Below are 72,089 nucleotides of genomic sequence, written 5' to 3'. Positions count from 1 at the left end.
TATCTTCCTCCCTCCTTTTGCTGGTCTTTTTCTTTTCCTCAAGTAATGTCTAATTTCTGTCTCATGTCATATATATATATATATATATATATATATATATAATGTCATATATAACACATATAAATACACATATAAAATTCACATATAAAGAGGAAATGTAGTATTTGCCATTCAGACTATAGCTCATTTTGCTTAATAGAATTATCTCCATTTGCATATTTTTCCTGCAAATGACATAATTTCATTCTTCTTTATTGCTGAATGAGATGCTTATATATGCCACATTTCATGTATCTGTTTCTATATTGATGAGTACCTTTCTAGTTCCATAGTTTGTCTAATGTCAATAGTCTTGCAATAAATATGGACATGAAGGTGTATTGCCCATGGTACACTGACTTCAGTTCTTTATGTATATTTCCAGAAATGTATAGATAGCTCATATGTTAGTATTTTAGTGTTCCAGAGAATTTTCATATTGATTTTCATAGTTACCTCACTGACCTGGGCTCCAGAAGAGTGTAAAGACTCTACCCAATCCTCACCAACATATGCTGTTGTTTCTTTAAAACAACAACAAAAACAATAAATGATTTCCTGGGTGTTTCTTAAAACTTTTTCCTTTTATATGATTTTCAAGTGAAATTTGAGCAATTAGTTGTATTTCTACTATCTACCATCACAGGTTCTTTAAATTCTTGATGTTTTCCAGAAAATATGAAAACTTTACGTCATTCTTTCTTCAAATATCTTTCAATTTCTATTTTCTCTCCCTACAAAGAGTTAAAATTCTATGTATGTTGAAATTTGTCCTTCCTGTAACACACACCATGTAGGCCTATTGCCCACCCCATTTTTCTTGTCTGTTCTTCAGATAGAATAAATTATAATATAATGTTTCTACATTTGTTTAACCTTTATTCTTCTAACTTCAATATTTAATCCAATGAACTTTCCATCCTGGTTAATGTCCTATCAGCTGTATAATTTCTACTTCTTTCATTCTTTCAAGTTTACATTCATTTATTTTAAATTTAACAAAATAAAATATAATAAGATAAAACAAAAATTATTACACCGAAGTCAAACAAGATAGACCACCCAAAAGGAAAAGAGTTCAAGACAGGGTACAAAAATAAGAGATCCTATTGTTTACATGCTGAGGAATCCAATAAAAAAAAAACAAAAAACACTCAACTAGAAGCTAAAATAGACACACAGAGGACCTGGTACAGACCCTTGTTGGCCCCATGCTTGCTGTCTCAGTCTCTGTGAGTTCATATGAGCTTTGCTTATGTTGATTTAGAAGGTCTTGTTCTCCTGGAATCCTCCATTCCGTCTTACTCTTACACTCTTTCTGCCTCCCCTCCCTCAGGATTCCCTGAGCTCAGAGGGGAAGGTTTTGATGAAGACATCCCAATTATGATTGAGTGTTCCAAGGTCTCTCTGACTTTCTGACTTTCAGACTTTCTGAGTAATGTCTGACTGTCATTCTGTATAATGTTTCCATCTGCTTCAGGAAGAAGCTTCTCTGATAATGATTAAACAAGACACTTGTCTATGAGTATGGCAGAATATCACCAGTAGTCATTTTATCACTCTATTTTTTTAACCAGTATTAATTAATTTTGTCCTAAATACCTGGGCTATCTTGTCTCAGTTTCTTGATTAGTCAAACAGTGTTCAGTATGGGTTCCATCTTGTGGTAGAGTGGACCTTAAACAAATCAGACTTTCTTTGATTATTCATGCTAGCTACATGCCACCATGCCTTAGCATATCTTGCAGGTAATACACAATTGTAGATAATGTTTTAGGGCTGGCTTGGTGTTTGCATTTATCTTTGATAACATGCAGAGTATCTTCCTGTAACACAGACATTATTGGAATACAGGGGTGAAGTTTCTATGTAGGCATCAGCCTGATCTCTCCATGTTCAATGATTATGTGGGTATTGTCTTCAGCAATAGGATTTTGCTATCAACTTGTGGAGGGTAACCTATAGTCTTGGCAAAAACCTGGGTTATTTGGAAATTCCTGTGGGGCTCTTTTGGCCAACAACCTAATGAGATGTAATCCAAACTATGTCCTGGAAACTTTGATTAGAGACAAGAGATAGCCATTTGTGTCTGCCTCCCTATTATTTGGTGATTTAATTTTTTTTTTTTTTGGTTTTTCGAGACAGGGTTTCTCTGTGTAGCTTTGTGCCTCTCCTGGAACTCACTTGGTAGCCCAGGCTGGCCTCGAACTCACAGAGATCCACCTGGCTCTGCCTCCCGAGTGCTGGGATTAAAGGCGTGCGCCACCACTGCCCGGCTTGGTGATTTAATTTAGATTGCCTTCATATATATACATATTTTAGAAAGTTTCTACTATATTAAGTTGTCATACTACAATTCAAATGCTCCTTAATTTTAGCTGTCTCTCCCATATTCCATCTGACAATCACTTCTCCTTTTCTCATCCTTACTTGATCCTTCCATTCAGGACACCCCCATTCATCAATTAATATCTTTTCTATTTCCCTTCTCTAATGAGATCTTCCCCTCTAGTTCCTTACTCTGTACCTATCCTCTGTGTTTCTATGGTATCATTGATTTAACAGCTCATATCTACATTAAAGTGAATACATATCATTTTTGTCTTTCTAGTCTGGGGTATCTTACTCAAGATGACTTTTTCTACTTTCATCCATTTTGCCTGCAAACTTCATGGTGTCATTTTTTTTAATGGATGAGCAATACTCCATTGTGTAAATGTACCACATTATTTTTATTCATTCTTCTGTTGAGGGACATATAGATTGTTTCCAATTTCTGACTATAATGTGGACAGCAGCAATGAACACTGTGGAGCAAGTGTCTCTTTGGTAGAATGAAGCATCCTTTGGGTATATGCCCCAAAATAATAGAGCTGGTTCTTGAAGTAGATCTATTCCCATCTTGAACAACTGCCACAATGATTATCAGTGTCTATACAAGGCTCCCAGATTTAACATTTTCTTTGACTGATGTATCTATTCTACTGTATCTTAAATGCCTGAACTTCTATCTTACATTCCTGGTATTGTTTTGATGAAATTGTTTCTGTTGTTCTTATAGGAGTTCCTAAACTTTTCATTTCCAGATTTCCTTTAGTTTTTGGCTTTATTTATTGAACCTCTATCCACTTTCAGGTCTTGAACAGTTTTATTCCTTTCCTTCCACTATTTTTGTTTTGTTTTGTTTCATTTCCCTGTGTGTGTGTGTGTGTGTGTGTGTGTGTGTGTTCATATATTTCTTTTTTTTTCTCAAATTAAAGCAAGCTTTTATTAAAATATTAAATACTGGCCAAGGTGGAATCTGCTCAGGATCATCACCTGGAAACTTTCCAGGTAAGAGGCACCAAGGCATGTGTTGTTGGGACGTACATGGACAAAATCCATAGGCCACCATACTTTTCCATGAGGCTTTGTTGTTATTTTTAAGAACTACATCTCCCAGAATCCCAAGAAGTTACCTGTTCCATAGGCAGGTGGAATTTACAGGTTAACTTAGGGTCTAATATTTCTCCCTGAAGTTATATCCTGGGTAAAATCCTTGACTCTATGATAGGTACTGGTCTACATTTTGATACAATAACCATCAGCTTAATGGTACCCAGATATGAATTATTATTTAGTTATTATATCAATGATGTAAGAGCCAATAGAAATTAGCAGAAGCAGAAGGTCCAAAGGTCCTATGATAGATAATATCTCTTTGTAGATATTATCTATCTGTTGAGAAATCTGAGTCCATTTTTCCTGGCAAATCAAATGGGCATTATAGGTATCCATTTTGTCCCCTATGTCAAAGAGATTCCTTTTAACTCAGCCTTTTTCAGCTTGCTGTGGGGGCAGAGATGATGCATTCTCTTCTGTAGGTGCTTCCAGCTGAACTAGAACATAGGTTGTCAGGGCCCAGAAAGGAAAAAGTCTAGTCAAAGGCTGGAAACAGGGGTATTTATCAGAAGCATCTGATTAGTTGATCCGGATGAAGGGAAAGGGAACAACAACATTGTTTGGACTGGCTCACATCAGCTTCCAGCAAGTCTAGAGCTCAGCAGCTTGCAGTTTGCCAGTGCTCCAAGGATAGTGTCTGTCAGCCAAGTGGAAATCTGCTGAGACAAATAGAGACTAGGGACAGAAGTTAAAATTCAGGAACTTTATAGAAAAACCTTACATTTGGAACTTTCTCATTTGACTTGTTGACAGATGAATCTAAGCATTATGAACTTAATTCCTTGAAGCTTACATGAATTTTAGTTTACCAAAGGAGATAAAAGTTCTAACTCTACTAACATTATCATGGTACTAAAATGCACATTGTAGAGAAAAACAGTCATCAGGTGTGTATAATGGCTGGAAAAGATTTATAACTTGGAGTCATAGCAAAAGCTATGGCTTTAGGTTAAAAAGCATGAACATTTTTTTCCTATGTCTAGAGAGCCTGATATATGTTTTATCCCAATGAAAAGCATCTATAAGTCTATACTTAGAAGATGACCAAAGGAAATTTAAAACCTGAGCTTATGACTGAATAGTAAGTAGCCTGCATTCTGTAGTTAATCAGAACTCTATTTGTCCATGTTAAAAACTTGAACCCTTGAAATCTCAGTGCTGCCTAGATGAAAAGGCTATGGTTAGCCTAGCTGTCAATGTGATCAGAGACTTGAGAAGGATTAACCAAAATGACAAAGACTAGTCCATAGTCCTTTAATTTGACAGTCATCCCAGGCTACTGTGGTCTCCATGGAGTTGGAGGCAGAGGTACCAGGGCAGCAGTCTTGGCTGCCAGGCCCAAAAGATCAGAGACTTTTCCTGTGGAGGAGCAAGGGAGGGACTAACCTTACTTTGTTTAGGCAAAATGGGGCATTCCACTTCCCAGTGTCCTGCTGGTTCACAGTTTGGACTGAGCCTTAGATGCAGGTGAGGTTTCGGGGCAGTCTTGCCCAGTGGTTATCATTACCACAGTCCAGGTGGTTTCATCCATCACTGTGTTCATTGCCTTCTTGGAGACCTTTGGGGTCACTGCTAGGATCTGGGAGTCTATTCATCATATAAGTTTAAATATATTAAATGTCATATTTAGCAAATCTCTGCAAGTTTGAGAGGAAGTTTGTCTATTAAGTATAGTTTTGAACATCTCAAGGCTTAATCAGTCATCTTTAACAGTTTATAATAAAATTAACAATTTCTAAATTGAAGCTCTTTCAATATCAAGATAAGATTTATAACATAGTCCATATAGAGACCGGGAACTTTCCTGATCCTTATATAGTGTGCCATTATAGAACATAATAGTTCCCTATATGACTCAGTGTATCAAAATAGCTACAACTTAGCAATATCTGCAAAAATAAGATTAGACATATGTCTTTAATTAATCTCTGATAGCTTGAATAGACCTTAAGTAAATAGAAACATTTTTCTGAGCCAGTGGTTCCAAGTTCTTTGTCAGACAACTCAGGTTCACCGTTGTGTTACTGTATCATAAGATGGAACATTTTAGTCTCCTGTTTAACTGTGGTCCTAAGTTTAGCCTTTTCTGTAACTATTTATTGACACATTAACAAAGACATTTTAATAACATGTTTGTGAAAGGTAGTTTGGAGGGGAAGGTCTGTGGGATCCCCTGGAGATGGGAGTGGGGTGGGGGAACACTGCAGCAAGTGTTCTTCTGCAGAACCAGTGATGAGACTGGGGGATTTGACTTGGAAGAACAGAGGGAGAGACAAAAGGTCTACAGTTACCCTCTGTGTTGCCCTGCCCAGAGCAATCTGTGTGTTCACAGGAATTCTCCACATTTCTTAAAGTACAATTTTTGTTTCTCTCCTAATGTTTCCTCAACTCTCATTTTCTTTACTCTTGTCCTTTATGTTCCTATTTGATTATTATAATTAGGAGTCATCTTAGCTGTTTTTATATATACTTTATATATGCCACTTGAACATTAAGACATGTATTTTTGTTTTACTTCATCTTTTGTGGTTTCCTGTTATTAGTATTATAACCAAACATTATTGTCTACTTCTGAAAAATGTTAATCATGGCCCTACTAACTAAAGTGAATAAATCATCTGGATATCATGGAAACTTCGTTTTTTTTTTTTTTTTTAAATTCACTGGTGATTTTTCTGTTTCAGTATTTCCCTTTATCCATGGCAAATCCCTTAGTTGTGGTACATGGGTTTACTGCAATAATTCATCTGATTTCCAATGAAAACACATAGTGGTTATGAACTTTTCACTTGCCTGGAAAAGTATCCAAAAATATCTGCTCCTTTCATTATTCAGAAAGTGCACATATTCCTAGCAGTTTCTTCCTTCACTGCTGCTGGTCCCCAAGCTCCTTGGCATCTTGCCTATCTGTATATTTAGGTATTAAGCAAAGTTCATTGTTCTTAACTCCTACTTTTGAGTTTCTCCTCTTAGAAACTGGAGGATAACATAAAAAACAAATAGAGACCTCACTAAGATGTCTTAGCTATCTTTCTAGGAATCAAAACACTAATTCTTGGGAGTTTGCTGTTCAGTGTCTTCAATTATTCTATACTTTTGTAGAGATTATAGTTCTTATTTTATATTTTATATTTCTTACTTTATATTCTTATTTATGGGAGGCTTAGCATGGAGGGTCACACTTCACTATTAAGGATAAAATTTTTAAATTACTTTTCAATGAGATCAGGTTTCTCTCCATGAGAAGTTTGTATAATTCAACACTTAACATAAACCAAGTGCTTCTAAGTATTTTAAACATCAGACACAGAAATTTGCTTAACCTGATAAAATATGTTATCTAGAAAATAATACTGATATCATTTAAATTATAAGTAAATGAACTATTCCCACTGAAGAGTATTAATATATTATAATAAAATAAATATAAAAAAAGAAGTAAGTTATTTGGGCAAAGGGTCAACTAACAAAATCTAAACTATTATTTTATATAATATATGCCACAAGGAAATATTAAGGAAAATATAACCTTATGTTTAAAATTATTTGTGGGGTATTGCTATCTTAGTGGGAACAAAATTTAAAATGTGTTGAAAAGTTACTATAACCTAAACTATTCTAAAACTTCTTAGGAGATGATGTAAATTCTCCTATAGAAATGAAAAGAAATCTGCAAAAACAGAAATATTTCTACATGGAAGGGTATGCTGTTGTAAATATGTAACAGGGTAATCTGTAAATTATGTATGTATTTGTGTTTATGTGTATTGGAATTGCTCCAGGAATTAACAAATCTATCAATGAAGAAGAATGAAGTGTAAAATAGACTCATATAAGTGGAAATTAGAGCATAAGTTAGAAAGCACTTGTTCAGTAGACTCTTCTATTAATTATGGGGAAAACATTGAAATCTTATTTTAATAAGTGAAGTCTCTAAACATAGAAATTATACTGTGCATTTTCAAGTGAATGAAAAATGATTTTCCTGCTCTCAGCATTCCGTAGCTACCTATACTTCTTTGTCCAGGGTTGAGGCCTCACGAGCTTTCCCCTTTCCATGGTAGCATAGTGGTGGTGTCATTGTTCAAGTTCTGTTTTGGCAGCCATGCTAATGAGACATCACGGGTGTAGCCTTTCTGACATTTCTAGGAGACACAATCTCACAGAAAATGTCATGTTCTTCTGAAGAGAGAAGGGACAAGGTTTCATAGGAGGGTCTAAAAGGGAAAAAAAAGGAAGAAGGGAAATGATGCAGTTATATTAAAATTTTAAAAATGTTTCAAATTATACATAACATTATGTTCCTTATTCTATGATCCAATATATGCATTTGGAATGTTTATTTTCTGTGTGAATAAACAATGATTTAAGTAGGGCATAGTAATCTAATTGTACATTAGTAGATTTACTAATAGGGCTGCTGAAACTGAGATTAAAAAGAGAATAAAAGACTTTCAAACTAACAGAAAAGAAAAATAAGTGAAATAGATGTACATGAGTAGTAGAAAGCATGATATGCATGCACAAATCTGGTTCTGTTTTCAGCATGGAGAGGAAAGCTTGAGAAATAAATTAGGAAGCACCAGTAGAGAACTCAGTCATTTGTAAATTGAACTCGGTCTGTGAGTGGCAGCGGCACACAAAACTGACCACAAAGAATGAGCTCATTATTTGGTAATGGGGGCATTCATTAGATGAATAACTACATAAATCAATTTAAATGTCTGATGAAGACTGAATTTATCCACGTTAATTCAGAGAGACTGACAGCATTAGCAGTGAAATACCCCTTTTACTTAAAACTAGAAACTAAAACCTAGAAATTTCCCTATCATCTCCTGGTGAAACACGAAATCTAGGAAGTTTATTTATTTCTAACATGTCTTAAGCATTGTGAAACTCTCATGCCCCTTCCTCTGCTGAAGACAGCTGGTTACTATAACAACCACCACTGCAGTGTTACCAGCCACACACAAGGAAACAAAACCACAACTTCAAAGTCATTGGTATCCCTTGCTCACAGAATAACCAGCTAATTTAGGAACAGACAGAGAGTTTGTAAGTAACTGAGAACATGAAAGGAATTTAAAGTTATTCTCTCTAGAAAGCAAGTTAAAGCAAACCTGCAACAAGGACCAGAGACAGAGCAGTCAGGAGAGCTCCCCGTCTGTTTCTGTTGCAATAGTAGTAAAATACCAGCCCATTTGCTCAGAAATGCATCACTCCTAGATGAACTGATGGCTGTGGGTAAAGAAGGGAGAGACAATTTCATGTTAGAAAAAAAAAATAGGTTCTTCTCTCTCTCTCTCTCTCTCTCTCTCTCTCTCTCTCTCTCTCTCTCTCTCTGTTCACATTGTCCACATAGATGTCACATGTGCATGTGTATACATGTGTGCACATGTGTTTACGTAAATGTGTGTGTCCAAAAATGCAGCATAATAACTTAGGACTCCTGAGGGGAAAAAAAAGGACAACAGAATAAAAGGATGTCCACATTTTCAAGCTTTTAACAGTATTTCCTGGAAAATGAAGAAAATATTTCTCTTGCCCTCCTTATCACTGGGATGGTAATATTATAAAATCTTATAAAATTAATTAAAAGCTATTAGGTTTTTATTAAATGTAAGTAGTATTTATTATTAATAAATGGTTTATCTCTTCAACTTGTTGATAAGCCATTTTGTCTTCCTCTTATTTAACTTTGTTCACTACATAGAAATTATAAGAATTATACATAATAATGGGTTCATTGTGATATTTGAATACATCTGTAATGTCTAAATCAGATTAACTGTATCATCTCAAACATCTTTTCCTCTCACTCATCCTAGACTTAGGTACTTCCAACTTTTAGAAAAACAACAATTTTATATGCTACACATCAATAAAGGGACATGTACCTCTCTCCCTGTGCATGGCTCCTTTTAGTTAATGTAAAGATCTCCAGTTCCTCCCGCGCTGTTGCAAATGGCAGAATTTCATGGTTACTAGGATTCCATTGTATGTATGTTTATAATGATTTAATACTGTGGCTTCACCATTGAATGTATATTCATAGTGATTTACTACTGCTGTTTCACGGTTCAGTTGCAATGTGTGTTTGAGTCTATCTTTTTCATTCTATTCTCTCAATGTAAGCCTCTTAGAATTAAAAATGGAAAGAAATTAAAGCATTATCATAGGGGTGAATTTTGAAAGGAGTCAGTGATCCCATGATGACCCATTGTACATGTCTTTAATCCCAGCATTGGTGGGTAAAAACAGGAAAATCGCAAGTTTGAAGCCAGCCCAGGCCAAATAGTGGTTTTGAGACCAGCCTAAGCTACATAATGTGATTCCTACCTTAATAAAATACAGAAAAAAAACCCAGAAATCAATATTATTTGAAGTATCCACAGCATGTGTGTACTTGCACTCAGTCAGCAACCTATTACTCTGGTTAAACACCTAATATCATATTCCCATGTGTTACTCAATAAATGTATTTCCTTCCACATGACAATATAGTGACCTAAAACAGTTTTCCTCAATTAACTGGAGCTGTTTTTATAGCTGTGAGCGTAAGTATAAAAATGACAACCTCTTTTTTTAGCTCAGCTTTTTTTTTGAAAGTAAGTAGTCCAAGTAGCTCGTTTTATAGAGAAGCAAAGAGCATCTGTGACCGTCTTGTCACCAGTGAGTTCATGTACAGCAAGTCCTAAACCATAGCAGTATTTCTGGAGCTAAGTGGCTAGTCTCTGAAAAAAGAGGCTGCTGAGGAAAGATGCTTCTGATCTTCCACACTGTACTCTCAGCCACACTCAACAGACTTCTGAAACACCCTATGATTATTTCATTTGTTAAATAGAGCTGGAGAAAAGTGGTAGAGAACAATAGAAAACAAGGGAGGGCACAGGTTTAGGGGGGTGTTTGGTTTTATATAATCAAGCAATATCTAGGATTCCTTTTACTGATTGCCCACGATGTTAACAAAGGTAACTGTACAAATACCTAGCAGAGATTTCACAGCCCACAGAATCGCTCCACTGCCTCGGTGTCAATAAAACAGGTTCATCCATGCAATAAAAACAGCATCATCTGTGCTGAGCAGAGACTATACACTCTCCTCAACAATATGAAACACAGCATATAAATTATTTTCTAATAATTATACAAATATTTGATTTTGATTTACTCATTTTTTTTTTTGCTATACTAGGAATTCTCTCATTTACAAGGTTATTGTTGATTCTCACATTTTCTAAGGGAGCTCGAAGTCTTTTCTGCTTTGACTATAGAAAAGATGGCAAGATGGATTCTACTGATGTAAAATATCATGAAATTAATATAATGGAGACGTAATTTTCTGTCCTGACTGCCTGTTCCCAAATACCTGGCAGCCACTTCCCAAATAACACACAGAGACTTACATTAATTACAAATGTTTGGCTGATAACTCAAGTTTATTGCTAACTAACTCTTAAGTTAATCCATTTAAATTAACCCATTTCTATTAATCTATGTATTGTCACATGGATGTGGCTTTTCCAGTTCTTGGGCATCTTGCTTCTTAGGCAGCTGTCTGGAATTTTCCTTGATTCCTCCCTCCTTCATCCCAGTCCTCAGTTTAATTGTCTTGCCCAACTTTATCCTGCCTTGCTACTGGCCAAACAGCTTTTTTTTTTTTTTTTTTTTTTGGTTTTTCGAGACAGGGTTTCTCTGTGTAGCTTTGCGCCTTTTCCTGGAACTCACTTGGTAGCCCAGGCTGGCCTCGAACTCACAGAGATCCGCCTGGCTCTGCCTCCCGAGTGCTGGGATTAAAGGCGTGCGCCACCACCGCCCGGCTAAACAGCTTTATTATTAATCCATGAGAATAATACATATTTATAGCATACATAAGGATCATTCTACAGCAGATTAATAAATATTGGACCAAGGAGCACAACAGTCTTAGTCTTATGTATGACATTAATATGGTTGGTCCCCCAAGAGTCTTTCATTAGTTTGATATTGTTCATGCAAAAGTCTCATCTCTAGCTTTGCTGGCCCTGGCAGCCTTCTAAAGGACTTGTGCCACTATTAATCTATGCACACTGTTGTCTACATCATCCAACAGCTAAATCTCCTTAGCTCCCACCTCCAGAAGTGTTTGTGTCTGCTCAAGTACTGCTTAGAGTAAACCTTCTTTTCTTTTCCATCCTTCTTATCGATCCTTCTGAGCCACACTTCCATGTCTGATTCAAATCTCTTCTTCGGGAAGTTAGCCTGTTCACATTAGCCTTGTGTAATCTCTCCCTCAATCTAAATCTTAACACCAACATTTACTATTCATTTAGCCCACATCATAGGTTCCTGAACGGTATTTATCATTTAAATGAGTTTTTCCTACCTTATATTGACTGAAGTAATACAGGGAAAACAACCTGATTAACAGCAAATTCCCCAGGAACTACCACTTTTATTCTTTGCTTCTTCCTCCTCCTCCCCTTTCTCCTTTTTGAGCACAGTTGTAGTAGTCATAACAACCAACTACATCTGTTTACCAGTCATCATTGTGACTGTTCCTAGGTATGGTGGAGGAGAAAGTTTATTGTAGATAAAAGGGAAAAGTAAGTAGAGGCAAGGACATCTGGGAGAGTCCAGTGCGGATATGACCAGGCTTAGCTGGTCCATATAGGGAGGGAGGGAGGGGAAGGGAGAGGGGAGATAGGGAACCAGGTCCAGCAGCCAGGAAGCCAAAAGTACAAAAAGGGGCAAGTAACCAAAATGTTTAGATGATAGGGGGAAGAGCCTCTGGGGGAAGGGCAGCCCCTGAGAAGGAGAACTTGGTGCCAGGTCCACTTTGATGTGTTCAATAGGCACCCGAGCCATTTGGCCAGGGTTTGAAACTTAACACATTTTTAAAAGGGAAGAAATATATATATATATATATGTGAGTTTAAATTCAGATCCACCTTTTACGTGATTTAAATCTTTTGATCAACACAACCTTTTGTTTTGTTTTGTTTTTTGGTTTTGTTTTGGTTTTGTTTTTTTCAAGACAGAGTTTTTCTGTGTAGCTCTGGATGTCCTGGAACTCACTCTGTAGAGCAGGATGGCCTTTAAGCCACAGAGGTCCACCTACCTCTGCATACTAAGTGCTGGGATTAAAGGTGCATGCCAACATTCCTGGCCATAATTAGTATTTTTAAGATAATACATTAAACGACTCAGAATGACACCTCCTTTAATATTATGTAAGAGCCAAAGTTACATTTTAAGTTTTAATTACTGTGGATTAGAGATCTATGAAACAAAAATGCCTCTGATCTGCAAGCCTCTTGCTCAAGGACAGATAGTTCTTAAAATGCTGGAGACTTGTTTATGGGAGATAGCAAGCCACATGTTTTCACTCCCCCAAACATGTTTGTCTGACCCATCTACACTGGATGTGCTTGATCACATGTGGGTAGTAGGTTCACAGGCAGGAAATAACATTAGTATGTATGCTCGCCCCTTATTGGGCTTGATGGGAAATACTTAAGTTGTGCAAAACTTGATTCAAGGACATTTTTTTGAAACTCAGAGATGGACCTGGCCAGAGCCCATCCAACTGGCCAGTATTTAAGGTTTGCTTAAAATTTGGTTAAATTATGGTAGTGGTCTTATTCTAGAAGGGTAGGATTAACAATTAACCTACAGGAAAAATTCTGTTAATTTCCATTAATAACTCAATTTTGTAGTTGCAGAAAGTAAAGTCTAGAAAACATTCCAAATGTCCAAAAACAAAACTGTAACAAATTTAGTTTAAAGTCCCAATTGCCTTACTTGCAGTTCAGAGATTGCATCTGAAGGGCTCTAATAGGCCCAACCATGGCAAACCTGGCACTGGTGGGTTAATCCCACAGGGCGAGGAGAAGACCACTACCACAGTTTTGAGCTATATCTGAAGCAAGCTTGATTTTATTGGGGTGCATCCAAGAGCTGGCCAGTGATTGCCTCCTAAGTCAAGTTAAAAAGAGCAGCCTCGAATCCATTTCTTGGGCCTCTTTTAAGTCACAAGTAGTTACAAAGCAGATTTACAGGAAAGACAATGGGGTAGTAAGAAAATCTCAAACACAAGCAAACAAACAAACAACAACAACAAACACCATGTGATTAGGGAGGATTAATAGGGAGAGTCAGGGAGTATTCAAAAACAAGTCAAGGTCATGGATTGGGGCAGGTCAGGCTCCAAGAAACCGACTTTAAGAACAGCAAATCAGCTCTTACAGTAAATGGAAACTTATTTCTAATGATACTGCATAATGGCTTCTGCCTTCAAAATGGAGTCAGGCAGGTTTCTCAGTGGGTCCTGTCCTTCTGACCTTCTCTTTTGCTAAATCGCTAGACTCCTTATTTGGTTACTTCCCATGCCTGACTCATTCCTGACACTGACCACCAAGGTTCAGCTATCAAAATCCCTTATTTGGCTACATTGACTAACATGTTCAATCAGGACTTAACACCTCACCAGCATGGATTCCCCTTTTTCTCCTTAAAAAACCACTCTTGCAGAACCACCTGCTGCTGTTTCTGCCAGATTCAGATTCAGTCACCCTGTCTTCTGTCTTGCTTAATAAAGGATCTCTTTCTGTTGGAGATTGGTGTTAGGGTCAGGTCTGTGTCTTATCAGGGTTCTATAAGAGAGCATCTCATAGGTACTGCATGGGTCCCTTCAGCATCCAATAAAGGAACAGAATGTCTGTGGCAGAAGAACCTGTGTTTTGCAAAATATAAATAAGGGAAGAAAACAGTAGAAAGGGTAGTGGCTGAAGCAGGTTATTTGACTTGGAAGGAATAAAGCAAAAGGATCTTTCTTCGGCTGACTGCGGTCACCTGGGTCCTTTCCCACCGGGTACTCTGAACCTCCAGTTTTTAGGATAAAACTGGCCTGCTTTTAGATTTACCTATTTCTCAAAGTTTCAGTTTGGGCTCTTCTCACCAAGGGCTTCTTTGATCTGCTCCACTGGGATCTACTGCAGGAACTCAGTCCCCAAACAGTTGCCTGCCCTAGATTTGTTCAACCCTGAGAATCATGGCTGGCAAAGAGAATTAACCCCACAGAGAGCAGATGTGTGTGATTCTTGCCAGAGACGATGTGAACTTGCTCAGAAAAACGTAATACTTTGCCTTTCAAAGCCAGGTTGCCAAGTTGATGAAATCTGATGAGAGACAACATCATGATTAAGCCAAGCACTTCAATGAGCTCAAAGGAATGTTTAACATTATTAACAGAGAGCTAGGAAGGGACTGTGTCTGCTTGTCTCAATGTCAGTGGATCTAAACACCCTGCTGTTTTCCATCAGAAGGGTAGAAAGGGAAGACTTGGCCTAATGAAGCAAGCAGGTCTGACAACCAATTCTGTTAAGATGAGTTTGTCTGCAAGTACAGTGGGGCCTGGGAGGTTGAAGATGGATTCCAATTAACAATTCAAAAGGAAGGTGTAGCACAAAAGAGAAAGAGGGAATCTCTCAGAGACTGCGTTTTAATAGGTTTGACCTTTATGAGGTTGAGTTTTTGTGACAGGCTACGCCACAATAAAATCTTGAAGAAACAAAACTAATGAGTTCTAAAAATAGCAGGTGCAAACATTGTGATTTGATAAGAGCCTAACCTCCAGTTCAGTTCAGAATAAACACAGGTAAGCTTTTTATCGCCCCCAGGCTCCCAGCCGCAGTGGGCTGTAAATGAAGTAAATGAAGTCCTCCCACTCCTCTCTCTCTGTCTTTCTGTCTCTCTGTCTCTCTCTCTGTGTCTCATTGTCTCTTCTCCTCCTCCTCCCCACTCACACAGTTCTATGCTTCAAGGCAAGCATGACAAACAGCACAACCATCTCTCTTCTCTTTTGTGAAGTCACTTGGTTTTTGAAGGTGTGAGTCCTTCATTACTATCCTTCTAGACAAAGCTGCTAACCTTGATCTCCCTCTACTGCTTAAGTGGGATAATGTCTCCTTTGCACAGAAGGCCAGCAGCCCCATCAGATTGGTATAACAGCCAGGTAACATCTAAGATCCACCTTAAATCTCAGCTTTGCCAGAAACCACTGTTAGGAACTTGTCTAGAGCAAAAATTCTTCATTTCAGTTTTCCATTTCATAAAGAAAAATTCTTATTATGGCCAAGCACTTAATTATTTAATTTTTTATTTGATTTTAAATCTATTTGCCAGGCATAGTTTTCATAACACTAACTCCCCCTTACCTCACTTCCTTCTCTGTCATTAATGTATTTTCCATTATCTGGGATGGCTCCCTCAGATGATTTTCAGGCTTTTATTCCTCAACTACTGTCAACCCTACTAGGTCCTTTCCATACCCACTTATGCCTAATACTATAACTGTCAATTACTTGAGAGTAAAAATCAAATTTTCAATTTCCTCTTCTGTAACAATCAGGCGATGTAATTTTCTAGGTCATTTGCATTATCTATACATGCTAGAGACTCCTCTCAGGAAGAGTAAGTATTTTATACCCTAGTTTCTAGCTCTTCTCAGCCTGGACTCCTCCAGCATCTGCAGTTAACAGAGATCTTAAACTTGGATCTCTTTTAACGTTTCCAAACCTCTTTGTCAACCTAACACAACTATGGGGACTGAGATCACCCATGTCAATGTGACTTAGTGGCTAGTTTATGGGAACAGCTGCCAAAAAGCATTCAACTGTCACCTAGCCACAACTTCAGAGTTGACTGCAAAAAGACGCATATTTTTACGTGATGTATGAAGGATTAGTTTACAGTGAGTACATAGTAGTATGTCTGTCAGCTCCCTTTTCTAATCCATTTCACACAATTGTTAAACTCTTTCGTAATAGAGTGTTTGTCAGGAAAGCGTGGTCTACAGTTCTCCAGGAATTTTTGAACCTGCAGAGATAACTTCCTACCATGGATTTTTGAAGCTCTCCTCACAAACCATTACAGCTGACCTCTCTACCACTTGGTCCACGTCTCTTACTGTTTTCTTATCTTAGGAAACTGTTGCTCTGTAGACACTAACACTTGGGTTGCTTTATCATTCACTGCGTACGCCCATCTCTCTCTGGGAAATCTACAAAGGCTCATCCTTGCTTCAAATATACCCTGCAAGCTGCCTCAATGCTTTCCACATTATAAGAAAGCTTTTAGTCAAATAACTGATGAACCAATCACCCATTCCATCTTAATTTTTTAAAGAATTATTCATCCTTTCCACATCATCTCCCATTTATCTTGCATGGTGATAAGACTAAGAGGTGTCTCTTAAATTTAGCCCTATCTTGATACCTTCTTTATTGAAAGACCTGAAATAACAGATGCATTTTTATGCAGGGCAAGTGTCAAAAATGGAGTTACTGTTCTCCCCTACTAATCTGAAATAGACATCATGTCATATAAATTATAACTTAGTAAATATATTTTTCATATGCTCAGTTATTACTGGTTACTGCTTTAATAATGTCTTACAGAAGCATGGACTAAGATGTAGAAATTCTCTCTGCCTTGGCCAGATTCTTATTTCTCTTTTGAAATGTAGGATGCATTGTGAAATGAAATAGGTTTCAGGTTCACCTACCTACAGCGAACAAGCAAAATTTTCTTTCTTAGTACCTGTCGATGAGGCAAAATCTCAGCCTTGGAAATACATTGACATGCAAACAATCATATTCCAAATAGCATTTATTATACTATAGAGAAAACTAACATGCACATGTAACCAATGGTATCATCAGGTTAGTTTCTGCTTGTCTGTTCCTGTTCTAGCTATATTCATGACTGGAATAGGTCATCCAGGAATTAATATTAGGAATATTTGCATTTGTCTGGGGTTTGTAAAAGAGTAGCATGTGCAAGAAGATGAAGATTTTAAAAAAAAAGAAAGAAAACAGCAAAGAAGATAAGAGTAAAACTTAAAAGAAAACTACCATAGGCTCAGTGAAATTTTCATTTGTTCATGGAAAAGAAAGGGAATATTTAATGAGAGCCTTTTCTTTTCTTTTTCTTTCTTTCTTTTTTTTTTTTTTCAATCTGAAAGCCAAAGTGGATCTTCCTAAATCCCAGCCACCAAGAGACCTCTCCCGTAATTCTGGAGACTCAGTGGTTGGAGACTTTCCTGAGCATCCTGTGCAGCAGAGCTGGGATTCAATGGTGATCTACCTAAGTTGCCTAAGCATTGGACATTACCACTATTCAGAAACTGAGAAAGAAAATTGGAAGCCGGAGTGACTAGGGAGAATGAATATACAGAAAGTAATTACATTTAACAAGTAGATGATTTGAAACCTTCAGGACTTCAAATTCATATAGTGAGAAATCTCACCTCAGTATGTAACCTGCAAATCATAGCAAAACTCTTGTTAAAATGGACTGTGGGATCCACGATAAGTTTTTTTTTCTCTGTTTTACTATCTCACTTACTGAGTGTTACTTTGCGTTAGAATGTTCTTTCCATATAGTATCTCTTTCAAGACTTCCCAGAAGATTTGGATTAAATAATATTTTAACATTTTCGTAGATACTTCTATAATCCACAAGGTCTAAATGTAATTACTCAAACTGAGCAAGAATTGATGAGGCCAAGCTCCACACTTAAACAAAACTCTAATAATCAAACCTTCAAGTGTAGTTTATTTAATATTTCAAAGTTATACTTCGTTATTTTTAAAACAATTTTATAATTATATAATCATATCACAAATTTTAGCACCAAGTGTTAGAAGATTATATTCATTAAAAGAAAAATGCATAAATAAGAAAATATATGTGTAGCATGAATCTTAAAAGTTCTTATTAATAAAATCAAACCTGGAGCCAGGTATTGGGGTGAACTGGAAGATCAGAGAGACAGAATAAGCCACAGCTAACCTCACCTGGCCAACTTCTCAGCTGGTCTTGTTTCCTCAGACTGTGGCCTCTGTGTCCTCATCTGAATGGCTCTCAGCTGAACTGCTGCTCGAAGTCTGAACACTTAACCAGCCAAATGCTTCTAGTTCCTGGTCTTCACGCCTTATATATCTTGCCTTTCTGCCATCACTCCCTGGGATTAAAGGCTCACTTCTTGGGATTAAAGGCGTGTGTCACCATGCCTGGCTGTTTCCAATGTGGCCTTGAACTCACAGAGATCCAGAGGGATTTCTGTCTCTGGAATGCTAGGATTAAAGGCATGAGTGCCACCATTTTCTAGCTTCTGTATCTAGTGGCTGTCTGTTCTCTGACCCCAGATAAATTTATTAGGGTGCACAATATTTTGGGGAACACAATACCACCACATATGTGCACATGCAATCCTCATTTCTTAACACTGTATTATAATATGAACCTTGATTTTTTTAAGAGCTGCTAATTTTCACTATCAACTTAGAAAAAAATATCATCATCCTGATTTCTTAACCAGTATAATACTACTTATGAGTATGTGAATTATTCATTTGCATTTTATTATCAGTCAAGCAATTATGAAATTAATAACATTAGATTATTTAATTTCTCTCAAACTTTTATTCCCATACAGTGTCTTCTCAGATGGACACAAGTGATTGTTCATGGAAATTATAACTCTAGATAACTCTTTAAATCAGTAACAACAAAAAATAAAGACATTTCAAGAGACACCAAAGTCTAGCTATGGTAATTTGCATTGGGAATTCTAAACATAAATGTCTAGTTCAGACCTTGTTAACCAATGAGTGTAGTGATGTGAGAAAAAGGTCAGATAGGCAATCCATCAAAAAAATCTTTGGTAAAACAACAACAATAATAAAATCTCTACAATAAATCCTTTGATGTTTTAGGGAAAATTGCAGCATAGTCTAGAATATGCAACCCACTGATGGATATTCTGGCTAATAGGCCACACATATCTTGCTAGGTAATTCTTTCACCAAATATTTACTTAATGCCTAGAAAGTATTTGAAGAGCTTAGGAAGTTGTTTGTTTTATTTTTTCACCAATATTAATTACTTATTTAGAGAATCAACTTATCTGACCAACTCTCTTCACCAAATTCCTTTTATTTTGAGATATTGGAGGATACTTGTTAAATAAGCCCACATGCTATAAATATTATTCTGTTAATAACAAGTCTCTTGGAAGTGTTAATGGTTTTACATCTAAGATATATATGAGTACTTTCTGCTCTGCTATGAAAATTTACTCCTTCTGGTTCTCTTCTTTTCTGATCATGCCAATTCTATTCCAGTAAAAAGTTGTCTTGATCCATTAAGGAGAGAGGGCATTATTAAGAGCAGGTCAGTGGTGTGAAACCTTTGCACATTTAAAATCAGAAGCTTAGAGGATTGTAGTAGGAAGTTTTCCTGTCCTGACCACCTGTTCCCCATCCTGGTAGCTACTTCCAAATTACCACATTGAGACTTAATATCATTTATAAATGCTCAACCAATAGCTCAGGCTTGTTACTAGCTAATTCTTACATTTAAGTTAATTCATATTTCTTTTTATGCTTTGCCACATGGCTCATGGCTTGTTACCTTCTTTTCTACACATTCTGCTTATTCAGAAGCTGGCTGGCATCTCCTCTGACTCCACCCTTCTTTATCCCCTCATTGTCAGTTTGGCCTTACCCCCTAACTTCCTGCCCAGCTGTCAGCTTTTTATTAACCAATGAGAGAAATACATATTCACAGTGAACAGAGGATTATTCCACAGCAGAAGATATTCAAGAAAAAGATATTTGCCCAATGACAAAAGGGAATTATGACAGAAGGGTCAAAGACTTAGATTTTTCATCTTCTCTATGACTGTAGATTATAGATAGGATACTTTCTAATTCTTTATTCAAGCCAAAAGGAAGAAAACTTCAGTATTTTATCTCAGATTAACAATCTATGGCATCTAAATGGTACAGTGAAATTATTTCTTAAGCTAATTTAATTCTACCTCTTGACTTCAATTGCAGGATTAAGAAGACATCAATTGAATGAAGCTATGATCTAAGAAACAAAAGGGCAGAAAGTATTTCTAAAATGTAAGAATACAAAAAAGTACATCCCTATATATTTACATCAATATCTACATTTATCTACTGATCTATCTATCAATCTATCTGTCTATCTATCTATCTATCTATCTATCCATCATTTCCCCTCAAAACAATATTATTCAATTAACAGTCTTAAACCATCTTTATTATTGGTCTACTTCCTGCCAATCACTAAGATTGTAGCTGACTGATAAAATACGATCCTTATGGTGATATTTTATTTGTGTTCTAATAAATAAATCTTGCCTGGATATCAGAGGAATAAGCCAGGCATTATAAGTAAACACAAAAGTCATGCAGTGTTAACACATGCCTTTAATCCTATCAATTGGGAGGCAGGATCTGTCTGGATCTATGTGAGTTCAAGGCCACACTGGGAACAGAGCCAGGCATGGTGGCACCTGCCTTAAATTCCAACACTAGCTATCCTTGAAGGTCTGGAGGTCTGTACAGACAGACAGGAAGTGACAGAGCTGGGCAGGAAGAAGAAGTGATGTAGCTGGACAGAGAGAGTAAATCAGATGGTAGAACAGCAAGGCATACAGGTGAGGGTAGACAGGAAGTATATTGCTCTTTGGAATCTGTGGAGTTGGTGAGGTGAGGGTAGCTGTGGCTTTCCCAATTTCCCTGATCTCTCAGGTTTTCACTCCTATATCTGGCTCTGCGTTTTTTATTTAATAAGACCATTTAGAAATTTGTCTACAAATCCTAGGCTCTATCTAGTAAAGGACACACACTACACATAAAAAGTGAATGTTGTAGAATACTGCTGTTATAGTAATATTAAAACATCAAATAGCTAGAGATAGTCATTGGGATTCATTTAACAAGCTCCACCGTGATAGTCTCTAGAAATGTAGTTTGAAGAATATGAAACTGAGTTAATATGACAATCAACTGATGATACCTATGAAGAGGGCCATTGCCCATCTTCACAGTTTGTCATCTATGCTGTATGGTCCAGAACATCATTGAGTCATTATGTGGTTTTGGTATCAGGGTAACTATGGCCTCATAAAATGAATTGGACAAGATCCCTTCTCTTTCTATTTTATGGAACAATTTGAGTATTGGCATTAACTCTTAATTGAAAGTCTGGTAGAATTCTGTATAATATCCATGTGACAATGGGTTGTTTTTGGTTGGTCAACTTTTCTTTTTTTTTTTCTTTAGTCTTTTTTTTCATTTTACGTACCAACCACTGTTTCCCCTCCCTCCCTTTCTCCTTCTCCCCCATCTCTCCACTCCCCACCCCCTATTCCTTCCTCCTATGGGGTAAGGTATCCCTTGGGTAGTCAACACAGGCTGGCATACCAAGTTGAGGCAGGAGTAGCCCCTCCCCCCTCCATCAAAGCCCAGTAAGGCATCCCAGGTTGCCTTTACTTTTAATGGCTTTTAATTGCTGATTCTATTTCATTTGGGTTATAGATATGTTTAAGATGCTAATATTATCTTGATTTAACTTTAGTTAGTGGTGTATATGAGAAAATACCCATTTATTTAGGTTTTCAATTTTATGGAATACAGGTTTTTTTAAGTATGTCTTTATGATTCTCTGGCTTTTCTCAATGTCTCTTGTTATGTTCTCCTTTTCATTTTTAATTTGTTAACTTGTATTGTCTCTGTCTTTTACGTAATTTTGATAAAGGGTTTTGATCTTAATTGGTTTTCTCAGAAAACCAACTCTTTGTGTCATTGATATTTTGTATTACATTTTTGTTTGTTTGTTTGTTTCCATTTAGTTGATTTCAGTCTTGAGCTTGATTATTTCTTCTACTCCTTTTGACTGTGATTTCCTCTTTTTGTTCTGGACCTTTCAGGAGTGCTTTTAAGTTACTAGTATGTGATATCTCGATTTTTTTTATATAGGTACTTAGTGCTATGAACTTGTCTCTTAGAACTGCTTTCATTGTGTCCCATAAGGTGGGTTATATTGTGTTTTCATTTTCATTCAATTATAGGCCATTTAATTTCTTTTTTATTACTGTTTTGATTCATTTATCATTTAGTAGTGAGTTGTTCAGTTTCCATGGGCTTGTAAGTGTTCTGTTGTTTCTTTTGCTGTTGCTATCCAGCGTGAACCCACAGTGTTCATATAGGATGCAGGGTGTTATTACAATTTTCTTGTATATGTTGAAACTTGCTTTGTGTCCAAACGTGGTCAATTTTAGACCAAGTTTCATGAGCTGCTAAGAATAAGATATTCTTTTGTATTTGGGTGAAATGCTCTGAAAATATCTGTTAGGTCCATTTGGTTTATAACATCAGTTAGCTCCAGCATTTCTCTGTTTAGTTTTTGTCTATTGGTGAGAGTCAGGTGTAAGGGTAGTTGTCTGTGCTTCACCCCTGAAACACCAATCATAGTAGGCAACAGGTAACTACTAGCTGCCTGCCCCCACCCAGGAATTGCCTCATTAATTTCCACTATAGTCAGGAAGGTATTGAAATTGCCCACTACTGTGTGAATGTTAATATGTGTTTTAAACTGTAACAGTGCTTCTTTTATGAACTTTGGTATCCTTGAATTTGGTGCATAGATGTTAAGAACTGAAGTCTCCTCTTGGTGGATTTTTCCTTTGAAGAATATGTAGTGTCCTTCCCCGTCTCCCTTGATAACTTTTGGGTTGAAGTCTGTTTTGTCAGATATAAAACAGCTGCACCAGTTTACTTTTCTACATTCATTTGCTTGAAATATATTTTTCCATCCTTTTACCCTGAGGTGATTGATGTCTATCCTTGATGTTGAGCTGTGTTTCTTGGATGCAGCAAAAGGGTACATCCTTGTTTGGCATCCACTTTGTTCATTGTTGTTGTGGAATTGAAGTCATTGATGTTGAGAAATGTCAATGAGCAGTGTTCGTTGATTCCTGTTGTTTATTTTTGTGTGTATGTGATGTGTGTGTGTGTGTGTGTGAGAGAGAGAGAGAGAGAGAGAGAGAGACAGAGACAGAGACAGAGACAGAGACAGACAGAGAGACAGAGAGATTCTCTTTTTTATTTGATGGTCTGAAGTTCTGCAGTTAGCTGACATGCTTCCCTGGTCATTGTGCTTAGAATGTGTAAATATCCCAATCTGGCTTATAAAGTATTTGACTTTATCATGTATATTTCCACAAGACAACTTTTGTATTGGAAGACTGAAAACTTAATCAAATACTCATGGATATACCAGAGAATTGACATAAGGAAAGCTGCTATTCCCAAACTAGAGTGACAGGCAGAAGAGTGTGGATGGTGACAGCTTACCACATTACCTGCCTGTTTTCAGAGGGACACTTTAAACTATGCTCAGTGAGTCACAAAAGTGCATGGTGTGAAAAAAATTGTAACACTTAAAATTTTTGGCATTTCAAGTTTAAGGGGACAAAAGCAGTTTCCTGAGTGTCACTGTCATGACTTACATGTGGATATGACTGTGGATTTCAGAGAAAAATGTGCTTGTCTCAGGCTAGCAAAAAAATAACATTGACTGTAGGTGGAAGTTTCTGTCCTGCCAGCAGCTCCCAATATACACACATCGGGGCTTATATTAATTACAAATGCTCGGCCAATAGCTCAGGCTTGTGTTAGCTAACTCTTACATTTTAATTTAACCCATATTTCTTACCTACACTCTGCCACTTGGCTTGGTACCTTTTCTCAGTACAGCACATGCCATCTTGTTTCTCTCTGCATCTCCTCACAACTATTCACTCTGCCCTCCTTCTTCCCACAATTCTATGTTTGGCTCTCCCACCAAATCCTATCCTGCCTGGCTATAGGTCAGTCAGCTTCTTTATTAAATCAATCACAGTGATACATATTCACACGGTGTAAAGGAATATTCCACAACTGACATTCTGAAAGATTTCAAGCTTTTTGATATACTTTTTTCAGTGTTTAATATTACTTTGGTAAGATGTCAAACATATTTTTTAAAAGATCTTTTAAAAACTTTTATGTATTATATGCATCTCTCTGTGTGTGAGTATGTGCCATAAGTCAGGTAACAACAGGGGCCAGAGTTGGGCATTGGGATCTCTTGGAGCTGAAGTTATAGGCAGTTGTGAAACATTCAATGTGAGTCCTGGGAACTAAGTTCAGATTCCTGGCAAGAGCAATACCCACCTTGTTATCTTTTGAGTCCCTACATTTCTGTTCCAATTTTAAAAAACAGTATGCAAAAAAAAGACTTCCTTATGACACTTTCATACATGATTGGTTTGGGCTGAGACCTCCTTCATTTCCTCCCCTTCCCCATAGCTCCATTTTCCATCACCATTAAACCCAACATAAACACCTTCACCCCCAGCACCCCCCTTCTCACTTTCAGGTTACCAGGTCCCACTATCCTCCCTCTTGCAGTGATGCAATGTCTATCTTTTATTTAGTCACTAAGATCAGTTTATAATTAAGTAGCTACTTAGTCCAGCTTCTATATATTCATCTAACAATAATGGCAGTCCTACAACTGGGCATTGGACAACATTTGACGTCAGGACTCAATACTCATTCTCCTAAGTGTCAGGCTGCCCACCGATAAGAAGCTCACTTTGTGCCATGACCAAAGCATATGTGTATCCTAAAATTATGACACCCTCTGAGGCAAACTTCAGCTAATAGTTGGTTTATATTACTACACAAAGCAAAATGAAAAGATATTTATGGAAAATATCTCATGAGTAAGTTTATATAACCCCCTTTATCTGTACACTTAAGATAAAGAAATGTAACATGTAAACAAACATGCATGCTTTGTATATAAAGGGAAAGTAATAACAAAATAATATTCATATTTAAAAAAATTATTATTATTATTTTTTGGGGGGTTAAGACAGGGTTTCTCTGAGTAGTTTTGGTGTCTGTCCTGGATCTCGCTCTCTAGATCTGGCTGGCCTCAAACTCATAGAGATCTGCCTGGCTCTGCCTCCCCAGTGCTAGGATTAAAGGCATGAGCCACCACAGCCCGGCCTATTTTGTTTTTAATTGTGTGTGTGTGTGTGTGTGTGTGTATGTGTGTGTGTGTGTGTGTGAGAGAGAGAGAGAGAGAGAGAGAGAGAGAGAGAGAGAGAGAGAGAGACACATAGACAGTCAGACAGTCAGAGACAGAGAGAGACAGAGTATGTGCACATGAATGCAGATACCTCTGAGACAAGAGGTGTCAGATTACCTACAGCTGGATTTGTGACCTGCCTGACCTGGCAGCAGCACTCTCTTACTTTTCACTGCTGGGACATCTTTCCAAATCCTTATATTCTTCTCTTTTTGTTTCTTTCTTTCTTTCTTTCTTTGTTTTTTTGAGACAAGGTTTCTCTGTGTCGTTTTGGTGCCTGTCCTGGATCTTGCTCTGTAAACCAGGCTGGCCTCGAACTCATAGAGATCCACCTGGCTCTGCCTCCCCAGTGCTGGTATTAAAGGCGTGTATCACCACTGCCCAGCTTTTGTGTTTTTTTTTTTTTTCATTATATTGTTCTTAATGCAACCTTTCATTTACTGAAAGAGGCAATCAGGTTTGTGGAGATAGTCTCATTAATCAATAAACAATGAAGAGAAAATATCAAAAAGCCAATGCTTTACTATTTGCATCTGCCCAACCTCTTTATCACTTGCAAGACTTCCTTGCCTTGCACTTTCTATACTTTTGGGTTCCTAACAATACATCATAAAGTGTCTTCTATTGACTATTTCTTTCTCTCACGTTCAAATATTCTTCTTCATGTGCTTATTGTAAAAATTAGGAAATTGATAAAATTCAAGACTATTTAAAACCAAAGTCGTATCCCAAGCTTAAAGATTTCTTGTTACTATGTCTGTGTTTCATTCCAGATGGGCATAAAATAAACCAGAAAATGAAAACTCTAACAAAGTTTAGGATCTCTTCCAAAACTTCCAGTTCTGTCCTCTCTGTCTCAATTGCTGCTAAGTGAATTTCCATACTCCAGCTGTTTCCTGCTATGAGTCTCTAAAATTAGTGTGTTCTTTCATATTCCAATCTCTGCTTGGCATATTGGGGGTTCCTTCTCACTCCCACTTCTGCCTCTGACTTTATCATCCTAAAAGTCATCATTCAGCTTACCGTCACATCAAAATTAAGTACATATTCAAAAAACTAAAACCAATCCATGCCTTTTAATATTTACATGCCTATTAATATCTAATATCTACAAATATAAATTTCAAATCCTTATCCTGGTATAGGTTTCTGAAGATATGACTGACCTATGATTGCTTTTCCAGTGCTTATATTGATTTAAATAATTCATGGCTCATCATATATAATACTTAGTGGTGTTTCAAAGATATTGCTAACAATGCAATATAACAGATTATCACACATGATTAGACAAAGACATTTATAGGCAGCAAAAGAATGTTCTGAAGTTAAGCACATTGTCTGTCCGTGAGAGCAGTGTTAGTGAGCACAGCTGACAAAGAAATTTGCATGCACGTGCTATGCCGATGAGAAAATGAAAGTGTATATGAATTTATATCTGTCTATGGAGGACCAAAAGCAAAAGAGAACTGCATAACAATTACAGAAGAAATTGGAAAATGTTGTGTATCATTTTGTGGTACCTGTAATAATAAATATGATATAGGTAGCATCATCTGATTTAAATCACACAACTGTTTTATGGCAATTAGATGAATATAAAAAGTGCCTTTAGAAGAAAAGATTTAAAACTGTATAAATTTACAACCCTAAGTTTATAGATAAAATTTTATTATCCTTATCGAGTTCAGCTTAAAAGTCCTGCTATAATCAATATTTAATTTCCTCCTTGCTTGGTTGGGTGTATTTAAAAGTTGTATCAGGAAGGCTTCAAAACTATTGTATATTCTATGAGTAGATTTATAGCCTAAAGGCAAATTCTTGCTCTAGAATAATAATAGGCCAATTAGAAATTAGCTCTTCCAATACAGCATACCAAGTACGTTCTTTATTAATATGTGTGTGTTTGCGTAAATTTTCAGATAAGAATGTTCTGAAGTATATCCATGGATGATATTCAAGCCAAGGTCTATAGCTACAGAAATACAAAGGTTAAAAAAGTAGCTGTTTACCTTTAATCAACAATTTGAATAGTTGAGCCAGTCATGCTTTAGTTTTCAAATGTGTTGACATTCACTTTTCCTTTTTCTTTGCATTTCGGAATTTAGAACATACACATATGGAAAATTCTTTGGCCTCATTCACACTGTTTAATTAGTTTAGGGATTAACAATGCCATTCATTGTTTTAGCTCTACAGTTCAAGATTGCATTATTTAAGTGAAAGAGAATGAAGTCCCAGGCAATAAGTGAGCAATTCAGAGCTCTATAAATACCCCGCCTGGAGTATTCATTCAAGCACATTCTTCATCAGACTCAGGATTTAGTTAGAATTATGTGGACAATTTCCCCATCTTGCCACTTTGCCATCTGTCCTAAAGTAATCATTATGTTTCTACAACAATTGCGTTGTGGAATCTTCATTAAGGAACAAAACACTGCTTGGAACAATTAAGCTGGCATTGAAGCTGTTGGCCCAGCAACGTGCTTTATTCATAAATCCCACATGGTCCACATATGCTGGTCCTATTGTAGTCAAAACTAGAAGTCTGTAATTTTATATAGATTTGAAAGTGCAAAATAAAAGATCAGTAAATAAGGCAAATCAAGTTAAATATCAATTTTACATATGCAGCAAAAGTCAAGAATTTTTAACCTTTATAATTGTGAGGAGAAGCTGAAAAGTTCAACACCCTAGTGTTACTGATGATGGCACTGAATGACGTTTTGTTTCAAAATTTCCATTTGATTCTTATGCTTTCCTTTGTACCCTGTTGCCAAAAGCCAACACATGTGTGCTGGTGTGCTTCCCAGGCACTAAAGTGAGTGAGAGACTTTGTGTTTGACAATATAATAATGTCATGCCCTGTCAGCCCATGCTAAAATTTGAAATAATTTTAAATGATATGCATACTGGGCAAAGTAACAATCAAATTGCTTTTCTACCTGTACTAGCATGTGGCATCATGAAAAGATCTGAAAGAAAGAACTGTCAAGAAAATGGGGAAACCGAGAGATGGCTGTTTTCATGTACAATATAATAACAGAAATAAAACAGTAGATTTTTATTAAGCTCTTCTAATTTCTGTTGTAATGCATAATCTTTCTTGATCTTTGGCTTCTCTCTGGCAGCAAGTCAAACATCATATGGCAAAGAAAGCTGTCTTTAGGGAAATTTTCTTTTGAATTATTTTCTTAACATTCTAAAAGTTATTGAACATTTGTGCACTTTGCCAAGAATGCAAACTGTTGCAGCCTTTTGAGAAACATTGTGGTGATCCCACCAGAAACTTCAAAGTAGAATTCACCATATAGTGGGAACAATTCTGAATCTGGGTATTTGCCAAAAAAAGATTTGAAAAGTGAAAGTCTAGTCACATTCATAGCATCATCAGTCAGAATTCAAAGATAGAAACAATGAACTGCTGAATGGAAAAAGAAGATGCAGGGTATCCAAGCAGTGGAGAAGTACTTAAACTCTATTTTTTTTTTTTGCACTTAAAAGTTCATATACAAACTTTATTTTCTAATTGTATTTTCTGTAATCCTAAAACTACTTTAAAAAACCTTATTAGCTTAAAAAGAAGTGAAAGCCATTATTAAGTAATTTCAAAGTGTGCTACATTGTCAATACTGTGCTAAAAGAAACAGAGCAGTAACAAAAGGATGACAGAGAGCTTCCTTTGGGTGGATGTTAAAAGTACAGGTAAGCATGAGCTAGAAAGAGCTGAGCAAAGAATTTTTTTAGTGTATGCATAAGTTCAGTTTTATAGAATGAAAAAAGGGGTAGAAATTAGTGGTAATAGCACTTAACAACACTGAAAAGGGAGTTAAATGCCAAAAAACTGTAACTGGAAATTTATGAAAATGATAAATTTTATTATATATACTTGGACACAAATTTTAAAAGAAGGTAAAGTAGGTTTTCTTATATTTTATTAACTATTTAAAATTTTATGTAGTGCCTTTTGATTAAAGTCAGATTTAAATCTAAATGTTTATTTTTAAGGTAGGAATTACCATACCAGTCAAGCAGGTGGTTTAAATGTGTATTTTTCCTATGAAGTACTTTCATGGCTCACATGTGATTGTTGAATCCTCTAAGGAAACTATTTGTTATTCAGAGAATATAGTATTATTACCAATGCAATCCCTTGTTTCCACAGGCACATAGTCCCTTTACTCTGACTTTACTTCAGCAGCTGTCTTTGTAGTTGGTCAGAGTCAGACAAATGAACACAACCACAATGAGCAGGCCTACTTCCCTCATTGGCTGCCTCCACACTAGTGCCTGCCCCTTGTAGCATGAATCTTAGAGAGTCTTATTAATAAAATCAAACCTGAGGCAAGTTATTGGGGTGAAATGCTGGATGGTCAGAGAGACAGAATGAGCCACAGCTATCTCACCTCGCCAGATCCTCAGCTGGTCTTGTTTCCTCAGACTGGAAGCTTCTGTGTCCTCATCCCAATGGCTCTCAGCTGAACTGCTGCTCGAAAGCCTGAACGCTTAACCAGCTAAAAGCTTCTAGTTTCTGGTCCTCACGCCTTATATACCTTTCTGCCTTCCACCACCACTTGGGATTAAAGGCTCGCTTTCTGGGATTAAAGGCGTGTGTCACCGTGTCTGGCTGTTTCCAATGTGGCCTTGAACTCGCAGAGATCCAGAGGGATTTCTGTCTCTGGAATGCTAGGATTAAAGGCGTGATTGCCACCATTTTCTGGTATCTGTATCTAGTGGCTGTCTGTTCTCTGACCCCAAATAAATTTATTAGGGTGCACAATATTTTGGGGAACACAATACCACCACAGCCCCTGCTCTGCGGAACACCCCCCAGGTTCCTGTAAACACAGCAATTGACATTTAAACACCTGGAGCTAGAGGTTTAAACAGTCCACTTGAAAACATGTTAGCTAGTGTGTTGTACATAAAGGAAAAATAGTCTGAAAAATACAAAACAAAATGTTAATTCTAGGCATTAAAAGGATTTCCTTTTATTAAGGTGTATTTTCAATTTGGCCCTAAAAGGCATTACATAATAGTTTAAAGGTGGAAGAGAAAAAGAGAATTTATAGTTCCCTCTAATGAAAGATGCTAAGCTAATTATTTTGGGAATTATATCTCCTGTAGGACTTTTATGACCTAATTTCCAAAGAAGAGGTCCTTTTCTGAGAACACTGTCCTTCACTGAAGTTAACAATGGGCTTTATCTGGTATCATGTGGAGATTTAATTACTCTTCTTGTGGGATGGTTAATGTCTACAGTGCTCCATCCCATACCTTTTTTTCATTCATAACCATAACTGCTATCCTTAACTTTTCCTTTCGCCTTGTACTAGTAAGGGTTCTCTAGAGTAACACAATTTATAGAATGAATCTCTCTCTCTTTCTCTCCATATATATACACACATATTTATATATTAATTCTATATGTGTAACTATATATAGAATGCATATCTCTATACATATATGAATATATAGAATGAAAATATATATGTGTACACACACATATATATATTCATTCTATAAGTTCTGTTATTCTAGAAAACCCTCACTAATACAAGGGGAAGGGAAACGTTAAAGATAGTCATACTCATGAATTAAAAATATGCATATATATATATATATATATATATATATATATATGGAGAGAGAGAGATTTTGAGAGATTTTGAGAGAGAGAGAGAGAGAGAGAGAGAGAGAGAGAGAGAGAGAGAGAGAGAGAGAGAACGTTTATTAGAATGTATTTCAGGCTGCTGCAGTCCAGCTAATCCAACAATGGCTGGCTATGAACGAAAAGTCTAAGAATCTAGTAGTTACTCAATCCACAAGGCTGGGTATCTCAGATTATCTTCAGCATATTCTGGAGTCCAGAAGTAGACTCTATTAGTCATAAGGCAAGGACAAGCAGGCAAAGAGCAAAAGCTCTCTTCTTCTGTGTTCTTATATAGGCTTCCAGAGAAGGTATGGCCCTGATAAAATGCAATCTCTTCCCATCTCCAAAGATCTAGATTAAAGGTGAGTCTTCCTGCTTCAAAGATCCAGATTAGAAGCAGATCTTTGTACTTCACACTTTGTACTCACAAGTGTGTCTTTTGGCATGGGGTTCTAGTTACAGATGCAGTAAATTTGTCATACATATCACCATATGTTGTGAATAATTTCCATATGTTGTGGTTTGAATAGAAATGGTCCCTATAGGCTTATATATCTGAAATCTTGGTATTAGGGAGTGTTGCTAATTGAGAGGAATTAGGAGGTGTATCCTTGTTGGAGTAGGTGTGGCCTTGTTGGAGGAAGTATGTCAGTGGGGATGGGCTTTGGGATTTCAGAAGTCCTAGCTAGGCCCAGTGGTTTTCTCTCTCTTCATGCTGCCTTAAGCTCCAGATGTAGAGCTCTCAGTTTCTTCTTCAGCACCATGTTTGTCTATGTGCCACCATGCTTTCTGCCATGCATATAATGACCTAGACCTCTGAAACTGTAAGCCACCTCAAATTAAATGATTTCCTTTATAAGAATTGCCATGGTCATGGTGTCTGTTCATAGCTATAGAACACTGACTAAGACACTCCTTAACTTTAATATATATATTATAATAATAAAATTGCATCATTCCTTCTTTTCCTCTCCTCCCTCTAAACACTGCCATACACTCCTCCTTGTACTTTTTCAAAATCATGGCCTCTTATTTCACTCCATAAAGTTTTAGTTAAGTTTTAATACAGCTCTAGACTAAAAACTACGAGAAAGCCTTCTCAGAGAAGTAATGTTCAGTATTTAGCAGTCTTGTATCATGCCACATACTGCTAAATGCACACTATAAGGATGACTGGCAAGCACCACATATTTGTTGCTCTTTACCTCAGCTCCCAAGCCCTTGATGCAGGTACACTTCTCTCCTGACAGGAGAATGAGTTACAAAACTGCTCTGAGGAATGTAATGTAATTAAAACAAGGAAAGGACCACAATGCTCTTCTCTAAATTGTCAGCCCTGGCCCAGAAAAACCCTGAGTAGATTTGCTGTGGGGGAGTTGATGCTGGACAGCAAAGTTCTGCTCTGTCTGTGAATCAGGGCTTGTTTCAGGAAACACACACAGTGGATGTAAATTAAATTTTAGAAACTAGATTAAGGTTGCCTGTAAATCTGGGGCTTCTGAGAAATAAAGCAATAATAAGCATGTTAGTGGGATTTTGCATTCTACTCATTTGTTAGCCAGAGTAATTATGATTTTGGCAAGAAAATAAATCATCAATACAAATAAATTTAACTTTTTAAGCCAAAGAATGATGATTTTACATTCCACTCTTGTTTTTTTTTTTTTTTTTTTGGTTTGGTTTGGTTTTTCGAGACAGGGTTTCTCTGTGTAGCTTTTTGCCTTTCCTGGATCTCGCTCTGTAGACCAGGCTGGCCTCGAACTCACAAAGATCCGCCTGGCTCTGCCTCCCAAGTGCTGGGCTCTGCCTCCCAAGTGCTGGGATTAAAGGCGTGCGACACCACCGCCTGGCTACATTCCACTCTTATTTTAAGAAAACATGAAGCACCACACACTACTATATTCTTTTAGAACAAATATGAATAAGTAGTTTTGCCTTATAATCCTCACTATATTGTACTTAGGCTCTTTTGGGACTTCCTTGTGTTGAACTCTGAAAGATAAGTATTCATCTCATTCCTCTTTTTTTTTCTGTTAGTGCTCATGGTTCCTTTCAGTGGCCAATGCAGAGTTAGGACAGACCTTCAGGCCATTTGCCAAACTGCCCTCACAAAGAGCAGAACATCTATGCCCCTCATTCCCTCTGTTGTGTTCTACATTAAAGACTAGCTCATTTAATGAACTGAAATTTTATTGTAAAATGTTGTTCATCTATGGACATTTCCCTGATGTTGCCATCTTAGGAATAACAAAGCAACCTAAATAAATATCTATTGTGTTTGGGGTTTTAGACACTTCTCTTAGGCTAAGAAAGTTACAAACACATGTGACCACCCCACAGCAGAGCTGGTTGTGAATGTGTTCAAGTCTTTGTTTTTCAGTGTGTGGGCCTGAGGCCAACAGCCTCAGTGTCACTGTTAGACTGTTAGAAATGCAGAATCTCAGACCCCTTCCTCCACTTAAAGAATCCAAATGTGCATTTTAAAATAATTCATGGGGATTTATGTACATAGTAAAATTTTATAGGGACAGTTTAAATTGTATCATAAATATTTTCATATTAGTATTACGTCTAAACCATAAGAGCCCAAGTTTGGGTGTTTCTATGCACAAGCACCATGTACTTACATGTAATAAGTACATTTCATATATTATCATATTTAAATCTCATAATAGCTCTAAAAGCTAGTAATTGCCATTATTAAACTTTTCCATACAAGATACTGAGCCTGAATGCCTGGTGGTCTGAGGGACCCAGGGGGTTTCAGACTGTAGAAAGTGGAGTCCCACACAGAAAACCTCATTGGTTAAAGTTTTCCAGGGAAGATTCAGATGAATATCCAATTACGTCAGATGGACAGCAATGACAGTCAAAGCAGGACAGCACTAACATCCAACTTGATGCAGCCAGTGAGTTTACTGGGCTGTATTACAGAGCACAGGTAAGGGATTGTATACTGGAGCATGCATTCCTTGCAAGAGCATAGGTAACATGCAAATAGCTTCATCTCGGTGAGGTGAAGTCCCTCCCTGTTATGGATGGTGGCCTAAAAGGAGATGTAATATAAAGTCTGGCATCTCCCAAGACCACCAGCAGCTTAGAGAAGCAAGAAGCAGCAGAAATCCTACAGCTGCATTACCATAACTGTTGACCCGGAAACCACACCATTGTTCAGCTTGAGCTGCTGTGGCTACAGTTTTAGAATGGCATCTTGTTATGACATATCCCAAAGCTCTAAACAACAATGCCACCCGTCAGGAAGGACATACTGTCAATGTATATTAATTATAAATTCATACAAAAATATGAGTCCTTTTAAATTCTGCAGATGTGAAAGGGGTGCAAAACTCATAGTCATTTCAACTAGGAAAAATGTTGAGATTGTAACATCTTCCATTTTATTTTATTTCTTTATTATTTTTATTTTTGGTTTTTTGAGACAGTGTTTCTCTGTGTATCCCTGGCTGTCCTGGAACTCACTCTGTACACAAAACTGGACTTTTAACTGTCTCTGCCTCTTGAGTGCTTTTATTGTTTTTGATGTGTATCTTCTAAATAAGAATCTATGACTTATCTCTATTACTGTGAAGATACAAATTTACATTTGCTTTATCACTCCTTATGACTTTAACTCACATACTTTCTTTCTTATTCATACTTTGGTCTTTCTCTTCTTCTTCCATTCCATCCTTATTTTACTGCTTAATTTTTAATACCTTATTTATAACATACTATGTTAAATATTTTCCCCACTCAGTCCTCTACTGAAGCAACCTTGGAACCTTCATAGGGACTCAAGTGAAGCACACAAGTGTCTTCTCTATTAAATTAACAACAAGACTGCAATTAAATCATCATAGGCTATCTCTCTGTAGTGATATATTTTCCTGAAGATTCCTCTTGCCTTTGAAGAGATACAACTTTTGCCTGGCCTTGCAACCAAGTTAATAATATGACCTGAGAACATTTAAAACTATGTACTCAATCTACTATCTACCATTTACTCAGTTTAAACCTAACCTGCCTTTACAACTTAAGCTATATGCATAGCTTTTATCTTAGATTATGTACTTTTCCATGTTCATGATTCAGAAATAAAATCTATCTATCTATCTATCTATCTATCTATCTATCTATCTATCTATCTCTCTCTCTCTCTCTCTGTGTGTGTGTGTGTGTGTGTGTGTGTATGTGTTGTTTTGGTAATTATTTTCTGAAAGCATACAATAGGCTAAAAGTAACCTTAAATGACACATATCACATAAATGTTGAAAGCAACATATGTACATAGGTTGATAACATCTATGTGTGGTTTCTAGTACTATTCTTGGTCAGTTAGGGTCAGTAAAGTAACTTCTTCCCTTGTAAAACTCTGTTAAAGACTTCTATTTTTTAAAAAAAACATTTTCCTGATTCCTTTCCAAAGACCATGTTGTTTCTGCTATTAAATAAATACAGTGTGAAGCCCTTTGATAGTGACTGGCAACACAAAAAGGTAAAAATGACAGACAGATAAGACATATACACTAAACAGATTACAGATGTGCCACTAATTTCAAGTTACAGACAGATGGAAGATGGAAGAAGGGAAAAGAGTTCAAATTTGTCCTCATACTCTCTGTAAACAAGTTCAAGAGGCAACCTTGTTGTTCATGCCTAAATGTGGCATCCATCCACTGCTGCAGTTGGTACCTCCACCAAGTAATATAGGGGAATATGAAGCATCAAGAAATATATATATATATTAAAACAAAGGAAGAAAATGAGTGTTAAAATAAGTAAAAATAAAAACTCTTGGATACATCCTTTTCAAGAGATGGGCAAAACACAGATGATAAATTAAATGAGAAAATAGGTCACTATGATATCTATACATGCTCATATCTCCTTAACACTAGCAACCAAAGATTATGAGATATTTAAATGCTACCACAAGATTTCAGAATCAAACTCTTATAAAGATCAAATGACTATATTGAGGATTCAAATATTTGAATAATATAAATTAATTCATTATGTAGAAAAGGAAATTAGCATATATATGAAAGTGCACAATACTATACACACACACACACACACACATATATATATATATATATATATATATCCCAATTTTATATGATAATAGATATAAAACATCTTAACAAAAATCTTGAAAAATAAATTCAGGAACACACCAGGAAGATCATGTACCATGATCAAGTTGGATTCATCCCAGTGATACAGACTGTTTCAACATATGTGAATCAATAGATATAATACAGAAATAAATTAAAAATATAAATCATACAACCATCTGAATATATACAGACAAGATGTGTAAGTTCATATTCCTTCACAATAAATTTCTGAATAAACTAAATGTAGAAGATAACATTTATCAAACTAACAACGTATAAATAATATTAAGTGGGAGAAAACTGAGAGCATTTTCTCTAAAATCTAGAATGAACCAAGGTACCTACACTTATTTAATATTATACTCAAAGACTCGGCTAGAAAAACAAGGCAAGAGAAAGAGTGAAATGTTGTAGCAGGAAAAGAAAATTCTAATTATTATTTTCAGATGACACAATTTAATGCTTAAAGATTCTAAGATATCACTAGAAAATTCTTAGATTGAATAAATAGTCTTAGTAATGTAGCAAGATACAAAATCAACTTGTGAAAACCATTTGCTTTCCTGTATACCAATAATAAATTTTCTGGGAAAGAAATCTGGAAATATAATCAATTCATATTAACTTTTTAAAAATTCCTAGAATTAAACCTAACCAAAAATGTTTAGACATTGAAGAAAAAAAAAATAAAGAAAATAGTGGAAGATTGGTAGACCTGTGTGGTGGTTTGTGTAAGAACAACCCCCATTAGATCATATATTTGCATGTTTAGTCATCAAGGAGGGGCAATACTTGTGAAGGATTAGGAGGTTTGGGTTTAATGTAATATATGTGGCCTTATTGGAGGAAGTACATCACTGGGGGTTGGCTTTGAGGTTCTAAAAGTCCATGCCAGGCCCTGTGTCTTTATCTGCTACTTGGGATCCAGATGTGGAACTTGCAGCTGCTTCTCCAACATCATGTCTGTCTGTGTGCTGCCATGTTCCTCACCATGATGATAACATACTAAACCTCTGAAACTGTAAGAAAGCCCCAATTAAATGCTTTTCTTATAAGAGTTGCTGTGGTTGTGGTGTCTCTTCACAGAAATAGAATGCTGACGAAGACAGACATTACTACCAGACTGACCAAGACAGGTTGTTACCAGAAGTGGTGTTATGATATGACTGGCTGGACCATGCTTCTTGGCAGGCTGAGGACTTTGAGAATTTGGATTAGGAAAGAAGTTGAATGTTTTAAGTGGGACTTGATGGCTGTGGCTGTATGAATAGGTATGGCTCCCATAGACTCATGTGTTTGAATGCTTGGCCATAGCAAGTGGCATATTAGGAGGTATGGCCTTGTTGGAGTAAGTGTGGCCTTGCTGGAGGAAGTGTGTCACTGTGGGGGTAGGCTTTGAAGTCTCCTATGCTCAAGCTATGCCCAGTGTGACACACAGATCACTCCCTGTTGTCTGAGGATTACAATATAGAACTCTCATGTCTTTCTCCAGCACCATGTCTGCCTGCATGCTGCCATCAAGATGATGAATAAATCTCTGAAATCGTAAACCAGCCCCAGTTAAATTTTTCTTTTATAATACTTGTTGTTGTCATGGTATCTTTTCACAGTAATAGAAACTCTAACGAAGGCAATGGTCCATACTGGCAGGAACATGGAAGACAATGGCCCTGATAGCAATGCAGATTAGGATGTCCAAAAGAACGTTCTTGTGATACCTTGGCAAAAAAGTGCTTTCTGAAATTATCCCCCCCCTCAAAAAAAAGGGGGGGGAAAATCTTTCTGAGTATAAATTAGTTTGGATTAATGGCATTTGCAGAGATTTCAAGTCTGTTTGGTATTGGCTGTGTCATGTTGTTATTGGTAGTCATTTTCATGCTGATCTATAATGAAAAGGAAAAAGCTGAGCAAGAGAAACTGCACAATGTGCAGTTTGAAGAGAAACTGTAGGTATCTCTTTCTGTTGTCTATAGGTCTGGACATAAAACTCTCAGCTACTTCTCCAGTACCATTTCTGCCTGTGTGCTGCTATACCCCCGCCATGATCGTAATAGACTAAACCTCTGAAACTGTAACTAAGCAAGATCCAATATATGATTTATTTTATGAGTTGCCATGGCAATGATGTCTCTTCACAGCAATAGAACAACAGTGACCAAGACACCTTGCCATGTCTTGGGTTGACAAAACCAATATATTACCAAAAGTAGTCTGTACAATCAATACCATCCTCCTCAAAATTTCCGTAACATTCTTCACAAACTAAAAATTATCTCAAAATCAAAATAGAAAAACAAACGACTCAAATGGAAAAACCAATCCTAATTAGAAAAAACAATGTCACAGGCATCATCATACTTGATTTCATGTAAACTGTAAAGTCACAGCAACAAAGACATTGTGGTACAGGCAGATGAATACACTAGATTTAAGGACCCAGAAATTGATTCATATAGCTAGAGCCACTTAATTATTTGACTTATGTGCTAATAATATATATTGGAAACAATCTCTTTAACAAAGCTTGAAAAATTAGATATCCATGGGTTAAAGATTAAAATTAGAGTCCTGTATCTCTCCCTGCACAAAAATCAATTAAAATTGAATTAAATACCTTAACATAAGACCTTAAAATGTGAAACTATCAGCTTTTTCCTTTTCGTTATAGATCAGCATGAAAATGACTGCCAATAACAATATGACACAGCCAATACCAAACAGACTTGATATCTCTCCAAATGTCATTAATCTAAAATAATTTAGACTCAGGAAGATTTGGTGGGGGATAATTTCAGAAAGCATTTTTTTTTTTTTTGCCAAGGTATCACAAGAATGTTCTTTTGGCTATCCTAATCTACATTGCTGACAGTACCATTGTCTTCCATGTTCCTGCCAGTATGGACCATTGTCTTCGTTAGGGTTTCTATTACTGGCACATAAGAAAATCTTTTCAAGATGGAGACAAATGCAAGTATTTTCTGAAAAAAAACAAAACAAAACAAAACTCGAATACCATAGGAAACAAACCTCACAATGAACTAATGGGATCAAATTAACTAAGAAAGCTTCTTCACAGCAAAATAAACAATCAAAAGAAAGAAGGCATGGCCCATAGAATGGAAAAAAAATATCTTGGCCAACTATACATCAGACTGGTTGTTAATATCTAGAATATAAAAAAAGAACTGAAATAAATGACAAAAAGCAAGTCTTCCAACCAACAAGTGAACTAATGAACTGAATAAATTGTCCTCAAAAGAAACACAAATGACCAATAAAAACTTGAAAATATTTTCAAGATCTATTGCATCATGAAAATATAGAAATTTAAACTACTCTGCAATTTCATTCAACCCAATTGGAATGGCTAACACTGAGAAAAACTGTATTAGATGCTGGCTGGGAAAGAGGAGTACTTATTTACTGTTGGGAGGAAGGGATGTAAAGTAGTTCACTAATTGTGGAAATCACTATAAGGGTTCCTCAAAAATTAAAAACTATCATTTAATCCAGTTACACCATTCTGGTATATATACCCAAGGAGTCTAAGACCTACCACCAATATCCTTGCACATTCATGGTTTTTGTTCAATGATGTAAATTAGCCAAAAAAATGGAGCTGGTCTAGACACTCATCAGATATATATATATATATATATGGAAATTTTCTTCAGTTGTAAAGAAAATAGACTCATTAGACTTCTTCCACCTATTTTCCTGAAATTTCATGACTTTATTTCTCTTTCCATTTTCATTGCTCAACACTACACTAGTATTTATAAAAAAAATGTGCTCTTTGTGTATTAAAACTTAATGTTTTTGTGTAATATTTGGTTGTTCACATTGAAGGTGGGGAATTTTGTGTCTTAAAACCTGTCCACTTGTGTTAATAATCTCAGGCCATAAGAACAATGGAAAGTTTGTGAGTTTATTTCAAAGTCACTTTGATTCTCAGGAGAGTACTTTGTGTACAAACAATTACATTGTGTTCACACTCTCTAGTCAAGAGCTCACACTCTGCTGATCTTAGAACTTGATTGTTGTGATAGATTACTATTAATGGTTTACAGTTTCAAGCACTGAGACTCAAGAAGAATCCATGGAACTTCTGTAAACAGTAGAAACCCTGAACTATTCACTATAAACTTCATAATAAAAACCCTAGATTTAACTACACTATTCTTATGAATTTGAGCATCCTGCCTACAGAAATTACCAAGCAAGTCAGTCACAGTAGAATGGCAAGTGTTGTAGTGTTCATGATGTAAACACAATCCCAGGACAGGCTATGTTGAGAGGAGATAGAAGTATTTGTTTTTAGAGACTTTAGTTGATACTTCTTACTGAAATCGTTTACTAAAAAATGATTATTTAAAATGCCTAAATTTAGACAGTAGTCTCTAAAAAGATAAATCAGAGATGGCAAAGTATTCTAAGTAGACATTGCAGTTTATAATTAGGCATATTCACAAGCACTAACATGCAAATAGTTTCAGAAACAGAAAGTTTATCTGGAGCATGGAAGAAACCAACTGCATGTTTCTGAAGACCGTGATGATGGCTGAAGAAAATGGAGAATTTGAATACTCCATGAAGTCATCTGTGCTATGACAGTACAACAGAACAGAGGCTCCCTTGTCCATCAATCGAATTATATGTTATCAACTGCTTACTTCTCCCAAAATAGACTACAAAATAACAGGCAAATGAAAGAAAACAAAGTTTATTACAGTTACTCTAGAAAGAGTGAGCAATACCTTAGCCATCTTTATAGTATCTCAGATGAAGGATGTCCATTTGCTTGGAAAATAGATTTTAAAGAATTTCCTGAGGTTACTTGACTCTTTTATATTATTTTTTGGGGGGTAAGAATTTCCTGATGAAGTATTTTGATCAAGTTGTCATAGGTGGTGTGCTCTCCTCATCTTTACAGTTAATGGGAGACAAGTACTTGGGGCCACTGTTTTTCTTGTCAATCTATTAGCCATTCTACCATACCCCAAATTTTGTTTAAATGCTATTATATCATTGCAGTTACCAAAGAGTCCTAAAATTGCTTACACATGCTTGGAGTCAACTACTTTGTTATTAAAATAAAAGTACTAATGGGGAAATTGTTAATTGAAATGCTTTGAAATGAAAGCATTATTGAAAAGTAAATTAATGCTAACATTTAAAATGTAGAGGGAATGGAGGACAGTTAGAGAAAAATAAAAGATGAATGTTGAATAAAAATTGTAAGATTTGCCGGGCGGTGGTGGCGTACGCCTTAATCCCAGCACTCAGGAGGCAGAGCCAGGTGGATCTCTGTGAGTTCGAGGCCAGCCTGGGCTACCAAGTGAGTTCCAGGTAAGGCACAAAGCTACACAGAGAAACCCTGTCTCAAAAAAACAAAAAAAAAACAAAACAAATAAAAATTGTAAGATTTAGTGTTTTAGTGTAGGTACTTGAGGTAATACAAAAATTAAATTGGTCCCTAAATAATAAATAATTATATTAATTTAACTTAATAAATATTCAAATAAAACTGTGATTGGTATTATGACTTCTTTTTTACTTTTCAATTAATTTTGTTCTATTGATTTTTTTAATTATTAAGAAATTTTCTATTCTTTTTGCATACCACAACAGATTCTCTCTCCTCTTTCTTCCCGCACCCCAGCCTCCCCCCGCAAACCACCCCCCATTTTCACATTCTCTAAGGCAAGGTCTCCCATGAGGAGTCAGCAGAGCCTGGTACATTCAGTTGAGGCAGGTCCAAGCCCCTCCCCCTTCACCAAGGCTGTATAAGGTTTCCCACCATAGACACTGTGCTCCAAAATGCCCATTCATGCACCAAAGATGGATCTTGATCCCCTGTAGCTAGAGTTTTCCTGCCTGGCCCACGGTCAGAGCAAATCTCTCTCACCCGCCAGTCCCACAGCCGCTCAGACCCAACCAAGTAAACACAGAGACTTATATTGGTTACAAACTGTATGGCCGTGGCAGGCTTCTTGCTAACTGTTCTTACAGCTTAAATTAATCCATTTCTATAAATCTATACCTTGCCACGTGGCTTGTGGCTTACCGGGATCTTCACATGCGGCTTGTCATGGCAGTGGCTGGCAGTGTCTCTCTGACTCAGCCTTCCACTTCCCAGAATTCTCTTCTCTGCTTGTCCTGCCTATCCTTCCTGCCTGGCTACTGGCCAATCAGTGTTTTATTTACTAACCAATCAGAGCAACACATTTGATATACAGAACATCCCACAGCAATCCCCCTGCCAGAGGATCCCTTAAACAGTTCAAGCTAGACAACTGTCTCCCCTATTCAGAGGGCCTAGTTCAGTCCCATGGGGGCTCCACAGCTATTGGTCCACAGTTCATGAATTCCCACTAGTTTGGTTTGGTTGTCTTTGTACATTTTCATCATGGTCTTGATGCCCCTTGCTCATAGAATCCCTCTTCTCTCTCATTAACTGGACTCCTGGAGCTCAACCTGGTACTTAGCTGTGGATCTCTGCATCTGCTTCCATCAGTTACTGGATGAAGGCTCTATGATGACAGTTTAGGGTATTCACCAATCTGATTCCTGGAGTGAGCCAGTTCAGGCACCTTCTCCACTTTTGCTAGTCTAAGATGGAGTCATACTTGTGGATTCCTAGGAACTTCCCTAGAACCCTGTTTCTCCCTATTCTCATGATGTCTCCATCTATGATGGTATCTCTTTCCTTGCTCTTCCACTCTGTCCCTGTTCCAGCTCTACCATCCTGTTCACGTATGTTCTCATCCCCCATCCCCTACCCTCCATTTCTCCCCCTCACTCTCAGTTTGCTCATGGAGATCTCCCAGGGTGATCCATGCATCTCTCTTAGGGTCCTCCTTGTTAGCTAGCTTCTCTGGAGCTGTGGGATGTAGTCTGGTTATCCTTTGTTTTACATCTAGTATCCACTTATGACTGAGTACATACCATGTTTGTCCTTCTGAGTCTGGGTTACCTTACTCAGAATGATATTTTCTAGTTCTATCCATTTGCCTTCAAATTTTATGAGGTCATTGTTTTCTACTGCTGAGTAGTACTCCATTGTGTATATGTGTCACATTTTGTTTATCCATTCTTTGCTTAGAGGCATCTAGATTGTTTCCAGGTTCTGGCTATTACGAATAATGCTGATATGAACATAGTTGAGCATGTGTCCTTGTGGTGCAATTGAGCATTCCTTGGGTATATGCCCAAGAGTGGTATAGCTGGGTCTTGAGGAAGATTGATTCCCAATTTTCTGAGAAATCATCATACTGATTTCCAAAGTGGCTGTACCAGTTTACATTCCCACCAACAGTTGAGGAGTGTTTCCCTTGCTCCACTTCCTCCCCAGCATAAGCTGTCTTCAGTGTTTTTGATCTTAGCAATTTTTACAGGTGTAAGATGATATCTCAGAGTCATTTTGATTTGCATTTCCCTGATGACTAAGGAGGCTGAGCAATTCCTTAAACATCTTTCAGCCATTTGAAATTCTTCTGCTGAGAATTCTCTGTTTGGATCTGTAACCCACTTTTAAATTGGATTGTTTGTTATTTTGATATCTAGTTTCTTGAATTCTTTATATATTTTGGAGATCAGCCCTCTGTCAGATGTGGGGTTGGTGAAGATCTTTTTCCATTCTATAGGCTGTCATTTTGTCTTATTGATTGTGTCCTTTGCCCTACAAAAGCTCTTCATTTTCAGGAGGTCCCATTTATTAATTGTTTCTCTCAGTGTCTGTGCTACTAGTATTATATTTAGGAAGTGGTCTCCTGTGCCAATGCATTCAAGACTACTTCCTATTTTCTCTTCTATCCAGTTCAGTGTAACTGGAGTTATGTTGAGGTCTTTGATCCACTTGGACTTTAGTTTTGTGCGTGGTGACAGGTATGGATCTATTTGCAATCTTCTACTTCTTGATTTCCAGTTATGCCAGCACCATTTGTTGAAGATGCTTTCTTTTTTTTCATTGTACAGTTTTGGCTTCTTTGTCAAAAATTAGGTGTTCATAGGTGTGTGGATTAATGTCAGAATCTTCAGTTCAGTTCCATTGTTCTACATGTCAGTTTTTATGCCAGTACCAAGCTGTTTTTATTACTATAGCTCTATAGTAGAACTTGAGGTCAGGGATGGTGATGCTTTATTGTACACAATTATTTTAGCTATTCTGGATTTTTTTCCATATGAATTGGGTATGGTTCTTTCCAGCTCTGTGAAGAATTGTGTTGGGATTTTGATGGGGATTGTAACATTGCCACCTTTACTATGTTAATCCTACCTACCCATGTGCATGTGAGATCTTTCCATTTTCTGATACCTTCTTCTATTTGTTTCTCAGAGACTTAAAGTTCTTGTCATATAAATCTTTCACTTGCTTAGTTATAGTTACCCCAAAGTATTTTACATTATTTGTGGCTATTGTAAAGAGTGATGTTTCTCTGATTTCTTTTTCATCCCATTTATCATTTGTATATAGGAGAACTACTAATTATTTTTAGTTAATCTTGTATCCTGCCACATTACTGAAGGTGTTTATCAGCTGTAAAAAGCATTTGAACATCAAATCAGTTCTACTCATGTTTGTTTGTGTTCAATTGTCAAGATAATCCAAACATCTGTGACATTTGTAAAATTAGAGGATTAAGAGCTTCCCCTGTTTCATCCAATTCCAAATTGGGATAAAAAGCATTTGTTATCACTGGTGGCTTGTTTAGTAATTATCTTCTTGACTTCATTTATACAAAAGGAGATATTAAAATATATCATATAGCTGCTTAGATCTACTGGATGTTACTATCATGTAGCTTAATAAATGGGAATTACATAAAAATATGCTGTTTGGGGCCATTTATTTCTACATATATTTTATCACTCACTATTACTTATCTGAGAATATAGAATGAGAGTACTTAATAATGGAAATATAAACAATTTTTGTCTGGACTAGTAATGAAAGTAAATTAAGCTAGCTTTTATATTAGTAGATTTGAAGGACAGTGGTCAAAACCCTTCTATTTTTATATTAGGTAATATTAAATATTGTTTCTACAATGTATAATCAAGACAATCTTAAATATTTGCAATATATGCACAATCTTTTATTTTATTTAGTAAAAATATCAAATATTGTACAAAGTATAAGATAATGACTTTAATACATTTTTATATGTGAAATTTATATGGCAAGTCTACACACAGCATATAAATTATAGTATAGGAATTATATTATGTCTATATTATATATATTTGTCTATATTATAGATGAATATTCTTATCTACAATAATGATGGTTGTTATATTAGAGCACACTTAAAAAAAGTTTCTATGTAATGTAGGAAAAGTTATCATCATAGAAGTCTCCACTTCCCAAGATCAGTTTGAAAATTAAACAATAGGTTTATTTTGCTCTTCATTCAAAACATAATGGCTAAATTAGCAATCATTAGGCTATATCTCTTTCCATACTTGATATTCTATTCTGTCTCCATTTCTTATTTCTGACTCAAAAATAATTTCATTCCCAGTAATCTGTATTTAACACTGCTCTGCCAAGCTTCAGATTATGTTAAGAGATTTTTTTTTCTGAGCTGATATAATAATCATTGTTTTATTACTAGGAACTTAAAACTACAAAGACAAAAATCATTCTTTATATTTTCAGTTGAATTCTTTAATGGCACTTTGTTATCTGTAATAGGAGGCAGTGTTTAGGGCTTAGGAATAATGTGAACTAAGAAGAAAATAGATCAATTCACTCTCATTTTGTAGAGTGATGTTCAATGTCATTCTTCTCTCCGCTTTCAAGTGATAGGAAGGCTCAGAATTATCTGGAAGAAAGTTACTTTGTAGAAACTGGTAGGATCATGTGTTTTTCCATTGCCCTTTCATTCAAAGGGTACTATTACCTCCTTCAGTCAAATGGAGTGGTACTCTAGAGAATTCTCTGCAAAACATAGAATGCATTGTTTGAAGTTGGGCAGCCATAACAACCACTAACTATAAACTGTTTTCCTGGGTTATGTTTTAGCTGATGCTGCCCTTGTGGCAAAGATAAATGAGATCTCTATAGTAGAGAAAAACCTGCTTTCCACCTGATGTGAACGAGATTATACTTTTCTAAGTTTGAGACCGGGTACCTACAGAAATGCTCTAGTACTAAGTATTATCTAGAAAGGAACCCCACATCCATTCTAACTACACAGCTAGGTCTAGGCTGTGGAGAGTATCCATCCATGGAAACCAGGGACAGAGAAGATATGGCAGGATACTACTAAAGGTAAGGATAGAAATGGGATAGATTATTTAAGAAGCCACAAAATCATCCAAAGAGAAGCATCTAGAAATCACAAAAAAAGACACAGACAAATTTAGATAACAGTCAAAATTATAGTGGGCTAACCTTGTTTTTGTTCAACTGTGATGGAACATGACATTGAGCCAGGCTGTGGTAAGAAAAATAGAAACACTGAGACCCACTTTTGTGGTTCTTCCTCTGAAAGTTGAAACTCAACTAAACCTGAGGTTGAAGCTTTGGAGATAGTTTTAGTCAAATGTGAGTGAAGATTTTCTTAAGATTCTGCTAATATTTTAATGCATGGGAAAATGAGAAAATTAAGTATTAATTATTAAAAATATCTATAAAAATTAAGAATATCTATAAAAATCTAAGAAATCAGAGATCAAACATTCAGAAAAGAGGAGATGAATTTAACCTGTATTTAATACCTTTCCCAGAATGCAATTGAATCAATCCAGAATAAAACAACTCTGTTGACTAATTTTTTGTAAACTGTACACAGACTAGAATCATCTGAGAAGAGTGAACCCCAGTTGTGAAAAAATTTCTCCATAAGATTGGACTGTAGGAAAGTCTATAGAACATTTTCTTAGTTATTGATAGAAGAGGACTAAGCCCATTGTAGGTGGCACCATCCCTGGGCTGGTTGTCCTAGGTTCCAAAAGAAAGCAGGCTGAGCAAGCCATGATGAGCAGGCCAGTAAGCAGCACCTCTCCATGGGCTCCTGCCTTCAGGTTCCCATTAATTTGAGTTTCTGTCCTGACTACCTTCAGTAATAGAAGAGGATGGATGTTGAAGCGTAAGCCAAATAAAATCTTTTCTTCCTCAAATTGCTTTTAGCCATGGTGTTTTATCACAACCATTGTAACTTAAATTAAGGCAACAACTTTCTTTGTCCTTAACTTCACTGACTTATTCTTAGCCAACAGGACTCTTAGAAGCAAACATCCTTGAACCTCGTGTGTAAGGCTTTACATGCCTATGTGTTTTCATTCCTCTTTGTTGAACAGGTAGAAACAGAATGGGTGAATTTACACATAATTTCTTAAAGTAACTGACAAACTGTTTGCAATGTGATTGAATTCCTTTATATTCCTTCCAGAAGTTTTCAGGGGTTTGCTTCCTTTGTATTCTTGCTAAGCCTTGTTATAGGAAACCTTGTAACTTCTGCCATTTTAGTAGATTTCTTAGAATATTAAAGTGCTTTTAACATAAAGTTTTATAACTAAAGATTAATGAAATTGAGTTTTATTAATATGGCTGTAAATTAATATTTTTTGTTTTTAAAGAATTAAGAAAAATAGTTTATTCTTCCCTAAATATGAATAAATTCAACTTACTATGAATGAAATATTGCAAAGTGAAAGAGATTACATGAGTTTATATAGCCAAATAACAAAGCAAGTAAATACTGATCAATTCAACAAATACCTCAGCGGCATGATGCCTAGGTAGATTATTATTTGTGAAAATACTTTTTATAGGCTTCAGGATTTATGGGGTTCTTGCCTTTGCAGTTGGCAGATGCCAGAGTTCCAAGTTTTGAGTTATAAACCTAGAACATGACTTAATGGTCACAGACTGTCAGGTCACATACAAAACTGAAAAGCAAAAGCTACTAAGAGAATATGGTGATTCTATGTACTTTTAGCTATTGACTTTGGTGGATTATTCCTTTGTTAATATATAGTGATCTTTATCCTTTTGATTTCTTTTAGTCTAATTTCTTTGGTAGATATGAGTATAGCCACTCCTGCTTGTTTTCGTTTTCTTTTTGATGGATATATCATATTCTGCCTTACTTTTCAGTATGGATGTCTTTTCCAGGGAGGTATATTTCTTGCAAAGAACAAACCCTTGAGTCATCCTTTTCAATAGGATTACCTTATTTGTATTCTTCAATTAGAAAATTAAGACCATTTACACATAGGAATATTTTTTATTCAGATTTGCTGATTCCTTGATTACTTTGGATATTCCTCATTCATTTCTTTTCTGCCCTATTCATATAGTGGTTTGATGGTGTGCTGAACTGCCAACAGTTCTTTCCTAGTTCTAATTATGTCATTTACTTCTAGAGTGTAAGTGTGTGATTTAGTATTTCCTGGGATTTCTTTGTTAGTGCCCCTTTCTTTCTGAGTGTAGGATTCCATTAAATATCTTTTGTAATGCTAGATTAAACTACATGATGAATCTCTTCAATTTTTGTGTTTACTTTGGAAGGCCTTTATTTCTCCATCAATTTTATGGATGGATGTGCAGTGTATATAAGAAATCTTTGTCTAATGATGATCACAAAGTTTTTCATTTTAGTTTTTATCATTTAGTTTCATTGCTTTGGTTTCATGCTTTAAATTTTAATTATATTATAATAAAAGATGTGATCATAGATTTATATTTATTGTTTCCTTCTTACAATTGATACTTTCATTGTTATTGTGATATTTATTGACTCTTCATTCTCTGCTGAATTGCCCTTAAATCTTTTTCTGTATTACCCACCATAACATATGTATAATCAGCTTTGCATTCTCTATGTTTAATTGATTTGTTTCTTCATGTCAACAGCAATATGATAACAATGATTTTATTTGTTATAAAATATGTTTTCAAATCATAAATGATCATATTGCAAATATCCTTTCAAATGTGTCTTTGTTGTATATTTGGGATCTGATTGTGAATATGAGAACCACTCATCATTTCTATAAGAAATTCTTCTGATATTTGAATGAGATTACTTTGAAACTATAGATAGATTTAGGAGAGGTAACATCTTAAAAATATAAACATTTGGACTAATAAACACACTTAATGGAGTCTTATACAACTTATGACATTAAATTAATTTATATTTTATATTTTATATATATAATTTCCCCATTATTTTTATTTTTTTATTTTTTATTTTATTTATTTATTTATTTAGGTTTTTCGAGACAGGGTTTCTCTGTGTAGCTTTGCGCCTTTTCCTGGAACTCACTTGGTAGCCCAGGCTGGCCTCGAACTCACAGAGATCTGCCTGGCTCTGCCTCCCGAGTGCTGGGATTAAAGGCGTGCGACACCACCGCCCGGCTCTCCATTATTTTTAAATTTATCCCTATGTGTATCCCACTTCTGACCCCAGCCCAACTAGCTCAGTCAGTAGAACTTGAGACTCTTAATCTCAGGGTTGTGGGTTTGTGCCCCACGTTGGGTGCCAGATATTGGTGAAATTATTAAGGCCACTCCAGGTAGTTAAAAGGGAGATTTATTTATTGGTGTAACTTACAAGTGAAGGGACAGGTAACAGGGTCTGGGAAAGATGCAGCGCAGTCCGGCAGTGTTCTTTGAAGCACTCTGCTCGGTCTACCTCCAGAGTCCAGGGTCCAGGAAACAAGAGAAGGCAGCACATCTGGATCTTGGGTCTTCAGGGCCCTCTCTTGGCCCCGCCTTGTAGGCGTGATAGTTACCTAAGCCTCAATGGGGGTTGGAACTTCCAGATCAAAGTTGGAATAGCTACCCACTACACCTATGTGGTTAAGAGGCATCAAAAGGTGAACATAGGTTGTCTGAGAAACAGATTTGCCTTTTCAAGAAAGAGAGAGAAGCACTCAAGCTCTTACTCAAAGTTATGCAGAGAACGAGGCACTAGAACACTTGTGGCCCAAGGTGATGAAGTCACTAATTAGGTGAATGATTAATGTACTGAGTCCTCTTCAGAAGCAGAAGCACAAAAATCACATTCTCAGAGTGAACAAAGTTTATGAATCTGCTTTATAGACAGCCATTAATTCTGTGGTGATGGACCTAAAACTCTTTTCAGGAAAGGCTAAAATGGGTCATTCTCTCTTTTGGACAATGCCAACTTGATACAATGTTTAATGTAATTTCAGAGTTTAACTAAATATATACCTCCTTTAATGCAAATCTCTACCAATTATATTCAGTGTAATAAAGTATTCCTATTTGGCAACCTGTAGGTTGAACAGCCAGTAACATGCAATGGATGGTATCAGCCATATCCTCCCAGGAGTCACAAGGCTCCATGACTCTCAACTTTCTCGTGATAAATACTTGACAGCTCTAAGTGCAATGCTAAATAAGAATTCACATGACTTGAGCATGTGACAACACTTGAGTTCACACCCTTGGTTGATTTCCTTCTTTCTTGCATATGCCCAAAACATCTTTAGCTGTGGGGAAACTATTTGGTATGGAAAAGCCTTGCAGATATGCTAACTCCCTTGAGTGAAAGTTGACAATTCTGAAAGGGTGCTGCACAGGAAAATAATGAGGTTCCTGCCTATCCTGAATTCCCAGCAGAGAATTATTTTTAACTCCACTATCCATGCACATGACTGTCCTTGTAGAATAAATGAGACAAATTAATGTGATGTTTCTATTATTGAGGTGAAGGAGTTTGAGGCACAGCCAGTAATGTCACTTAGGATACTTGGGACTTAGGATAACGTAGGACACAGGACAGTTTTGAAAAAAGAATCACCGTAAACAAAGTAAGGAATATCATACTAGTAAATTATTCATACATGCCACGTTTACCCTGGAGAAATTACAAATTAAAGGTATTATTTATTTAATCTGACCAAATTCTGGATGAATTAATAACTTAAACCTAATAATTTCAACTGTTCATGATATAATGATGATGGTGTAGAGATTAATTTAAGAGGACAAAATAAATTTAAGAAAATTAATTTAATTTTCAAAGGTTTTTCATTTTAGAAATATTTTTAATCTATCCAAATTTTTATCTCTATGAAGACCTTGATTCAACTCACACAATCTTCCACAAATCACTCAACTACTGACCTCAAACTCCACTTAACTCAACATTTACAGGCAAACAACACTTAAATAATGAGAGTTGAGCTGGAAGAGACTCAAGATAAATAGCATGTAGCACCAAACCTCCAGGAACTCACAGTGTATAAAAGGGAGACATACATGCCAGATATTACAAAATAAGGGAATTTCTATGAATTTGCATGTTGTGGAAAGAGAGATATGTTCTGACTGTATGGCAGGACACAGAATAACTCCCTTCTGACTTTTGCAGTTTCTTCCTGAATTTGTCTTTACTCTTTGTGTTAGAAAATGCTATAAAGTAGAATGTTTTCTCTTGCAAATAAAATGATAATTGCCTAGCATTAGATTATTGGAGAAAAGGAAATCTTTCTCACATATAGGCTACAAATAGGTGATTCTGAAGGCCCTTGCTATCACTAAAGTTCTAGGCTCTTTAAATTTTATAATTAACACATAATAATCAGATATATTTATGAAGTTCAAAGTGAAACTTCTGCATATATATGTATACACATATCATCAGATAGCATATATTATGATATATAATATATATTTTCTACATACAAACATACACACACATACATATATATATATATATATATATATATATGGATACATCTATGTTCTGAAGATCAATTATCAGACCAGATTAATTGCATATATAGTACCTCAAATATTTATCACTTTTTTTCTTGGGAACATCAGTATCCTGTCTACTATTTATTTTTAAATAGCATGTTTTTATTACCTCACATAAAATGCCATTCTTACTATCCTTTCTTTATTTTCTTTTTTTTTTTTTTTTGTTTTTTTGTTTTTTTGTTTTTCGAGACAGGGTTTCTCTGTGTAGCTTTGCGCCTGTCCTGGAACTCACTTGGTAGCCCAGGCTGGCCTCGAACTCACAGAGATCCGCCTGCCTCTGCCTCCCGAGTGCTGGGATTAAAGGCGTGTGCCACCACCGCCCGGCTCTTTATTTTCTTAAGCTTATTTATTTTTATGTATAAGTGCTCTGTCAGCATGTACACCTGCATGCCAGGATAGATCATCAAATTCCATTATAGATAATTGTGTGCCACCATGTGGTTGCTGGGAATTGAACTCAGGTCCTCTGGAAGAGCAGCCAGTGCTGTAAACCACTGAGCCATCTCAACTGCCCCTTACTATCCTTCCTATCCAACTATATCCCTATGCTCATTAACTGCTTTCTCCATTTCTTCCCTCAATACCTTTCTCAGGATCTACTTGAGCTTTGTTTTTTTTTCCTCAAATTTTTATTTTTGCACGTGAGAACATTTTTTATTTCCATGCTTGAAATTTATATAATGATCTCCAGTTCTATCCATGTTATCACAAATTACAAGATTGAATTTTTATGGCTTGAGAACATTCATATATATAAACATCACATATTTATTCTTTCATCCATCATGGAACGTAGTCTGATTCCATGTCTTCATATTGTCAATAGTGCCGCAATAAATGTGAAAGTACAACTTTCTTGAGCACTGATTTCTCACTTTTCCATTTTCTACTCTACCACCTTCAGGGTTTGGCTTTTCATCATTTGGCTTGTCACATCCTTGGTGTGAGATTGGTGCCTCAGCTTCAGGTACTAGATGCTATACTAAGTTCAAGTAAGGAAACAAAGTCAACATTTCTCACTGGAAAAAATACTGCCTGGTAGCTTTTCGAATATTTCTCTTACATACACTCTTTTTTGGTCAGTGTTGTCTCATGTTTCTTCTAAAGGAACCAGCTGGCAAATGTGAAACATTCACCGGATATCCCTGAGTGTGCCAATGCATAAATAAAACTTGAGAATCTATAAACCAAAAGTAGCTTTCCAAATACTCATATGACTAATAATTCAGATTATATCATCACAGACTAAAATGAGAACACTATCACCAAGTTAATAACACAAGCAGGACTGTCATTGCAGGTGAAAATAATGGTTGCTCCAACAGAAAGATGGGACACTAGGACCTTCTGCCAGGAAGCACTATTTTATTTGTGCCAGCACTGGATTAGTGGATTCACATTCAAAAGCTGAGCCCTGAGCACAAGAGTGCATCGCCTTCTATACTTTCCTTTAGCTCCCTTTTGCATTTCAGTCCCTTTGCCTCCCTGAATGGTATGAAATATTCTGATTGAGTGGGTGCTCTAGGTCACAGTGATGTTATCTATACCATGTTGCCTTCCCTTTATTTTGGGAAGGTCCCTACCACAAGATTACGAAGGGTAAGCAGATATTCAAAGCTCAGTCAAAGAAGTTTAGAATGTGATGTTGTATAGACAGACATATGTAGAGACATGTGTCCTGGCTTCATTTCTTTTGTTAGGATAAAATACCCTGACAGTAAGCAACTGAAGCAAGAAAGGGTTTGTTTCAGCTAACAATTGCAGGTCATTGTCCATTACTGCAGAGAAGTTACAGTGGCATCACCTTGAAGCAGAAAGTCACATCACATCCATGGTCAAAGAAATACATGCATTAATGACCACTTGTTTGCTTGTGTTCAGCTTGATTTCCACACTCTTATGAAATCCAGTCCCCCTATGTAGAGAATGATGCTACCTCAGTATGTTGAGTCTTCCCACAGCAGTTAACATGATTTAGACAATCCATAGACAAGTTCACAGGCCAACCAATGTTGACAATATGTCATTCATTGAGATTCTCTTCCCAGGTGAGTCTATGTATTGTCAAGTTGACAATTAAAGCTAACTGTTGCAATGTATAATTCCCACATCACGTTTCAGTAGAGATGCTTTCAAATTTGTTGGTTTTTTGGATTACTAGATTGCAATTTTCATATTTATTTGGTCCAAAGTTTTGTTTTGATTTTCATTTGGGTTGGAAGTTTGCTCTCTGGCAATCCTAAGGTTTAACTGATAAAGACGATCTTAATGCTCTCAGGGATATAGTAAACATTGAGCAGCATCGTCCTGACAGTTGATCCTGGCCTCCTTACTTTAGAAAACCTGCATGCATAATTTTTTACCCATCCCTTTGAAACATATGCAAAGCTTTCTCCAGCTTCTTACCAGCTTTAAAACCCAGCAAATGTCTTTTTACAGGATCTGAGATCCATCTCTCTCAAACAGAAGCATGAAAATGGAGACTCTAATTCATTTTTGTAAAAATGTCCTGGTATGCCTCTTTGCCATATACCACATGACCAATCGAGCACTTTTCCTCTCATTTTATACTATACATTTTCTTTTCTGTGTTTGAATATATTTTGAATTACATCATTTGATTTGCTCTCACACAAACTCTTCAACTATGAGGAATTTGGGCCATAAATAATAGCCAGCTTTTCATTACTGTATGTACATGATGCAGTACATATGAAGAAATAAAAAGGTTCACTTAGCTCACAATTTAGGAAACCAAACGTTTACAGTCAAGTGGTCTCATTGGTTGGACTTTTGGCAAGAGTAACAGATAGTGTTGATCATGTGAGGGAGTTGTTTATCTTGTAGCTAAAGAGGAAATACAGGCTCACTTGGAATTTTGTAATAATCCTTTCACAAGAACTGTCAAAGATTTGCCGGACCAGCAGCCCACTCATCAAGCTTTGCTTTTGTAGATGAAATTCTAAACAGTCTTAGTAAATAAGAAACACAGAGCTAAATACAGTTAAAAGCCCAAGAGATCAGAGATTAGCAAAGAGCCAAGACTACCTTTATCTTACCATCCTTCCCCTGAGAGAGAGACCTTCTTCTTGTGTGTCTTGTGTTTTATTGCTTGCCTGTTCTGCATTCTCGTTAGCTCTAAGCCCAGCCACATGACTTCCTTGTCACTTCCTGTCTCTACAGACCTCCTGGTCTCTATGGTTGGTACTGGGATTAAAGACTCAAGGGTCACCATGCTTGGCCGTGTCCTTGACCACACAGAGACTCTGCCTGCCATGTGATCGGGTTAAGGGTGTGGGCTACCACCACCTGACTTCTATTCCTGGCTCGCTAATGACCTCTGATCTCCACGCAAACTTTATTTATTAACATACAAATAAAATCACATTTTAGCACAATTAAAATATCACCGCACTTCCCGCTATTATTCTAATAAAAAGAAAAAAGAGAAAAAAAGTTATAACTAATATAAGAAAAACTATATACAATAAGTACAATAACTATATACAATATATGCAAGTAATAAATACCTAAAAAATGTCTCTAGTCCATTTGCATTTGATGAACTCAGAGAAAATCTTCCATTATCTATCCTATTTTGGTAAGTCCAAAATGTACCTGCTTCACTTTCTATTCTAACTTATATTACTAACAGAGATCTTATAATATCTTTCAAATTTATATACTTTACACCTCTTAGTGAGTTTCTTTTCTGAAATTCTTAACAAGGAAAATTATAACTATAACTACCTAATCTTCAACTCATTATAACTATCTAATCTTGAACTCACTATAACTATAACTATCTAATCTTCAACTCCCTCAGAGACCCAAAAAGGAAATTATATTACCTAAAAAAAATAAAATAAATAAAAAAAAAACAGGAAGTACACACAAGCGTCTTCCAAAAAAAAATGTGAGTTGATAGAAACAACCAGCTGCCTGGAAGTCACCCGAGGTTTCTCCAGAACATTAGGGCATCATCATCAGCCTGTAGGCTTAGAGTAGCTAACAGACTCATTTGTGAAGTAAGATATACACAAGGCCTACAGTTCGACCTCATATTCTGTGAGAGTAGTTCATGTATCAGAAACACCTGAATTCCACTAGTGTCCTATCTTGATTCAGGATTTTAAATTCTGGAAATTGTTGATTTTTTTTTAATTCAGCTGTCCATTCTTCTTGGCTTGTGGGTGGCTTCATCTCTTTTATTAAATGCCACTCTACCATTGAAAGGTTAGACTCCATCAGCCTAGTTACTCTTTCAAGAATAACTGTTTCAGCTACAGTTCCACTGCACATCAGAAGCCATCGGTCCAGTGCCTGTTCAGCTGCCTTCGAAGAAAGGGGCACACTGTACCTTTTCCGGATTGCAAAGGCCACTTCAGGGATGGTGCCATATTGTCCTGGCCTCAGAGGATGCCTGTTACTAAAGCCACAACCACACTTGTCTTGACAAGAGTCAGTAGTCCTTTGTTTTGTGTCCTGTCTGTCCATTTTGTCCTGTCAGCAGTCAATTTGAGGACACTTTGTTGTCCAGTGGCTAACTTTTGCCACAATGAAAGTTAACTCCATATGCAGTTTCTTCAATGCCCATATCTTCTCTGAAGTAGATTGGTGCTGCCAGGAGCCAACATTTCTCATAGTCATAAAAAAAAGAAAAAAATTCTAAGTTATTAAAACATTTTATCTTAGTTCTTTGCTAATGCTCTGATCTCTTGGGCTTTTAACTCTGTATTTGGCTCTATGTTACTTATTTACTAAGACTGTTGAGAATTTTGTCTACATGCTTTAACGTTCTTACTAATCCCCAAGAATGATTTTACTCCCAGGGGACCAAGCTTTGGGGAAATTCAAACCATATTTAAGCCAGAGCATCAACTAAACCACTTTTATTGATGAATAAGTCTTCTTCAAATCCAGATGAATACTCACTAGAAGAAACCAGACAAAATTCTCATCTAACTTTAGCTTCAGCTTTCTTCCTATATTGCCATGCTAGTATATTTTAGCATATATAAAGAATTTACTCTTACATTTCCAGTTTTTATTAAAATGTAAAGTACATCTGAACCCTAAGGCCCTGTTCACTTTTCTTCTTCCTTACTGAATTTCTCAGTATCTGCTCCGTTACTTATTGCCATCAACAGAATAGCATAGTTATGCTCTGTGACTATCCCTGAAGAAAACTACTCAACTACAATGAAAGTTATTGAGGACCTTTGTTTGGCACTGAAGCTGACCACTTTCTGAATAGCAAGTCCCTGAGGATGTGTTTCCCTTCACACCTCTACTTTATGACAATTGATTCTATACACAGAATTCAGGTTTTGTTTCTGTGGGTGAAATAATACACAACACCTGTTGCGGGATGTGGCATGAGGGGGGTAGTATTTATTTTGTACCTCTAGATAACCAGATCACTGTTCATTAATGAGGGAAGTAAAGGCAGGAACCTGGAGACAGGAACTGAAGCTGAGACCGTGGAAGAACACTGCTTGCTTAGCTTGCTGCTTTAACAACTCATGGTAACCTGCTCAGGGGTGGCTCTGCTCATATTTGGCTGGGCCATCTCATATCAACCATTAATCAAGAAAATTTCCTAAAAACATGCCCATAGGCCAATTTAATGATGATAATTTCTCAGTTGAGGTTCCCTCTTTCTAGCTAATTCTCATTAGTGTTAGGTTGACAAAAAAAAAATAGCAAGCACATATGGACATGATAACAGAATAAATACATAACAGGATTAAATAAATGTAGCTGCCAGATAAATGCTTTTTTTAGGTAGTGGAAATTATTTTAGGCAGATGAATACAGTGTTCATACACTATTTAACATGGTTCAAAACATCATTTTCATAGTAAATCTAATACTGAAAGAGAAAGTTTCTTTTCTGACAGAAGTCGAGAGCTCAGTCAGAGACCTCCTGTAACTGCAGCACATAAAGGACTTATCCTTTATCTGAGGCTAGAATTTACCTTAATACAACAGTCAGTATAAAGGATGTCTAATATTTAACAATAAATATTTTTCTATTGGCATATTAGAAAAGTTGAAACTGAAAATTATGGTCATATGTTTTTAGTAAGGATTGACAAAGTTAGCCAAATATTTGCTTCCTTAACTGTTAATTAATATGTACTTCTCTTTGTTTATACTAGATGGTTCTCACATTTTCTTTAAAAGATTGATTCTAGATTTTAAAATAAACTTTTGTAATCCCCTATATATTACTTCCCTTCTTATGACTCAAATGCTGTACAATCAAGGAAAATGATGAGAACCTAGTTCAATGGGTAGGATTTTTTTTCCTCAAACACAATTTCTGACACATTTATCAATCTATTATCTGGCATGTGAGTGCTGGAATCAAACCTAGGTCCTCTGGAAGAGCAGCCAGTGCTCTTAACTTCTGATCTATCTGTCTAGCCTCATATTTATCAACCTGAAATCCATCTGCCTAGTAAATGTTTCCAGGGGAAATATCTCATGGCAATATATATTCTCTGCCACAGCGTACTGCAAATTATTAATATCAGGAAAGGCATCTTTTTGCTTTTTAAAACTAAGACATAGTATAAAAATATCTGACTGCCAGAGTGATGAATAGGGACAATATACAGAGACGGAAATCTAAGAATCTCCTAGTTCTCACAAGGGGGAAAGAAAATGGCAAAGATAAAGCATAAGTAGATTGAGGGCATCCTTGATAATCTTACTGAGAGGCATTGCCATGCAGGTATCAATTTTCTAAACCTGGATCCCACCCATTTTTTGTTTATATGAAAAAGGAAGGGAGAGGACAGTTGGCAAGGCAGAGGTATGTGTAGGACAGTGCATCTGACACGTGTTGTCCATAGACATTAGTAGGATGAGTAGGATGTTCTAGATATCATGGTATGTCAGAAAGTTGGAGCCAGTAGCTGGAAAATAGCTCCATGGGTTACTGCACTCAGCCTAACTTGGGTTCTGGGGACCCGACTGAAAGTCCTTTCACTTGTTCTGTAATCACTTTACCCAGTGCTCCTATGGTGAAATGGAAGGTGGAGACCGGAAAATCCTGGCAAAATCAGAGGCCAACTAACCTTGCTCATACAGCGACAAATTATTAGAGACCCTAACTCAAACAAGATAGAAAACAAGGACTGACAGATGATGTTGTCCTCTTACTACCATATATACACAATGGTACACCCTGTTCCTCCCAATCACGCACAAATGTAAATACACACACACACACACACACACACACACACACACACACACACAATTCACAAAAAGATAAAAGAAATGGATTCAAAGTGAACTTTATCCCCACCTCATTATGGAACTCAACACCTTTCCAACCCATTTCCCATGGGTACATAGAAAAAGATAGAAACCACATCTCAGGACATGCTATTGCATTCCTATGTTGAGCATGACAGTAGGAAAACATCTTTATAAGAAGCAGATGGGATGAATCCACAGTGATGGGGATACTTGAAGAAACATGTACTAAGGCAGCATCTGGGGATGCATATGAGTAACCTAAGAATCCTGACTTTGACCCAAGTTCTGAGTGAGCAGACTTTTAAGACTAAATTAAAATGGAAGTACTCAATTAAACAAGCAAATTCAAAAGAGCTTAAAAGTTTACTTTTTCCCAGGTGCATGATTTCCTAGCAGATTATTTGATCCTCCTGTAGTCCTAGGACCTCTCAGATGTCTGGACTGGAGTATCATTGAGCAGTTTGCTATGAAGCTATCAACAGATTATCATCAAAAGAATAATTTGTAGTGTGGACCTTACACATGAACAAGGCAACTTCAATGATCCACGGAGCTGCCTTGTTTGATTAAATATTCAGAGGTAATTGTCAGGCCAGCATTTAGTTATTTCAGTGTATCCTCAGCTAAGTACCTTATAAATGAAGAATAATGTCCTCCAATCAAAATGAGGAATTTTATTTGTAATGAAATAGAGGGAAACTCTGGATCAGAACCTGAACGGTGATATACAAAACTGCTAATGCCATTGTCATGCAAACCTTTGTTTCACAAGACCAGCCTGACTGAGTTATTCCTTGGTGGATCAAGGAGACAGTTTATCATCTAACCCAAAGCAAGGGTTTATGAATCAAACGTTTGGTAAATGTCTTCTTGGTAGATGTCCACTCAGAACTTAAGACAGGTGTGAATATTTGTGAAACTCACTCTGCATGTGCCTGAAAATAGAAGTTAGTGGATGTGTGAATATTGGTGGAATAACTATAGTAAAAAATGTGAATCACTGGTGAAGAACAGAACTGGAAGGAATAGGCCCAGGCTTGCCAAGTGAGGAGTGGGGTGTTCATAGTAAAATTTGACCTTGCAAACACAAAGTCCTTACGTGTGAAAGCAGGATAGAGCTCTGCCAGCTCACATAACTAACCTGGTTTAAAAAAAAATGTATTTCAGTTCAAGTGTCTAAATATTCAGCAGACTTCTGCAATCCGAAATCAGAAAACCCATGACAAAGGCAGCAGCTTGGTCTTTAGTTTCCATAAGAGTTTTAAGAGTTTCATAACTGCACATCGCACAAAGATACTAGTTATAAAAACAGGGAGGAATACAATGGAAAAGTAGGTGCAATCTTAGGAATATTTCTCACAGTCAAAATTTGTATATTAAACATATGTTTTTCCCTGAGAGCTAAGTATGTCAAATTGGAAGTATTAATTGACTTAAATTTTCAGCAGATTTGAATGCACTGCTGTGAAGTAAAAGAAAAGGCTTTATGAAAATAGAAAAGGCTTTAAGAACATGGAGGATGAACCTTAGAAATTTAGCATATGTATAATGTTTGCCTCTCACCTGACTAAATCACTCTTTAACACCGAGGAAGTCATTTATTTCTGTCTAAAATAAAACCACCTGCAATGCAGAAATTTGTATTTTTTCTATTCCACATTTCTTTTTTTATTTTCTTTTTCTTTTTTTTTATTTTTTATTTTGTTTTGGTCTCCATGCTGGAGATAAACATTTTCAGTGTCATTCATAGTGATAAAAATTACAGGAGTTCATCCACTTAAAGGCTAAACACTACTGTAACATTATCTATTTACTGTGCATCTTTATTCCTTCTTCATTTACCGGCTATGTAGACTGTCAACTTGACACGAACCTATACATAACTGGGAAGAGGGATGCTCGAGTGAGGAACTGCTTTTATCAGAATGGGCTGTTGAGCATGTCTGTGGGGCATCTTAGTTGTTGATTGGTATAAGGGATATCCCCACATGGGTAGTGCTATCCTTAGGGAGGAAGGCTTAGGCTGTGTATGAAAGGAAACACCGTCTGCCATGAAAGTAATCTGGAAAAGGCATGAAGAGTAAGGTAATAAGCAAGCCTCCTCCATGGTCTTCTGCCTTGATTCCGGTCTTGGCATCCTGTGACTATGGATTAACTGTAATCTGTAAGCCAAATTACTCTTTGTTCACCAATGTTGCTTTCAGTCAATATTGTATCACAACAATGGAGACACAAACTAAGACAAGGGTGAATAGTACTGCAAACATTACAGATTAGAAATAACACACTGATTTCATTTCATTTGGATATGTGGGTGATAAGATTGCTGGATCCTATGTACTCCCATTGTTACTTTTTTGAGAAACCTCTTTTCCATTTTCCATGATGGATGTACTAATTTATATTCCAGGTCACAATGCACAAAGGCTCTGCTTTCATCGGCTTGCCAGCACTTGCTCTCTTTAGTTATTTTTAAGTGAGGTGATGTTTACACTTTTTTATTCATTTACACTTTTTCTGATTAGTGATTTTTTTCAAAACTTTTTTAAAAATAGCTGTTGATCATCTTAATATTTATTGAGAAATGTCTATGTAAATTTACTTGACATTTAAAAAGTCATATTATTTGTTGTTATGCCATTGAAGTTTTGAATTTTTTGTATGCTTTAATTATTAACTCTTTGTCAGAGGTATAGTTTACATGTGCTTCCCCTTATTCTCTGCATTATTTCTTCATTTTCCTAACTGTTTAATTCAATTTCTTCTTTATACCTTTGATTTGCTTCATGTGATTTGGGATCTCTTCCAAAAACTCCTTACTTATTCCCATATCTTGAGTTTTCTTTTAGCACTTTCAACTCATGTCTAAATATTTAACTAATTTTGAGTTGATTTTTGCAACTGGTGAGAGCCTACATCATTCTTCCTGTAGATATCTAGTTCTCTGAGCTGTCCCAAACATATTTTGGGATGAACATAATTTCATTACATACTGTTGGAAGTGCCGGTACTTACTTACAGGGACAAAATCACCTAATATGCCTGCAAGGAATGAAACCAGGCTCCAGTTAGAGGGGCCACAGCAAGACTGTAGCTGTGACAAGTTTATTGAGACCAATCAGACTTTTTATACTTCTATTAGAAACAGAATATAATGGCAATTGACAGGATCAATACAATTGTAGTTGCCAGGATAAAATGAAGTTTGAATGCCATACAGGGTACTCAAGATTAATGTCTAAGACCAGTTGTCAAGCCTTTGTGCTTCCTTGACTACTAAGGAAACAAACAGAGAAACACAAAGTGGCCTGACGGCTTCACTGCCCGAGGGATTGTATTGGTATCACAGAAACTGGAAGGCACATTGTGCCCCAGGATCCATAGCCAAAAACTTATGATGTGTGCATTCTCAAGGCAGCTAGGGCAAGCCATGGTTCTCTGCATGCATTTCCACCTTGATTGAAACCAGTAGCTTGTAGATGTGTAGGTTTACTACCAGAATCTCTATTCCACTTCATTGTTTTTTACATTTTCAAAAATAAATGGTATGTTTTCTTTGTTATCATGAAACCTTACTCTTGAGCTACACGGAAAAACAAGACTACTATTTATTTTGTAGTAACTTTGCAAAAATTAGTCTATTGTTATAAGAATAATTTGTTATTTAAAAATGAATTTAATCATCACCATTCTTATTATTTTGAACATTTGTGTTCTAGACTTTGTTATTAAAGACTAAATATAACTATGCATAATACCATTTAACCTTCAAAATAATCACCTACAGTAGATACTATTCTAATATATGTATTATACATTACATATATATTATATACACATATACATATACCTATACATGAAACAACAAGTAAAGAAAAAGAGAGCATGAATTTGAGAGAGAGCAAGGTGGGGCATGAGAGGTGTTGGAGGCAGAAAGGGGAAGAATAGAATGATGTAATTGTAATTTCAAAAACTAAAAAAATATGCAAAAAAAGACATTACAGTATCCTAAAGACAGGAAGTAACTTCTTAAAGTAGGGCATTTAACATGCTAGAATGGAGTTTTTACCCTTGAGTCTGTTATCTGATTCCTTTTCTTCCTGTATAAACCTTGCATGCCTCTTAATAGTTGAATTTTTTAAAAAATAGACTTTCCTTGATAAATTAGAAAGTATATTCAGAACATACTCTTTCCTTTGATTTATCAACTCAAATACACCAGAAAGTACAAATCCTGGTTGTGTATCAATTTTCTCCAAATTCAAATGTTTCATCTGGCATGGGGAAGGGTTGCTAAAACTCAGGAGGTAAATATCTCACAGTTCTCAAAAAGTATCTTAAAGTGGTAAGGTCCCTCCACTAGGTTATATACCAGCTATGTGGAGGAGAGGCTTTCCATCTTGACAAGTTGCCTGAATGTTGTGCAAGGTACTGTGTGGATTCAGTTCCTGTGGATATGTCACTCATAAGACTGTCAACTTTTTGGTGATGTAGCTGCCTCTGAGTTGTCAATGGCTCTGTAGAGTAACCTTTTACCCACTCTCCTGGAGGTAACCCCAGAAAATCACTGATCGGTAAGCTGGGCTTGGGTGGAACCATTTCTTTGGACTTTTGTTGGTGCAATGTGTAGGTGAATATATGTTTGTTCACACCTCTCCAGTAAAAGCCATAACATATCAGAATGACTAGAATAATATAATTCACTGTCTTCACCTTTCATGAAATATTTCTGATAATATATCAATGTGACACTTGTTCAATACACACATACCTCTTTATTGAATAGAATATCCATTTATGTGTTTATTCCTCTCTTAGACTCCAAAATGTTTTGCTTTTTTTTCATGCAAAATTTATTCGTGTAGCTTCTGGGAAAAAAAAAAAGATGAAATATTAATTAGCATTGTCATCCTTCCTGGCACTTCTTTGTATGAAAACCACAGAGAATTCCCAGGGAAGAATAAAAATAGAACAAAGTCCACACCCACTTCATGGTCTTTTTAACAAATTTCCTCAAGGGCTTTGGAAACCGTAGTTCAGCTTCTATTGAAAATATTAATAAATCTTCCAAGTGTTCTGAAGATTACAATGCATTCTTTTCTCATTTTGAATTTCAAACACTGTACACTAAGTTCTTATACGATCTTGGAAACAGCAAGCTTCATCTTGAAGTCTGAACGTATACACTCAAAATTGCTTATAGGACAAAGTATGAAAAAATACTTCAAAATCTCATCAATTCTCTCTGCAGTAACTGAATCCATGAATCCTATAACGACAAAATAAGATTCTGAATACTGTCAAAGGACAAGAATTCTAACAATTTACGGATATTCCTTGATTTTTGCCTTTGATTCTATCACCATGCAATATTTCACTCAATAAAATATAGCAGGCACTTCAATGGGCTGAGCAGCACTGATTTAGGTTTATGCAGGGAGAATGACTGAAAATAATACAAACAGAAAAACAAAAAGCTGATTGGTCATTTCAAAGTTAATTTCCTCGTAAGGCAGGAAAAATAAAAATAGAGAAGTTCAAAAATGAAACAAAACAACAACAACAAAAAAGTTTCCCCAAGGACTTGCTGCATCCTCCCCAACATACAGATATAGTATGGATCCTATATCTAATGCCCCTGACTAGTCTGGCTACCCCTATCTACACGACAACCATCCTCTAAGATTCTGACAGGACTGGACATAAGATGAAAAGGGATACTTCATTTTAATCAAGGGAAGAAGAGAAGCTAATCAAGAAGACATTACTATCCTAAATATGTATTCACAAAACTCTGGTGCACCCAGTTTCACACACACACACACACACACACACACACACACACACACACACTACTAGATATAAAGACACAGATTAAAAATCAATCCATTACTAGGCAATTTCAATTTTCAACGCTCTGCATTTTGCAATATAGGGATTACCTGGATGAAAAAACAAAGAAAGAAGGAAATAGTGTTAAATGACATCATACATAAAAGGGACATCATAACAATTTACAGGATATTCCATCCAAACAGCAAAGAAACACATTCTACTCACTAGCACACAAAAGCTTCTCTAAATAGATCACATCTTGAAATACAAAATAACTCTTTACAAATTCAAAATGATTAAAATTCTGTCTGATCACAATATAATAAAGCTAAAACTTGACAGCAAATAACTTTCTAGTCAATAAAAAGATTCATTAAGATTAAATAGCTCATTAATGAATAATGAATGAGTCAAGGGAGGCAGTAAGAAAAAAAATCTCAAGCAAAATGAAAATAAAAATATAACACAACAAAACCTCAGGGACACCATGAAAGTAGTCCTATGAGGGAAATTATAGTTTTAAGTGCCTACATTAAAAATCAAAGCACAAATAAATGACTAAATGATGGAACTGAAAAATGTGGAAACAAAACCAAACCAAACAGGAACAAATCAAATCCAAACCCAGTCAATGGCAATAAGTAATGAAAACTAGAGCAGAAATTAATAAAATAGAAGTAAAATGATACAAAGAATCAAAAACTCTAAGAGTTGTTTCAATGAAAAAATTTAAACAAAATAAAACAAACAACAACAACAAAAAAAAAAAAAACAAGGTCCACAGACTATTGTCCCAACTAAATAAAAGAAAGAGAAGAGGACCCAAATTAACAGACCCAGAAATGATCAATGAAACATTATCATAGACACAAAATAAATTCAGAATATTATGAGGGAGTAGTTAAAAACCTGTACTCCATTAAATTGGAAAGCATAAGAGAAATGGATAATTTTCCAGATTCAGCCAAACCACCAAAATTAAACCAAGAATAAATCAACAACAAAAACAGACCCACAACCAATGAGGAGATTGAAATAATAATAAAAAGCCATCCAGCTAAAATAGTTTTAAAAATTTTAAAAAGTACAGGACCAGATGGATTTACTGCAGAATTCTACCAGCTCTTCAAAGAAGATCTACAGCAAATCCATCATAAACTACTAAAAATGAGGGGGAGGGGCACTCCCAAGCTCTTTCTATGAATCCAACATTACTCTAATACAAAACTAGTTAAAGACACACAGAAAATGAGGGGGAAAGAAGTATTCCTGATGAACATTGATGCAAAAATGATCAATTAAATACTTGTAAGCAAAATAAAATATACATCAAAAATATTATCCATCATGATCAATCTGCTTCAACATATACCAGTAATGTGCAATAAACTATATAAATAGACTCAATTATCAAAATCACATGATAATCTCAGTAGATACAGGAAAAAACTTTGACAAAATCTGTCATGCCTTAATGATAAAAGTCCTACAGAATGTAGGACTAGGGAAAACATACTTTAACATAGTAAAAGAACCCGACAGTCAACATAGAGAATGCAGTACTATAGAAAACATAACTCAACATAGTAAAATTTTTTACCCAAACACCTCTAGAAACAATTAAAAAATTCAGCAATGTAACAGAATACAAAGTCAGTATGAACAAGTCAATAGCTTTTCTATATACCAAAAGCAAACAGAAAGAGTACATTGACACACTCTCTCGTTTACACTAACTCCAAAGAATATAAAATATCTAGGAATAAGGTTAAAAAAAATGAAGGGCCACAATAATGAAAACTTTGAATCTCTGAAGAAAGAGATAGAGAACAACTAAAAAATAGAGGGACACTTCATATTCATCAATGAATAGAATTGATATTAACAGATTCCATCCAATCTCAATCAAAATCCCCATCTCATTCTTCATAGAAATAGAAATAAAATACCCTATAATTCCTATGGAACCACAAAAGACCCTGGGTAGCCAAAAAACAAAATTCTGACAAAAAGAACAATGCTGAAGGATTATCATTCCAGATCTCCAAATACAATACAGACATATTTTATACATGTGGTACTGGCTCAAATGTGAATGTGTAGACCAATGGTATAAAATCAAAACCTAAAACATGAGTAAATGTAACTTCAGGCATTAAGTATGTGATAAAGATTCTAAAAATATTAGCTGAAGAGAAGAAAGCATCTTCAATAAATGGTGCTTGGAAGACTGAATGGCATGTGCTGAAGAATGGAATTTCCCTTGGGGGTAGACTTTGAAGTCTCAGAAGCTCTAGCCAGGCCTAGAGGCTCACTGTCTCATTCTGTTTCTTGGTGATCCAAATGTAGAATCCTGCACACTGCCATGCTTCCCACTATGACAATAATGGACTAAAGTCTGAAATTGTAAACCAGCCCCAATTAAATGTTTTCCTTTATAAGAATGGCTGTGGTCATGGTGTCTCTTCATAGCATAGAAACCTAACAAAGAAAGCCCTACATGATATAAATATATGTAAGAAGGACTTTCTGAACAGATCTCCATTTGCCCAAGGATTAAGGTCAACAATTGATGAGTGAGACTTTATAAAATGAAAAAGCTTCTGCACAGCTAAAGAAACAACTTATTAAAAAGGAAGCCCACAGAATGGAAGAGAACCATTCTAGTCATATACCTGATAGAGGATTGATATTCAGAACATATAAAGAACTCAAAAATAAAAGAACAAAAAAACAAAAAAATCAGAGAAGTGAATGACCCATTGGGAAAAAAAAATGTGACTAGAACTTGAAAAGAGTTCAAGGGAAAAAAAAATGGCTAGCAAATATCTCAAAAAATACCCATCATCCCTAGCAATTAGTGAAATACAAATGAAAACTGTTTTGAGATTTCATCTTATCCCAGCCAGAATGTCTTTATAAGGGGTTTTCTAACTTTTCTCCCAAAGATTATACACTCTTATTTGTAGTACTTCACTGTCGGTATTGTCCCCAAATTAATGATTCAGAACTGGAACCATTTCTATGCTGTTTGACCTTTGAGGATTAATCGGAAGATTCATCCACACTTCCCAAATATTCAGACTTATAGTAGAAAAGACTTTGTACAGTGCATCCCAAACTTGGTGTTCTAGAAATTCCTATCATCTGTTAATCTTGTTCTCATTCAATTACAAGTTATGTAGAAGATTCTGGTAGGTTTGCAGCAGAGTTAAAAAAAAAATCCTGTGACCTTTCATTATTAGTTTACAGAAAAAGAAGATATTAGAAATGGGGAAGATGTTCCTTTGAGAGATAAGGCAAGAAAGATGCTCTGCTATGCCTCAACCACTTCCCCAGAAGAATTTCTCTGAAAATGTAATGCCTTTAGGGGCTGGGGAAATGACACAGCAGTTTAGCTAGTACAGCTCTTACAGAAGACCTGAGTTTGGTTCAGGTCTGGTCTCCATTCTCAAGTACCGCATGCTCATCTGTATCTCTAGCTATATGGGAAATGTCACCCTCCCCCTCTGGCCTCTGCCTATAGTAGCTTTCATGTGAACATACTCCCATATAGATATACAAGTATACATCTAAGTAAAAATATAAGGAGAGAGAGAGAGAGAGAGAGAGAGAGAGAGTTAATATCTCCAAAGGAGTTTGCCTTCCTGCTGCTTACTGTATTCAGTGTGGAAGACAAAAGATCCTCCATATAACAGTCAGCATACCTGTGTTGTAACTGAAGTTTTCCCGGTCTGGCCAGCTCCTGTGACCTTGTGGCTGCTTGGACCCAAGTAAACACACAGAGGCTTATATTAATTAAAACTGCTTGGCCATTAGCTCAGGCTAACTATTGACTAGCTCTTACACTTAAATTAATCCATAATTCTTATTTATGTTTAGCCATGTGGCTTGGTACCTTTTCTCAGTTCTGTCTTTACATTTTTCTCCTCTGTGTCTGGCTGGTGACTCCTGACTCAGAATTTCTGTTCCCAGAATTCTCCTCTCTGTTTATCCTGCTTATACTATACTTCATGCCTAGCTACTGGCCAATCAGCATTTTATTTATCAACCAAATCAGAGCAACACACATTCACAGCAAACAGAATGATATCCACAGCACTTGTTTCTTATGAATTTTTTCCTCATCACACAGCATGTAAAGACTATCTTATTTTCTTCTTTTGAATCAAGTTAACATCCGTGCTTCACTTCATGGCACAGATAGGATAAAATTCTACTGCATAACTTGTCTCCTTACATCTCTCTTCCTTCTTTGTGTAATTCCAGGTCTAATGTCTGATGCTCTTTTTGAGGAACTATGATGAATTTTATTTCAATAATTTCTTAAATGAGGTTTGTATTACTGTTATAAAACACCACAGTCAAAAGTATTTGAGGAACGGGTTTACTTCATTTTATAGCTCTAGGTAAGATCAGAAACTTAAGTCAGAAACATATAGCTGGGAACTGATGCAGAGGCCATCGAGGAATGCTGCTTACTGGCTTGCTCTCCATGGTTTGCTCAGGTGGCTTTCTTATACACCCCAGGACACCAGCCTAGGGATGGCTTCACTGACCCTAGACTTGGCTCTCCCATACCAATCACTAATTTAAAAAATATACCATGGGCTTGACCACATGCCAGTCTGGTGGCATTTTCTCAACTGGAATTCCCTCTCCCCAAATGACACTAGCTTGCTTTAAGTTGACAAAAACTTAGCCAGTATACGTAACAATCAACTTCCACTCCCAAGACAAAGGAACTAGAAAAACTGCAAGTGATATTTATTTCTTATGTGTTATGATAAAATACATGCTATCTAGGGCTGACATTGTTATTCAAACTGAAATATTGGAAAATAAACTGATTACAACCTTTAGTGACAGAAATGAAATAATTTTCAGATATGGTACAAAAAAATGACCAAGAACACTGTCCTAGAGTCTAGGCTTTGGGCTAAATTTCTAATCCAAACATTTATTACACATGTAATTTAAAATTATTTTAAAATTTATATGTTTTTCTTTTATTACTTATGATAAGTACCTTGGAGAGTTACAGCAATCCATATAATAATACATATACAAAGTGTTATGAAAGCATCTTTCTTCCATAGCAAGCTGTTATTTATATCTAGTTCCCATTTTCTTAAAACAGATAAATCTCCTGTTCCTAGAAACGTCTCAATTGCATACGTGAGCTGAAAATTTACTGAATATCGAGAGAACTGTCCAAGCTGGCCCAAATAAGCCTGCATTCATCTACATCATAGTGCTCTGCTAACATTGCTTTTCATTTGTTGCATTTCCAAACAAATAGTATTGACTTAAAGAATCAGTTAACAAGAATGTTGTTCGAAGCTTAGATGGTCTTTTAATAAAAACCCCAGAGCCAGATATTGAGGTGAAAGCTGAAAGATTAGAGAAGCAGAACAGCCAGCCACTAGTTTACCTCTATGAAATCCTCAGCCTCAAGAAATCAAGTTCCTGTTTCCTCACACCTTATGTACCTTTCTGTGTCCTGCCATATTACTTCCTCGGATTAAAGGCATGTGTCACCACTACCTGGTTCTGTTTCTCTCATGTAGCCCAGTGTGGCCTTGAACTCACAGAGATCCAAAAGGATCTCTGCCCTGAGTAATAGAACTAAAGGTGTATGCCACCACTGCATGGCCTCTATGTGTAATCTAGTGGCTGGCTCTGTCCTTTGACTCCCTAGGTAAGCTTTACTGGGGTACACAATATATCACCACATTGAAAGAAGAAATGTAAGCCAAAGAGGAAAAAGGATGGGTTCTTCACCTGAGTTCAAAGGATGGAAATTAACTGTTGTAAGAGCAAGTGGCAATTCATGCCTCCCTGACTGGTTTTCTGTCTCAACTGTTCAGGCAAAAGTCTAACTTGAGTTCAAGTGGTAACACTTTGGGCAAATGCTTCATCTATCCAAGGCCTCCTCTGACATCAGTGAGAGTTTTATTCCATCACTAGTGTGAGTTCTGACTCCCTCAAAGGGAGAAAGATGACACTTTTGGTTAATCTGGGATTTAACTGTCAAGTGAGAGAGTATGAGCATTGCTGAAGCATTGCCTGTGACTCATGCCAACCGTCATGTTTCCTACTGCGATCAGTCTTCCTCCTTACGGTCTCCGAAGAACGGATTGCTTTGACATGATTTTTACTGAAGTCAAAATTATTGAGCAAAACTTTTATTTTTGGAAATGGCTGTAGCCTTCTGCAGTAAATATTTATTTTCATTTATAAGCACTAAACATCACCAACTCAATTGTTCCTAAGGTAAGACAATAATTCTATTTCCATGCTAACTCTACTTGGTATCAGTCTTTAATCAAAATAATTGCTGAGTTCAGTAGAATTGACTACTGCTGATGAGGAGTTTTATGTTAAATGTTACTATTAGTGTTTTTTATTAGTATCATTCTTATTCATATTTGATAGAGTGCCAGTTGGTGTCCCAGGATGGCAAGAAGTTCATGGCCACCCTCCTTCCTGAGCTTCCTATGTGATGGGATTGCAGGTGTGAGCCACCACACTCACCTGGAACTGTGGTATTGTGGGGGAAAATGGGACATTCTTTAGGAGTCAATATTTTGTAAATCAATAGCTGTGCCATAGTTAGGCTTTTGAATTTTCTTGGTTTAGTAATTTTTGTAGTTACTGAAAATTCTCTCAGGCAAGAATGAAGTTGAGTTCTTAGAAATATTCAATAATACCTCAGGAATGCTATAAACAAAATTCAAAAACTTAGGTGCTGGCCATGTTGAACTTTCAGGTGCATTGCTTTCTTGAGAGGAAGTCACTCTGCCAAAAACAAAGACAGTCTTGATAAGGACATATACATAAAGTCTTTTTGTGTTTCCAGCTGTGAATTTTAAAGGAAATGTTTTAGCATTTCCAGGCATCTCATTATTTTCTTATTTTCAAGAAGATTCCAAATGACCTTTAGAAATATCTTTAGAAATATTCCCTGATG

This window comes from Peromyscus eremicus, chromosome 4 (genome assembly GCF_949786415.1).
Source record: "Peromyscus eremicus chromosome 4, PerEre_H2_v1, whole genome shotgun sequence".
In the NCBI taxonomy this organism is placed as follows: Eukaryota; Metazoa; Chordata; class Mammalia; order Rodentia; family Cricetidae; genus Peromyscus; species Peromyscus eremicus.
The sequence above is the reverse complement of the archived record's forward strand: the minus strand, read 5'-3'. Positions refer to the sequence as shown.